Consider the following 60948-nt stretch of genomic DNA (forward strand, 5'->3'; position numbering starts at 1 on the left):
TTGCAGCGAGGGTCTTGACTGTACAGTGGACAGGTATGGGATATTGTTGCTTTTTTATTTTGGCTTTTTTACAGGAGAATGATGGCTTTGATTGGATTGGGAGTTAAATAAAGATGGAAAAAATGTATGTTTATTTATTTCATTAAAAGTATTTATTCTTAATGTGTATTTTTTTAACCCTTTCAGACTAGTGGATTAATAATAGATAGGTGTCTTATTGACACCTCTCCATTATTAACCAGGCTTAATGTCACCTTACAATAGCAAGGTGACATTAACCCCTTATTACCTGATATGCCACCCTCTACAGGGCAATGGGAAGAGAGAGGGTAAGTGCCAGAGTTGGCACATCTTAAGGGCCTGTCACACTAAGCGATATCGCTAGCAATATCGCTATAACTTGTGACGTTATAGCGATATTGCTAGCGATATCGCTGTGTGTGATACTTACCTACGACCCGCTCCCCCGCTGGTTATCGCTGATCGCGCGAGAACGTCCAAGACTGTTTCTCGTCGTCAGCTTCCTGCGGCGCTTCCTGTGGAGAGACGAGCGACGAGCGTCGAGCCGGGCGGGAGGACGTCAGGATCGCCTAGTGTGACAGGTAAGTAGCGACCCCCGACCCCTGCGATGTCGCTGGTGAGATCTGCCTGTGTGGCAGCTCACTAGCGACCACTTAGCGATGCACCAGCGATCCTGACCTCGTCATATCGCTGGTCGGGATCACTGGTGCATCGCTAAGTGTGACAGTACCTTTACAGATGTGCCTTTTCTGGGGTGGCTTGGGGCAGATTTTTTAGCCAGGTGGGCCTAAAAACAATGGTCCCTCTCTAGGCTATTAATTTCTGCCTTCAGTCACTGGATTGCCTTCTCTGGTGGAGAAAATTGCGCGGGAGCCCACACAAGTTTTTTCCGTGAATTAATCCTTTAATTTAACACCTACAGCTCCAAAATTTTACACACACACACTACTAACATTATTATTGAGGGACATATATAAATCTAATGGATATGGAATGCTTTACTGTATGTAAACCATGTCTCATATCCTTTCAGGTTCTGTAATGATTTTACAGAAGCCGCCAATTGAATTATCGGCTATTCTGCAAACTACCTCTGTATGAAATATATATATTATATATATATATATATATATATATATATATACATATATATATATACACATGCTGTATATGTGTTTTCACGAATATTTGAGGCCATGGATCCATTATATGTCCATTTTGCAAGCCAGCGAGAAAATCTCGCCGTACGGATGCCATACGGATATCACACGGATGCTTTGATGCGAGAAAATCGCATCCTCGCATTGCACAAAGATGACATACGGATCACTGCTCAGGGAACATTTCTGCGATTGTCGTCTGTGTAAAACGGACCAAATTTTTATATGTTGTATGTGACTCCAGCCCTATGCAACTTTATCCACAAGCCACAAAGAATATCTGCAGCAACGATTGAACAGAGCAGCGGATAAGCCATCCATAGCCTGTCTAATGGTTGCTGAGGCTTTTCGCCATGGATTTCATTGCAATGGGTTAATTTGCAGCATTTCTGGAGTCAAATCCACACTATTTGAATCTTGCCTCTTCAGATTTTTTGCAGATGTTCCCTATTTTCTACGGAAAGGATCATCATTGGGCAGCACGGTGGCTCAGTGGTTAACCTTGCAGCGCTGGGGTCCTGGGTTCAAATCCCACCAAGGACAACATCTGCAAGAAGTTTGTATGTTCTCCCCCTGCTTACATGGGTTTCCTCCGTGTACTCCAGTTTCCTCCCACATTCCAAAGACATACTGATAGGGAATCTAGATTGTGAGCCCTTTCGGGGACAGTGATGATAATGTGTACAAACTGTAAAGTGCTGTGGAATATGTTAGCGCTATGTAAAAATAAAGATTATTATTATTATTACTGAGATGACTGCATCACATACTATGTACCTTATTTCTTCAGACTGCAGAGCATCAGCAATCAGCGCATGAGAAGGAGAAGCAGGACGACACCTCGGGCCTCTGGGCTGTTTTTATATGTTATATATATATTAGTCAATAAATTATTTAACAACGCTTTAGATAATAAATTGCTGCATTTACTGCAGATGTCAGAGAGCTACGGTATTCCACTACTACCATCCCACTGGGGGAAAAAAACATCTTGTGACTGAGATTGAGCAGATGTGAGATATAATAATAACCTGTATTCTGCAGCACTTTACAATTAGATGGAGACTTATATGCTCATTAGATGGGGAAATAATCAAATTATCTTGAATTAACCCTCTGTCGCATGACAATATATTCTTAGAAGAAGGGCAGAGATGCCTTTGTAGTAAGGGGCGCTATGTAAAGCTTTATTCCATTTTTAGCTGATGCTATAGCCTCACAGGCTGGGTCACGTTCCTACAATTGTCAGAGGATCCCTTACTGGTTACTGCTGCAGGGAAAGCCATTGATAAAACAGTGACTGTGTATCCTACAATCAGCTCAGAGCTCCAGACAACCCCCTCTCCAGTCACTGCTTTTCCTTCTCCACCCCCTCTCCTTCTCCTGTCTCTTCCATCAGATCCATAGTTGTCATTATTCTCTCCCAGCTCTGTGATATAATACTACATTCAGGTCTTCTGTAACATTCTGCTTCCCCAATCATGGCTACAGTGTTGCATTGTTGCATCATTTCCTGCTGTAGTATCTGTATTATGTATCTTCTGCCTGCCATCTTGGGTCTCTCTCATCCTGCTGAAATCATACAATAGTGTTGTGCCAACATGATCTCATACAATCAAGAAACCACTATCTCTCAGCACCTTTACGCTTTACGTCTACTGTTGCCTCATTCTTACGGTGGGCACAGATTTCCTGACATCATTTGTCACACAGCAGACATGTCCTAAATCATCTTTCCGTGGAAATGTAGTCACAGCAAAAATGTCTTATTTTATTTCTTATGCTTATATAGGACCATTAATTCCTCAGCGCCTTACAGATGTCATCATCACTGTCCCCTTTGGGGCTCACAATCTACATATCCCCTATCAGTATGTCTTTGTAGTGTGGGAGGAAAGCAGGAAACCCGAAGGAAACCAATGCAAACACGGGGAAAACATACAAACTCTTTGCAGATGTTGTCCTTCGTAGGATTTGAATCCAGAACCCCAGTGCAGAAAAGCAACAGTGTTAACCAATGCTGCCCAAAAAAATGACAATTTGATATTTTGAGTATCAGGGATACGGTAGTGAAACTTGAAGCTTGTAGTGCCCCAAAGTGACATCTTCACCAGCACTGCTGGACACAGACAGAAGAGGGCCACTGTGCAAGAACAATATAGGAGACCTCTGCAGTCCAATATCTCATAATTTACAATTTCACGTTTTAGAGGTGGAAATGGGCCCCGTTACTACTTGGACACCTGTGTGGCTGCACAGGTTGCACCAGTGATATGTCTGCCCCTGTTTAGCAGGGCTCTTTAACAGCATTTGCCTTTTCAAACAGGTCAAAGAGACTTTTTTGGCACCCAACTTCAACCCCTGCACAAAGTAGCTACGCCCCTGATGAGATATTCTTAGTCGTTTTAATCATTCCAAAACAATTCAGTGTACATACAGTATGATCCTCTCTTTGCAATTAATGGTGGCAGAATCTGTTGACTTTTGCGGGATTGGCTGACAATCTAACATGTATGGTGGTCTCCCAACTCAGCATGCTGTCACGAGTGTGTCACGTCCTCCTGAGAGATCTGGGGTTAGATTGCAACGTATTGTGAATCGCACAACTTCCGTTTAACCTGTGTGTTTGTGTCCCAAATTAAATGGATTTGGTTTCCTTTGGTGCTGAAGAGGTTAACAACTCTTTCTATGCTGGTCACAAACTTGCAGCTCTATTTTCAGCAGCTTCTGATCAGCTCATTACCTCTCTATATTAAACCTTACCAGACCTTTGCTGTCTTGGCAGTGAAAGCTTTGCTTCCTAGCTCCTTGGAGATGCTGTGCTGAGTAGGAGATCGCTGTTGATACAGGAGATTGTTGCGTACTATTTTTATGTGTATGCTTTCCTCATTGTCCTGTTCCCATTTGGCAGGTACATTTCTATCCTTCCCTATATACCGCTTTTCCTTTGGTGTTTGTATGTTTGTTCCTTTTCTGTTATCCCTATTTTGTTTATACAGTACGTCTTGTTTACCTTATAGTTCTGTCCCAGGCCTCATGGGTTGGGGAAGGGAACAGATCAGGATTTAACAGGAGCATAGTAAGGTCGGAGACTCGAGCCTCTCTACTTTCAAGAGTAACGGTGGGTCAGGGGTAGTTAGGGTCCCAGTTCCAGGGACAGTTTGAGGCTCCCCCTTCCATACCAAAGACCATCACAGCGTAACACATGCCCGATCCTTTAGTCTACCAACCTCACCTACCAGGGTATGGAAACAGGTTGACCAAACAATGCGACCAACTGTTTAGATATCTAAGGCGAAGGTTTCTTTGCACCTGCCATAGTAAATAATTCCAATGGTCCATCCTCCATCTATACAGAATTTTTTTCACATCCATTTGTAATTGCATCATGGCCTTTGTCAAGACGCAACATCAATGAGATCTAATAGGATTTTTGTGACTCATCCCATCATAAATAGATCCAAGAGGTATGAGATTGGAAGCAAATAAAGTTGTCTTCTGCTGTGCCCACTATTGTGTCAGAGCCTAGACCTGCTTCAGGATCTCCTGGTTTCCTGATGGGACAGTCCAACGGAGCTAACAAAAAAAACAAATCAAAAGAAATGCAAGTGTTAAGGTACTGTCACACTTAGCGATGTACCAGCGATCCCGACCAGCGATATGACTCGGTCAGGATCGCTGGTACATCGCTAAGTGGTCGCTAGTGAGCTGCCACACAGGCAGATCTCACTAGCGACATCGCTGGGGACGGGGATCGCTACTTACCTGTCACACCAGGCGATCCTGCGTCCTCCCGTCCGGCTCCACGCGTCGCTCGTCCTCACAGCAGGAAGCGCCACAGGAAGCTGACGACGAGAAACAGTCCTGAACGTTCTCGCGCGATCAGCGATAAGCAGCGGGGGAGCGGGTCGCTGGTAAGTATCAGACACAGAGATATCGCTAGCAATATCGCTATAACGTCACTAGTTATAGCGATATTGCTAGCGATATCTCTTAGTGTGACATGCCCTTTAGACTTGTGTGCATCTAGGTCTGGATATCTTCAACTTTCACACTGAATGTTTGTTAACTGGTTGAATGTACAAAAATGTCCCCAAATGGTCGGCCTATCAACAGAATACTTGGTCAATTGTATCTGTATGTAAGAACGTATACCTATGGTACAATCATGGGCTACTCTGAAGGGCAATTAAAAGGTTATTCCTATACATAGTATTGATAATAACCTGAGGGTCAATGGTGGTCGACTATAGGGACCCTCAATAATCACGAAGGCTCTAAAATGCCCCACTGGAATGAATTTCTCCATTCATTCTCTGAATAAATATAGCAGAGAGGCACATGCGTCCCCACCACTCATTTCTAATGGGGCATTTGTAGCCCTGTTTTTGGAATCATGCTGTAAGCACTGTCTGTGTTGCCTCTAGTTGGTACTAATAGACACCTATCATGTTTCCCCTTTTTCCTTATAGATTGTAAGCTTGCGACCAGGGCCCTCATTCCTCTTGGTATCTGTTATGATCTATGTGTTTATTGTTATGCTGTTATGTCTATCGTCTGTACAAGTCCCCTCTATAATGTAAAGTGCTGCAGAATATGTTGGCGCCATAGAAATAAAATAATTATTATTATTATTACTAGTAGTAAAGCTCTAGAGAAAATCTAAATGAAGGAACGGCACCTATATGTATTAGATAAAACTTGTCTTGCTTAGGCGAGACCGGCCAAACATATGATGCATACGGTGGCCTCCTGACTTTCCCTGAGGCTTTGACCTCTTTGTCCGTCAAAAACACATGAATGCTCAGCTGGTAACCCCCTCCCCCCCCCTCAAACATTTCAGATGATTCTCCTCTGACACAAGATATTGAAGGAAAAAAGGATCCTACAGTTTGAATTCCAGAGCCTGATCCTGTTTTGGGGAGTTACGCGCCGGGAAAGGTCAGAGAGGTCGGGCGCCTGCGCACTGCAGGACTCTGCTCTGCCCTCAACAGGGCAGAGCAGGTCGCCTGCGCAGGAGCCACAATGGGAAGCAAAGAAGAGGACATCACCGATAGAAGATGGGAGGCGCCGGACCGGACTGCGACACCCTTTGGACCAAAATCGGACCCGGACCGCCCCTGGGTGAGTATAATATAACTAATTTTTCTTCTCTTTCAGGTTACATCGAGGGGCTTATCTACAGCATAACAGAATGCTGTAGATAAGTCCCTGATGGTGGTGCCGGCAGCGGATAGTCGAAAAATGGGGTGACAGATTCCCTTTAATATACATTTGCACAATAGAGGTTTGCATAGGGCGCTGTTCACATGTAGGTATTGCATAGTGTCTGATTCTCAGCCTATTAGTCACGCCCATACTATTCGATTATGGGGGCTGGCCAGCACTCTTTTAATGCATGTGGACACCCCTGTATACAAGACCTAACCTGCTGAGCTTGGCTGCACTTTGAAAAATAAAGTGCACAAAATACATATAAATATGTGAGGTACTGGTTGAAATTTTGGCCAAGATATACAAGCTCGCAACCCAACGTCAAAGGTCCTCACGCTTGCGAATCCTAACACTAAACTTAGTTTCAAAGCCACAGAAGAGGACTAAATATCCTCCAAAAATTCAAAAATACAGCTGAAAAAGGACAGCACTGCTTACCTGCCCAGGTCTCTGAACAAATGCACCAGAGTTGGAAGAGATAGCTGTCGGCAAAATCAGTTATCACCCATTGACGGTGTATGGGAATATAAGGGCATGTTTTTTCTTGTTTTTGTACGACAGAGCACTTGAGGACATCTCAAAAAGGGAAGTCTCTGTCTATTACAACCTATCTCTGTAGTTGTTTTATAACCTGTGGATGATAAGAGAACATTTTCGTTATTGATCATCACTTTGTGAGAGGGGCATGGTGTGACAGTGGGGAGTGATTGCTAAGTAAACGTATCGCCCCTGAGTCTGATATGGTGAGCATAGCATCGAAACGTGATTCACTCATTAAAGGTTTCCAACGCTTTTCTTGGTGGACATCAGTGCACGGTCCTTGTGAGCCCATATAATAACCAGGCACCATCTTACAGTTTTCTGCGAATGACTGCTGGTGACCACAGCTATTACATGCATTAAATGTATAGACAGCGAGGACATAGCCGCGGTACAGAAAGTCACTGACAGCCGGGGATAGTCAGGTGTTTTTTTTGTTATCAGGCTACACAACACTAGTTCTGCAAGATTTTAAAGTCTTGTGTAAATAAACATGCGTTACATGACTTTCTGATATACTTTGTGATTCAATTCCTCACAGTTTTCAAGATCTCTGCTAGCTGTCAATGAATAGTTTACAACCAGAGGCTCATTGAAGACAGTTCATGCAGCTTCAGGATGATAAACAGCAAGGGTGGATATATCATTGGTGCAACCTGTGCAGCCGCACAGAGGCCCAAACTGCAAAGGAACCTATTTCCACCTTGAAAACAGGAGAAATGATACATTACAATCAGCTATTATACTGTAAAGGGCCCATATACTGCCCTATTCCGTCTGTTTCCGCCAGTGGTAAAAAGGGTCATGATCCTCATAGGAGATTCATCTCAGTTGGATTCTTTGCAGTTATTACATGTTCATTTTAAACTTTCTTTTCCACAGGAAAATATTAAAAGTCTTCAAGCTCCAGTTAAATCTCAACATGATTTACATGAATGGGACAGTTGAAAAGTAGGCAACAAATGGGCCCATTTTAGAGCTGCATCCACAAATCTGCAGGCTTCACAGCTGAAATCCCCCAGCATTCAATGCTGAATGAATGTCATTTTCTGTAGGATGTGCCTTAATTTCAGAGGACTGGAACAGTAACATAAATTTCTACAGTTCTGCTGTAAATGAACCAATCTGAAGGGTATGTTCCGACTTGTATATGCAGTAATATCTGTAAGCTGTAGATTTAATTGCAGAATTTCTGTGGATTTGCTGCACATTTATCTATCTATTATGCTTACTTATATAGCAGCATCATATTCCGCAGCGCTTTACAGATATTGTCATTGCTATCCCCATTGGGGATCACAATCTAAATTCCCTTCTAGTGTATTTGGAGTGTGGGAGGAAACCGGAGGCCCCGGAAGAAACCGAAACAAACAGGGTTTTACCCTCTACTCTTTTTGCACTTTTCTGCTTGATCGATGGCAGTAGACAATGGTTCATTCCATTCCCATTTTATACATCCAAGGTCCTATCTGCATACCAATGTACTCTTGGAAATCTTTCCACAGACTCCTTTGTAATTCTGTGAGAGCAGGGGTAGGGTTCAAGCTTTAAGGTGCTGTCACACTTAGCTTTGTACCAGCGATCCCGACCAGCGATATGACGCGGTCAGGATCGCTGGTACATCGCTAAGTAGTCGCTAGTGAGCTGCCACACAGGCAGATCTCACCAGCGACATCGCAGGGGTCGGGGGTCGCTACTTACCTGTCAGACGAGGCGATCCTGACGTCCTCCCGCCCGCCTCCACGCGTCGCTCGTCGTCACAGCAGGAAACCCCAGCAGGAAGCTGACGACGAGAAACAGTCCAGGACGTTCTCGCACGATCAGCGATAACCAGCAGGGGAGCGGTCGGAGGTAATTATCAGACATAGTGATATTGCTATAATGTCACAAAAACCAGTGATGTTATAGCGATATTGCTAGCGATATCGCTTAGTGTGACAGGACCTTTAGTTGGGAAACTTTAACCAAGTATATATAATTGAGGAAAGCCATAGTTTTGGGGACATTTTCCTAGTTTACAACCATTGTGCAAGCTGAAACTATCTGGGCCTGACACACAAGCTTATTTCTTGTACCTTTGTTGATGGATTTAAGGTTAGCATGGTTGGACTGGCCCAGTCTCTGACAAGGAAGGATTCGATTTTCTAGCTTGCATAAAGTTTTAATTAGCAGCAATTGAAACATGACTCAAAGAAAACATTGGATCCAAATTGTGCAAGCCATCAATCCAAAAACCCCAACTACCCTTCTGTGGACCCAACACACCACAGACCTCTCTTTGAAGTCTTTGTTACTGCCATATATTATGCCAAATGAGCCCCCATATCTATCTGAAATGTCCACTAGTCACAGTCCCTTAAATCCAGCCTTGCCCCCCAGAATGTTGCATACACTCCATATATCTCTATTACGTTCTTCTTAGAGACCAATCCTCTCAAGATCCCCATTGTACTACTCTGTATGGGAAAATGAGGAAAGCTTTTGAGGGATCTCAGTGTGCCAAATGTTTTATTTACCCAAAAATTTCTAATTGCCAATAAAACACAAGAAATCGTCTATTAAATATTTTCATGGTGGTATAGGATGACCGACACCCTACATAACTTGGTACCTAGGAGAGCCGGAGACTTGCTGTAGGTGTAGCTGCCCATCAGTTCTGGACATGAGTGGTTCTTATTTCATCACACAAATAACTAGTATTTACATGCCCCACACCGCGAAGCTCCTCGTCTTTTCATGATCCCCACATGTTCTGTTAGGAACGGCGGAACGCACTAAATAAATAATAAAGTGCGTTCGTCGCTCAGGGTCCACCGTGCAGTAGGTGTTAAAACCGCTGCTAAACAATGGCAGACGCACTATATGGCAGTATAATGCGCTCGGGTTCAATGTCACCCGATGAGCGCGGAGCGGACTTTGTTAAACTCACAGAGGGGCTATAACAAAAACATACAAGTATACACTGAGCCAGTTAGACTTCACCGGACTCAGTGAAATTGCACGCACGGTATTTGGTCACAGGACACGGTTCCAAGACAGGGGACTGTGTCCGTCTAGACCTACCGTGCGTGCGGCGTCGCTGCTGCGGACGCCAGTAAGTGCTGCCACATGCAGCGCGGCGGCAGACACAGCCGCTAAGCGATGGTGCGTTGAGAGACGAGACACCACCGGACGCTAGTGTAGAGGTGCAGTGTGCACAGTGGCCTATTTCTTGCCACTGACTCGAGCGGACTCTAATTATAGTTCCCTATCCACATGCGTAATATCAGAGGGAGGGGAATCTTAATGAGTCAGTCACCAGAATCATCCATCCATCACCATTCACACATCTAGCAAGAATAGCCTATACTAGCGCATGGCCGAGCGGCCATGCGGGCCTTTTATAGCCATGCGCTTCCGGGACCTTCCAGACCTCTGAGATGGGCCAATCAGATCAGGACAAGGACCTGAGCACGTGACCCCCGATCTCCACTGGGAGATCGTCTCGTGGGCATGCCCAGTAGCGCGGCGAGAGGACTTAGCCTCTGGAGTGGTTTCCTGCAAAGCAGGTTGCGCTACCATTGCTGGTCCAGAGGTGGCAGCAACATCCAGACCCAAAGAGCTGGTCTGAGCAGGGCGCCTGGATCGCCGAGATTGCTGTGCAGGTCCCTGAGCGGTCGGAAAGGAATGGGAGACCGCTGGATGTATGGCTCTGGATTCCTGGTGTGCAGCTGCAGGAATCCGACGCCCAACATTGCCCCCCCTCTGAGCCTCGCTACGCTCAAAGGCCGTGATCAGGAGCGGAGCGTGGATGTTCTCCACTGGCTCCCAGGTCTGGGCCTCTGGACCATGACCCTTCCAGTCTACCAAATACATTTTTTTTCCACGCACAATCCTGCGTCCCACAATGGCGTTAACCTCAAACTCATCCGAAGACAAGTCTGACGACCCAGCAGATGACTCAGAGAACCGGGCCATGTGAACTGGTTTGAGAAGGGACACGTGGAAAATGTCAGAAATGGCTAAATGTGGAGGAAGAGCCAGGCGGTAGACCACCGAGCTGATTCGCTCAAGAACCTTAAAAGGTCCGATGTATCGCTGCGCGAACTTGGTGGACTCGGCCCGCAGCTTGATGTTTCGAGCAGAGAGCCATACCAAGTAGCCGGGGGAAAAGGTTGGAGCGGGTCGCCGATGTGTGTTGGCGGATGCCCTCATTCTTTCTTTAGAGGCTCGCATAGCATCCTGAGTGTGATCCCAAATGTCACGAGCCTCCACTGCCCAGTCTGCCACCCTGGAGTCCGTGTGCCACCCACTGCCCTAGAGGAATCCGCCACTGCATTATTCAGGGCAAATTCAGCCCATGGTAGCAAGGATGCCCGGTCATCTTGCCTGGCAGAGACGAAATGCCGCAGGCACGTGACCAAGGTTTTGGTTGGCTCTCTCAACCAAGCCATTCATCTCGGGATGGTAAGCGGAGGACAGGTTTAGCTCAATGATGAGTAGGCTGCAGAGCTCCCTCCAAAACCGGGACGCGAACTGGGGTCCTCGGTCACTAACAATTTTGTCCGGCATGCCATGCAGACGGAATACATGTTTTATGAGCAGTGTGGCAAGACCACGAGCGGAAGGCAACCGCGCGAGTGGCATCAGATGCACCATTTTAGAAAAATGGTTGGTGACCACCCAGATGACCGTACTGCCACCAGACTTGGGCAGGCCAACCACAAAATCCATGCCAACCATCTTCCAAGGTTTATCCGCCACCGGCAGAGGATACAATAACCCAGCCGGCCTCTGTCTAGTTCGGCGCACACGAGACGCATACTTGTATGTATTCCTTAGTGTCTCGAGCCATGTGCAGCCACCAATACGACCTTGCCAGGAGTTCTGTGGTCCGCTTATTGCCAAAGTGACCACCCACCCTGGACGCGTGTGCCCACGCGAGAACCTCCGGCCGTAGCTGAGGAGGTACAAAGGTCTTGCTTGGTGGCACTGACTCGAGCGCACCTGGAGCCACGGTCGTAAAGCTCTCTGTAGGGAGAATTAGTCGTGGCTCAGCCTCCCCTTCCTCCTCTGAGACCACCGAGTGCGAGAGAGCATCCGCACGGACGTTCTTCTCTCCAGAGAGATAGTGCAAGGTGAAGCGGAAGCGGGAGAAGAGCGACCACCTAGCTTGACGAGAGTTCAAGCGCTGGACCGTTTGTAAATATACCAAATTTTTATGGTCCGTATACACCTGGAAGGGAAACCGGGCTCCCTCCAGGAGATGTCTCCACTCAGAAAAGGCCAACTTCATTGCCAGCAGCTCCCTGTCCCCGATGGAGTAATTCTTCTCCGCCGGTGAGAAGGTCTTTGAGAAGAAGAAGCAGGGATGCTTCCAACCTTGAGCATCCTTCTGAAAAAGGACAGCTCCTGCACCGACGGAAGACGCATCTACCTCCAGGATAAAGGGCTTATCCACATCGGGCCGGTGTAGGATGGGAGCGCCAGCAAAATGGGATTTTAAAGACGAGAAGGCCTTGGAGACTTGTTCAGACCAAGCCTTAGGATTAGCTCCTTTCTTTGTAAGCGCAACCAAAGGAGCTACCAGTGTGGAGAAGTGAGGCATAAACTGGCAGTAATAGTTGACGAACCCCAAAAAGCGCTGCACCGCTTTGAGTGAGTGTGGTTCCTGCCAGTCCATTACCGCTTGCAGTTTGGCCGGATCAATAGCCAACCCCTGGGCCGAGATGATGTAGCCCAGGAATGGCAAGGACTCCTGCTCAAACTGGCACTTCTTCAGCTTGGCAAAAAGAGAGTTCGCCCGCAGACGGTTGAAGACCCTGCAGGCGTCTCTTCGGTGGGAGGTCAAATCTGGCGAAAAGATGAGAATGTCATCCAGATAGACCACCACCGAGGTAGAGAGCATATCGCGGAAGACGTCGTTGATGAAATCCTGGAAGACAGCAGGCGCATTACAGAGGCTGAAGGGCATGACCAGATATTCGTAGTGGCCATCCCTGGTATTAAAGGCTGTCTTCCACTCGTCTCCTTCGCGAATGCGGATCAGGTTGTACGCCCCCCGTAGATCTAATTTCGTAAAGAACCAGGCCCCTCGCAACCTGTCAAATAGCTCAGAGATCAACGGGAGAGAGTATTTGTTTTTAACTGTTATGGCGTTGAGACCTCTGTAGTCAACGCAGGGACGTAACTCTCCGTTTTTCTTCTGCACGAAGAAGAACCCTGCACCAGCCGGCGACACCAACTTCCTGATAAAACCTCTTGCCAGGTTCTCTCGGATATATTGAGACATAGCCTGTGTCTCGGGGAGTGATAGCGGATACACGCAGCCTCTAGGAGGTTCCGTGCCTGGCAGAAGGTCTATCGGGCAATCGTAAGGACGGTGCGGCAGGAGCGTCTCCCCAGATTTTTTAGAGAAGATGTCCGCGTACTGGTGGTATGGTTTGGGAAGCGCGGAGAGATCCGTGGGCACTTCAGTGAAAGCTACCTGAACACTGCCCCTCTGGCACCTTCCCTCACAGTCCTTGCTCCAACCCAGTATATTCCCCAAAGCCCAATCAATATGAGGGGAATGACAATGGAGTCAGGGAACTCCGAGAAGCACCTGGTCGATGCCATCTGGCAAAATGAACAAGGACAGAATCTCACAGTGAGAGGGTGAGATTGAGAGCCCGAGTGGGGCTGTCTGGTGGGTCACCTGAGATGGTAAAGGTGCACCATTAACCACCCTGATGGTCAGAGGTTGGGGCAGTAACACCAGTGGAATAGCGTGTTTTTGCACGAAGGTCGAGGACATAAAGTTCCCCTCAGCCCCGGAATCCACCGTAACCTCTACCTACCAGGTGGAAGCCCCGCTATCTAAGATCCCTTGGAATACCGGTTTGGGAGAAAAGGGTTTCATATTTGTCAGACCACCACCTGCGACCACTGGACGTGATCGTTTTTTCGTCATCGTCTTGCCACTGACTGGCGCGGACTCTAACTATAGTTCCCTATCCACCTGCGTAATATCAGAGGGAGGGGAATCTTAATGAGTCCATCACCAGAATCATACATCCATCACCATTCACATATCTAGCAAGAATAGCCTATACTAGCGCATGGCCGAGCGGCCATGCGGGCCTTTTATAGTCATGCGCTTCCGGGACCTTCCAGACCTCTGAGATGGGCCAATCAGATCAGGACAAGGAACTGAGCACGTGACCCCCGATCTCCACTGGGAGATAGTCTCGTGGGCATGCCCAGTAGCGCGGCGAGAGGACTTAAGGCCCTTTTACATTTAGCGATGCACCAGCGATCCAACCAGCGATCCGACCCGGTCAGGATCGCTGGTGCATCGCTAAATGATCGCTAGTGAGCTTTCATACAGAAAGACCTCACAGCGATGCAGCAGCGACGCAGCGCACGATACTTACCATTCACACACAGCGATCCTGCGTCCTCCCGCCCGCCTCCAGCGTCGCTCGTCGTCACAGCAGGAAGTCTCAGCAGGAAGCGCCCGACGAGAAATGGAGCCGGGCATTCTCGCGCGATCAGCGATGGACAGCGGGGGAGCCGGTCGTTGGTAAGTATCACACATAGCGATATCGCTAGCAATATCGCTATAACGTCACAAAACCAGTGACGTTTTAGCGATATTGCTAGCGATATCGCTTAGTGTAAAACCCCCTTTAGCCTCTGGAGTGGTTTCCTGCAAAGCAGGTTGTGCTACCATTGCTGGTCCAGAGGTGGCAGCAACATCCAGACCCAGAGAGCTGGTCTGATCAGGGTGCCTGGATTGCTGAGATTGCTGTGCAGGTCCCTGAGCGGTCGGAAAGGAATGGGAGACCGCTGGATGTATGGCTCTGGATTCCTGCTGTGCAGCTGCAGGAATCTGACATGCTCTTTGTATATAAAAGGTAATTAGTGAGCGATTGTCTCCAGGATGCGAAATATATTCTTCTCCATTATCAGTTGAGTTGGGATCCTTCCTCGTTAGAAGAATAGATCACTAAGATATCTCGCCTTAAAAATGGAGCTCATTGTATAACTCCGTTGGCCCTGGATAAACGTACCAATTCAGAGGAAGATTGGAAACCCTGACTCCTATCATCAAAGTCCAGGAAGTTATTCCTATTTTAGCAAGTTATTACCTTTCTGTTATGAATAGGTCACCGAGGAGGATGGCAGGAATAGGCTAGGCCACCAGGAAACCAGAAAGGTTGGTAACTTAGAGGATTGCAGATCCCTAATCCTAACCACACATCTAACAGTAGCCGTTGGGCGTGCCTACGATGCCCTAGATGCCTCGGCACAGCCGGAGAACTAACTAAGCTTAAAGCAAGAAAGATGAAATCTAAACTGCCCTGGAGTAGAGCTCCCAAACATATATTGTTGGTGAGACAAGATGAGGCACAAACACAGGCAGAAAATAGACTGAGCAAAGGATGGGGCCCAAACTGTCTAGATAGGATATGAAAGGAAAGACACTGTCTGCAATCACGCAAAAACCCTAAAAAATCCAACACGTCTGATGTAAAAAAAACACTGAGGTCTCATGACCTCACCCGCACTATATCAGCATTCTGGTGTGAACTGGCAGCAAAGCAAAAGAGACTAATATAACAGGGGACTGAACAAACTGATACAAGCTGTAACATATGGAGCGGGGTCCAGCACTGCCCCAGCAGGAGCACGCTGAACCCTCAAAGCAAAGCAGAAAGAGGCAAAACCAGATCAGATAAAAAGGATTAGCAAATGAACAACTTAACTGAAAAATGCACGATCAAGCAGGAGACAGCAGACCTCAAAATGCACAGGAAGAAGCAATCACCAGCCTCAACTGAGGGAAGCCTGCTCACTTATATCCTCCCAGTCAGTAACCCCTGATTTCCAATCATCGTGGTCAGGTGGCAGACTTCTGTCAACCCGACCAGTTCCACTACCCGCAGTAACCACCAGAGGGAGCCCCAACTCAGAAGTCAGATCAAGAGAATTCACAACACTTTCTTACCGATTGCTGGGGGGTCCGACCGATGGAACCCCACCGATCCCAAGAATGTGACTATGAAATACCACATTAGAATGGAGCAGTAGTCGAGCATGAGTACCACTACTCCAATAATTAGTTAAGGTACTGCTGGAGATAGCGGAGTACAGCATTACCAAACACAATGAAAGGAATGCTGGTGTACAGATATCTGCCGCAGTTCTACAGACAATGATTGGAGCAGTGGTGCACATGTGCTGTACTGGTACTTCCTTCAATCCTATAGACAATGAATGGAGTGGTGGTGCACATGCGCAGTACACACCTTCCTTTCTCCAGCAGTCCAATAAACAATGAATGAAGAGGTGGTGCAAAGATATCTCCCGCAGTCCTACAGGCAATGAATGGAGTGCTGGAGTACAGATATCTCCCTCAGTCATACAAACAATGAATGGAGTGCTGGAGCACAGATATCTCCCTCAGTTCTAGAGACATCAGATAATAAAATGATCAGTGGCCACACATACTGTAAGCTGTAATTGGCAATCCCCAGCAGTAACAATCTCCAGTGTTGAACCCAGTTGGCTTCTGCTGTACTAAACACAATGAGTAGAGAAGTGGTGTGCATTCACTGTACTCTAATTTCTCCAGCAGTCTTAAAGACAATGATTGAAGATATTGTGCACATGTGCTGTACTGGTATCTCTCTAGCAGTCCTATAGACAATGATTGGAAATATTGTGCCCGTGTGCTGTACTGGTATCTCTCCAGTAGTCACATAGACAATGACTGGAGATATTGTGCACATGTGCTGTTCTGGTACGTCTCCAGCAGTCCTATAGACAATGATTGGAGATATTGAGCCCATGTTCTGTACCGGTATCTCTCCAGTAGTCCTATAGACAATGATTGGAGATATTATGCACATGTACGGTACTGGTAAGTCTCCAGCAGTCTTATAGACAATGAATGCAGCTGTGGTGCGTATGTTGCTGTACTCATCTATTATATATGAGACTGTCGTGTTTGGATCAGCATACTGGCAGGCCCCGGACACCATGGTCCATAATCAGCCTAAGGCTGGGATCACACTACTGTGTGTGTGATGCGAGAAAGTTGCGCAAGTCTCTCGCATCAACTGCCGGCACTCAGGACCGGCGCTGCGGCTGCATGTATTTCTATGCAGCCGCAGCTCCGGGGTTCTGATTGCCGGCGGTAGTGCCGGGTGTTGATGCGAGAGACTCGTGCGACTTTCTCGCATCACACACGGTAGTGTGATCCCAGCCTAATACACTGTTATGAGCGGTGGAACGCACTAAATAAAATTAAAGTGCGTTCACCGCTCGGGGTCCACCGTGCGGTAGATGACAAAACCGCTGCTGAGAGAGACAGATCACTTAAGGCGGTAATGTGCACAGGTTTTAGCTGCACCTAGTGCACAAAAAGCAAACTCTGTTGCACTCACAGAGCTGCAAGAATGACCACATGCAGAAGCAGACTGTTTCACCCACAGAGCTGCAAGCATAAATGCATAAACAAAACCCTGAGTCTGTTTTAACCTCACAAAACTCAGAGACACAGATGCGGTATACAGTCACAGGAGTCGCACAGACAGGCTCCGTATAGACCTACCGTTTAGACGTCTGGTACAGTGACGCTGCAACAGCAAACGCACACTGTGCTGCAAATGCCGCGCGGCAACAATAGAGCCGGTGGCAAAGCGCTGCAGAAACGCTGGCGCAATGCAGGATGTTTAGCTGCTGAAGTGGCTGAAGCTTGAGCGCGCTGGCGCTGCTCCTGGCTGACCCAAACACTCACACATGCGTAATAACAAAGGAAGGGGATATTTAATGAGTCAGTCACCAGTCCAAGCATCCGTCACCATGCACACAGCAGCAGTATGAAATACTAGCGCATGGCGGAACGGCCATGCGCACTTTTTATAGCGTACGGGACCTTCCGGAAATCTCCAGAGCCCTGAGCATAACCAATGGAATCAGGAGCAGGACCTGAGCACCTGACTCCTGAAGTCCAATGGGAGCTCATCCCATGAGCATGCTCAGAAGAAGGGACGAAGGACATAGCCTCTGGAGACAAATGTGAGGATCTGTGTTCCTGCATAGGTATTCTAGAAACTAACATACACTTCATCTAAGATCCTATAATGTAGCCGGACTCATAGGGCGGATTCACGAGGCAGATTTTGTTACAGAAACTTCTGCGACCTTCATCTGAAAGAAAATTGCTGCCCAAACCTCCCCATTCAAGTTTTCAGTAGCTGAAATTTCTGCCATGTCTTACACCCTCGCTGCCATGTGGGAGCGCAGCTAAACCCTCGGGGGTAAGTCCGTCAACAAGTTGGTGGACTGTTACCAACGGCAACATGCAGAATTCTGAATGCGGCTCCGGAGTACATTACCCACTACTAAAGGGGGATTCAGGAGGTGTATTTCAGCTTTTATCTGATCGCAGCTACCTATGGTGGTAAAACCTCCGCGCACCGTGTACCTGCGACACAGTGCGGTCTCCCTACAGCAAGCACATATCACAGAGGTGTAATACGACCATTTGTAATAACGCCTAATGATACTGTCCTGACTTTTACCACTCTGTAGTGTCTGCCATCTTGTCTCTGACACAAACCTCGCTCTTCTTGCTTTATCTAACTTATTCCTGTCACTTTTATAGTTTAACCAATATTGTATGTTATAAGACAGAAAACACCCGCCCTTTCACATCACTCGGCCGCAGCCAGCCCTGACAGAACCGGCTCCGGCTCTACCTCACACCGTGACGCTAGTCTAATGAGCGCTGACTGACGCACCTGGTGCTACACCCTGTTCGGACCGTACCAACTGCTACCACTATCGATCATAAAAACTCGCTAATACGGACTCGTTTATAGCATAAAATAAACTAAATAACATAGCGAGATAAAGTTTTATCTTTATAATGGACGAATTGACGGTACTTCTTTGTAGGTTAAACTCCCCCCCCCTTCTCTGTCGAGAAATGGTTTGATCCGGCAAAGGGCGGGATCGAGGGAGCCTTGGGAAGCGCCGCGTCACGTGACGCGCAGCCGGCCGCCATTTTGTGCTGCGGTGAGGTATTTAGAGCAGTGAGCGGCGCTTTAGCTCTTCCAGTGTGAGAGCCGCAGCGTCTGTGGTGACAGCCCCGCTCCCCTCCTTCCTTCCTCCCGTAGCTTCCGTGTCTCCAGCACGTCCCTTTTCCCCCCTCGTTTTCTCTGTTTTCTCCCCTTTGTTTTTGGCTTGTCACGGTCTGAGGAGACGTCTCGTGCCCGCCGCAGCCATGTCTTCAAGCGACTCCGGCTCAGCTCCTGAATACTCCGCCTTCTTCGCGGTGATGGGCGCCTCGTCTGCCATGGTGTTCAGCGGTGAGATGTTTGTGTAACGTTGTCAGTAATGGCGGCCGGCTACTCTGGGACGGTTGGGCCGGATCCCCCGCTATAACGCTGTATTACCGGGGGGTTCGCTCCTTATCCCACTATCATGTGACCGGCTCCATCCTGCCATCTTTTCCATCCTCCTTCCTCGGTCACACTTCGGTTATTTCCGGCCTTTCAGCTGAACCGACTCGGGTGGGTCGCATCCCCCCACCTCTTTCTCATTCATCTGATCGGATTTAGGGGGCGATCATTGATCTCTAGTATTGGGGAGGGGGTGAGGGGTGGCAGTGACGTCACTCGGGTGATTCCAGCAGCTGCTGAGGTCACATGACTGCAGAGGGAAGAATGGCTGGATGGGGAGGGGTCGGTCAATGCTGGTCACCAGAACTGGGGGAGATCGCAATGGATTCGGTTTTCTTCCTTAAGCAAATCTTAAATATGTATTTTTTTCTGATGTCCTCTTCATAGGGCAATAATGCGAATATACTAATTAATTATGCAGAGGTCTGCCTCCTGTCTGGGGATACAAGGTGTCTATTTACTGGTCAGATTGACTCCTGGGCAAGAATATGGCTGCTTCCCTATGTATAGCTATGTATAATACACCTATTGCAGCTGGGTCTCGCTAAAAAAAAAAAGCCAGATGGAATATGGAGACTTGATGAGTATATTCTTCAATGTAACTTTGGGGCTAAAAATCACCCTTATTGGGTTTTGTTACAAATGTTGCACGGTTCACCTTCTGTAGCCTTTGGGCTGCTCAGCTGCAGAATGGGTTAACTGATTCTGGTAGTGAAGTGAGCTTTTATTTTATTATTGTGGCCCTTTTTTGTCTTCCTGAGCTGATTTGACCACATCAAAGTCTAATAGGCTGAGACACAAAAGCCTGTCAGTGCTAATGTTTTTAGCCTTATTTATATTTTAGTGAGACATAGTCCCCACAGATGAGCGCTTTAAGTTTTGCCTAGATTAGTGTTTGGTGTTTGCAGATTGTACGGCCCATGGACCAGTGCAGGCCGAATGAGTTTACACAAACCAGTGGCCCACATGTAAAAAACACCTGATGGTTTTCAGATTAGACTCCTGCTAAACTTAATGGTCTTCACAAAATATTTACTTATTATGGCTCTGCAGTTAATAACAAACTGTATTTGGCTATTTGATTTCAAAACTGTTGTAGGAACAGATGAGAATGTTCAACTTTTCAGGAAGGAAGACTGACCTCGGCCTGAGTGAGAGGTTTTGTGGAGAAAAGTATGCAGCCCGGATCTCCTCCAGAAGGCAGGTTCTCATTAGCCAAACACATACCCATCTGTAGATGCTGTCTTGGGCTTCTTGCACTTCAGTGATACAGTATAGTATCGCTGGGTGAGACCTTCATAATGACCAACCAGACTGCTGACTGTTTTGGATAGTTGGTGTTCCATTTGGAGAGGAGCTATATTTCCATACTGCCTATCGGTACCCTGCTCTGCATTTTGGTTACACTTCTGTGAAGCGCGGATTAGAATACCTGGCCTGACTGATGTGACTCCTGTCCTGAACAAACGGTCTCATAGGCAAATATAAGGCAACAAACGGTGGCTGGGAGACTCTGTTGCCACATATGGGCTTTCTGATTGAAGCCGCATCTGTGCTTCAGAGATGTAACCGGCCTTAGGCAGATGCCAATCTCTAGACTTCATTCTTGGGGATTATTTTGCCCTTTATATAGACCTGGGCCCTCTCTGATTTTTGAGGGTCAAAGTCTCTAAGGCTGTGTGCACACGCTGCGGATTATGTGCGGATTCATCCGCGCGGATTTTGTAAAATCCGCAGGTGAAACCGCAGGTCAAAAGACCTGCGGTTTTACCTGCGGATTGCTCTGCGGTTTTGCCCTGCGGTTTTTCATCTCAATGAAGGAGATGGCAAACCGCAGGAGAATCCGCAGAAAGAATTGACATGTCAATTCTTTCTGCAGATTGAAAACCGCAGATAATCCGCGCGGAAAATTCCGCACCGTCTGCACTGCGGTTTTTGATTCCCATAGGGAATCATGGTACTGTACACCGGAGCAAAAACTGCTGCGGGTCCGCAGCGGCCAAAACCGCTGCGGAACCGCAGCAAAATCCGCAGCGTGTGCACACAGCCTAAAATGTTTGGCTTGTTAACTGGAGAGCTCTTTTGCATGGTAATTTTCCCTTGTTAACAACCTGTACTGAGCTCTATCACAAAGCAGTATTTTCAGAAGAGTGCATATAAACCAAACCAACGACCCATCTGAAGGTAGCAGTCTTGGGGGTTCTACGTCTCTTGGACATCTTGGCTGTTAACAGTACCCTACTCTGTACCAATGAAGGGGGTAAAAACAATTTTTGTTCAAAAGCTTTTTCATGTGTATCCTCCTGGAGAGCAGCTAATCTGCATGCTCTGCATACGTAAAGGGACTTATCCCTTAACTACATGAGTTGCCGTTTCTAGTAAAAGTTTTTGGGCAAACTACGCGACAAAAGGTGTCACATGACTTCTAACCCAGCTTTCCCAGACTGTCAGGAGTCATGCTTTGATGCATATCTATTTACATGTTGAGGGCGCGAATATACCTATGGGAGCTGCTGTAGTGGCCATCTTGGATGAAGTCTAGCGTTCTCAGATGTATTTGATGAATGACAGGAAAGGGCGACTGAAGGTCCAGTGTTTTCTGGTGGTCATGTTTGACTTGTATTGATATACATAAGGCTATAGTAGCAGAATGACTCTTGCTGCCTGGGTGGTGCAATGTTTCTATGGCTGCTGATGTGGAGAAAAGGGCTGGGCTGTGGTCACCATGACCTGAGCTGCTGATGTATTGTGAGGCCTGGTGTGACATGTTATCACCAAGGTATGTATGAGGATCTGTGCTGTTCCTAGAACTGCTGACCTTTGCACTGTCATATAGCTGTTACTGGCACATCAAGGGCAAGGGTTTCATCTTGTTTACTGGTCCTCTCAAATGTAAAATGGTGACTCTTCCTTTAGACCTAAAAGCATGTGGGATGTTGGCCCTTGTGTACATTCCTGCGGCTGTATCAGCATGTGACCTTCATGAGGGTTGTTGCATTATCAGCAGTGTCTTCTCAGGTTCTTCCTCCTGTTTTTGTGGAAGATTGTCTATCCATTTCTGGCCTGGTCCTTGCTGTGCCTTATAATCTGCCGTAGAATCTGCTGCTGCTAGTTATCGGGAAGGTATGAAAACCTAGGTTCTCCGTGCTGACAGATGGTGTGATCACATCCCTTCTTCCCCCGGATACTGCTCACATTAACACTTTGCAAATTGATGTGGATGATGAGGTTCCTCACAAAGCATGTGCCTGCAACATCCATCACCTGAGCGTTTCTTAACCAATCTGTAGACACTGAATTTCAACACATTTGATGCAACTATGTACTTTTGTTGGCTAAAATGGGAAATGAAACCTGTGTAAGCTACTCTGTGGGATTTAGTATGGCACTGCATAAATGACAAGTGTCTGATGTCAGTGCAACATAAGGGCAGAATGATGTGTAGTTGCAAGGTAGATTCCTACTAAATACCATCGAGCTGCAGATCTTGTATGCATTCTAATAAGTGGGCTCCTTTAGGGTAAGCAGGGTGCTGGTAATGCATGTTTGCCCCAAACAGAAGTGAGAAGGGGCATCCTGTCTGAAAGAGTAATGTTTGTTCATACAAGCTGCTTTTTATCTCTTTATTCATGGTTGCCCCTAGAGATCTTGTGCTATACAGAGGCCATCCTCCATGCAGTGCTGTCAGATGGCACCTGATGTGCCTTTGCTTCTCGGTACACAGGGTTTACTGGCCCAGATATCAGGTCATTGATGGAAAAACTGCCCGACAACCAATCAAATTGTGGCTTTTCCAGTGTAAAACAGCATGGCCTCTGCTGAGGGGAGAGGAAAGGGCCCTTTGACATGTCATCGATCTGTACTTATTTCAGGCAACATGTTGAACAGGGCTTGGTTAAGAACACTTGTTCTGTATTTTAGGTTTTTTATTAGGGTTTTTAATGTACAGTAGTTTTGCAAAAAGGCTTGAGAGCATGTCTTGTAGAATTTAGTGGTTGTGGCCTGAATGCCAATGATTGTGTTCTTTTGTTTTTTTGTTTTTTTTTGCAAACCATACCTGACAGTTTATTTGAACATGGCCTTTTTGGTGACCAGTAAATTTTATTTTTATTTGTGTCATACCCATTTAAAGGGAATCTGTCACCCTTTTTTGAGATCATATAATATCATTCAATTGTCACATAAGGATTCTCTTAGTACTTTTGCTTCCCCCTGACCCTGCACCTTTCCTGCATAAATACCGTTTTTATATCAGTTCAGATTTATGTAAACTGCCACGGTCTGTCTGATGGGCGGGGCTTATTCAACTGCTCCCCCCCCCCCCCCTGTCTTGCTCTACACAAGAAGAAATGCATAGAGGAAGACAGGGAGGGGGAACAGGTGATTAAGCCCCGCCCATCTGATCGTACAGCAGCAGTTTACATACATCTGAACCGATATAAACAAGGTATTTATGCAGGAAAGGTGTGGGGTCAGGGGGAAGCAAAAGTACTAAGAGAACCCTTATGTGACACACAATTGAATGATATCATTATATGATATCTCAAAAAAGGGTGACAGATTCCCTTTAATAGACTCTCACAGGCCTTAATGTAAAGGTGTTAAAACTTGTTCAATTGTTCCAGTATACCAACAATGGAAAACCCAATGGTAATAGAGATGTCTGGTCTAAGTGTAAACTGAGATTTCTTCAATTTGGGTGGGAAAAAAGTTGCTGGGGAAATGATTAACACAACCTTTCCCGTTCTATAGACCAAGATGGCAAGGTAATCTGAAAACTGCTGCATGTGCTAAAGGGACTGTCCCCTTTTCATGTGTGGCTTGTTTAAAAAAAAAAAAAAAAAAAAAGCAAATAAACCAAAACTCTTTACTTGCCCTCCCCAGGTCCGCTGCCAAGTCTCTACTGCAGCTTCTGGTTTCTTCTATTGGCTGCAGAGCACTGCTGATTATAACTGAGCTCAATGTCTTTTCCAATGTAGATGGAACACCTTGCTCAAAGATGCCACTTTCACTGCTCTGATGTAATGCCAATAGTGGACACAGGGGGCAGCAGTTGAGACTTGGTGCTGGACTTGGGAATGGTGAGAAATAATGGTTTTAGGCTAAGTGCACACGTACCGGAACTCTCGCGGAAATTACCGCGAGAATTCCGGAATTCCAGTCCGTGGGAAAATCGCATTTTAAATTCCCACAATTTTCCCGCGGAAAAACTAGCATTTTGCAAGCGTATTTTAGCGTTTTGCAAGCGATCTGGAGCATCGCTTGGAAAACTGACAGGTTGGTCACACTCGTCAAACATAGTGTTTGACGAGTGTGACCAACTTTTTACTACTGAGGCCGCCTATGCAGCATCAGTAGTAATAGTGTAATAAATAAATTAAAAAATAGTGTTCTTACCTTTCGAAGTCCTGCGCATCCGTTCCCAGTAATCCTTTGCGAAAATGCCCGCGATGACGTCATGTCTCGCGGTGACGTCGCGCGAATGACCGCGAGACTTCGCGATCCCGCGAGAAGGGACGTCATCGCGAGCATTTTCGCAAAGGACTACTGGGAACAAGAGCGTGGAGAGAGGAGGGAATGCTGCGCAGGACGCCGGAGGGTGAGAATAACAATATTTTTTATTTTTAAATTCTATTTTTTACAGGGATATGGTACCCAAAGCCTGGAGGACAGTCTCCTCTCCTCCGGACCATGGGTACCATCCGCAATTGTTCTGCTTACTTTCCGCATGGTGTGCACAGCCACATGCGGGAAATAAGCGGAACAATGCATTCCTATGGGTGCGGGATCGCCGCGATTCTGCAAATTAATGAGCATGCTGCGGTTTTTACCGAGAAGCGATTCCGCCGCGGTAAAAACCGCAGCATTAGCACAGCATTTCAGAATCCCATAGGAATGCATGGGATGCTTATTTTTCGCGGCAAAATCGCGCTCTTAAAACCGCCGCGGAAACGCAAAAAAAACGCCACGTGTGAACTCGGCCTTAAACTGCTTGGGGACCAAGATCATCTTAAAGGAGAAACCAATTCAGTGATGTTCCCACAATTATTTTTTTCCCATTGTGCATTGGTGTGCAAAAAGCAGTGATTTACAGATGCTGCAAAGTGGATGTGATTTATATAAATCTTGTACCCACTGTGCTTCTTATGCTGCAGAACCTGGCCTGTGGTGTGAATTTTGAAATCTGAAATGTCATTTTTTTTTCTTGCTGTAAATGTTTTATTTGTGGATTTTAAAAAAAACACATCTCTGCTGCAGAAATTAGACTTGTGTATGGTAAACTGCAGTTTGATAAGGCCAAGTAACATAGTTTTGAAGGCTGAAGGAAGACCTTATGTCCATCCAGTTCAGCCTATTTTTAGTGCAGCTGTTCTGCATTGTTGATCCTGGGGAAGGCAAAAAAACCCAGAGTAGAAGACAATTTTCTCCATAGGGAAAAAATTCCTTCCCCTAAGCTGGGTCAACCATCTACCTATAATCTGTTATTTGTAACCTTCTATACTGTTACTCACAAGAAAAGCATCCATTCCTTAAGTTCATTCAGTGAGTTGGCCATCACCACATCCTCAGGAAGAGAATTCCAGAGCCTCACTGCTCTTACCGTGAAGAACCCTCTTCTATGCTGGTGCAGAAATTCTTTCCTCCAAACGAAGAGAATGGCCCCCTTGTTCTTGTCACAGTCCTTGGTACAAACAGTTCATTGGAGAGATTTGTATTGACCTCTGATATACTTGTACATATATATTAGGTCTCCCCTAAGTCTTCTCTTTTATAGAGTAAATAGACCTAATTTTGATAACCTTTCTGGGTATTGTAGTGAACCAACTCCATTTATCATTTTAGTAGCCCGCCTTTGAACCCTTTCAAGTTCAGTAATGTCTGTCTTGAGCACCGGCGTCCAAAATTGCATACAATACTCCAAGTGTGGTCTGACGAGTGATTTGTACAGAGGGAGAATTATGTTTTCATCTCGTGTCCCCAGACCTCTTCTAATGCATCCCATGACCCTATTTGCTTTGGTGGCAGCTGCCTGACACTGGGCACTCCAATTTAGCTTCTTATTGACTAAGATGCCTGTCTTTTTCCATGTCTGATTTTCCCAGCAGTTTCCCATTTAGAAAGTAATTGTAGCATCTGTTTCTCCTTCCCATGTGCATAACCTTACACTTATCTGTGTTAAACCTCATTTGCCATTTTTCAGCCCAATTCTCCAATTTACTCAAATCTGTCTGTAGTTGCAAACTGTCCTCCTTTGTGTTAACTACCTTACATTGTTTTGTATCATCTGCAAATACTGATATTTTACTGTGTAAGCCATCCACTAGATCATTAATAAATATATTAAATAGTAGGGGGCCCAATACAGAACCCTGTGGTACCCCACTAGTAACCCTGGCCCAATCTGAGTATGCCCCATTAATAACCACTCTTTGTTTTCTATTACTAAGCCAGCTACCTACCCATCTACACACATTTTCCCCTAGCACAAGCTTTCTCATCTTACTCACCAATCTTTTTATGTGGGACAGTGTCAAATGCTTTAGAGAAGTCGAGATAAGTGACATCCAATGATTCTCCTTGGTCCATTTGAGAGCTTACATCCTCATAGAAGCTGATCAGGTTAGTCTGACAGGAGCAATCCTTCATAAATCCATGTGGATATGGAGTTAAACATTAACATTGAGATATTCCATAATGGTATCCCTTAGAAACCCTTCAAAAATTTTACCCACAACAGATGTTAAGCTTACCGGCCTATAGTTTCCAGGTTCCCTTTTACACCCCTTTTTGAATATTGGTACCACATTTGCTTGCCGCCAATCAAAAGTAACAGACCGTTTCTATAGTCTTTATATATAAGGAATAGAGGCCTGTCTATCACATTACTTAACTCCCTTAATACCCGAGGGTGAATGCCATCAGGGCCTGGTGATTTGTCAATTTTAATCTTACTAAGGCGGTTCTGCACTTCCTGGGTTAGGCAGGTAATACTTAATGGGGAGTTTACATTATCACTCTGCATTTCCTCCCGGCAAATGGGAAGCTTCCAAGACAAAGCTGTTTTATTTGAAACCTGACATGCCAAAACACATGTAAATGTACTTAAGTTATTTGTGCTTTTTCATTGCATTTAATTTGGATAAATGATGCAAAATACTAGAGAAAATCTACAACACCAAATGTTAGCTGAACCCACCAACATCTACTGATTTGGATGTCTGTGTGGGAGCCCCTATAGTGGGAATTTAAGCAGGACAAGCATATTAGATAGCATTTGGACAAACAACGCTTTGGCATGCAGCTGTCGGCCATCTCTCCCATATGCAGTAGCCCTTGGCCTGGCATTGCTGTGCTTTTCATGAGAAAACCCTCATTGACAAATGTGACTGTCTATTTCCTGGAGAACGTGGCAGTTATCAGCCATGTTGAATTGATATACTCCCCTGACAGTCAGTTTGACTGCTCCAATGTCACTCACTATATGGGGTTTGTGTGACACTAGTCTAATGTGTATGGGGGACTTTAGCCTAAATGATGTGTTGTCATATGCCATCTTTAGGGAGAAACTTGAAGGGAAAATCCACTATTTCTAGCAGGGCTGTGGAGTCGGTAAGCCAAACCTGCGACTCCGACTCCTCAATTTCTCTTACACCGACTCCCACATATATTATATTTAAGTGAAAAATTTATTGTAGTACAATGTGAACATCAGACATTTAATAATTTCTATGATCCAATAATCAAGATATTTAGAACATAATATCTATTTATTGGAATACAACTTTAGAACACAAACTGTAATAAATTGTAAATATGTAATACACTGTATAATGATTACATACATACGGTACAGACCAAAGTTTGGACACTCCTTCTCATTCAAAGAGTTTTCTTTATTTTCATGACTATGAAAGTTGTAGATTCACTCTGAAGGCATCAAAATGATGAATTAACACTTGGAATTATATAATTAACAAAAAAGCGTGAAACAACTGAAAATGTCTTATATTCTAGGTTCTTCAAAGTAGCCACCTCTTTTGCTTTGATTACTGCTTTGCACACTCTTGGCATTCTCTTGATGAGCTTCAAGAGGTAGTCACTGGAAATGGTCTTCCAACAGTCTTGAAGGAGTTCCCAGAGATGCTTAGCACTTGTTGGCCCTTTTGCCTTCACTCTGCGGTCCAGCTCACCCCCAAACCGTCTCGATTGGGTTCAGGTCGTGTCTGTGGAGGCCAGATAATGTGGCGTAGCACCCAATCACTCTCCTTCTTGGTCAAATAGCCCTTACACAGCCTGAAGGTGTTTGAGGTTATTGTCCTGTTGAAAAATAAATGATGGTCCAACTAAACACAAACCGGATGGAATAGCATGCCGCTGCAAGATGCTGTGGTAGCCATGCTGGTTCAGTATGCCTTCAATTTTGAATAAATCCCCAACAGTCACCAGCAAAGCACCCCCACACCATCTCACCTCCTCCATGCTTCACGGTGGGAACCAGGCATGTAGAGTCCATCCGTTCACCTTGTCTGCGTTGCACAAAGACGTGGTTGGAACCAAAGATCTCAAATTTGGACTCCTCAGACCAAAGCAGATTTGTTTGGGCTAAAGAACACAAGGAATGGACATTAGGCTGTGTGCACACGCTGCGGAAAAGGTGCGGATTCATCCGCACGGATTTTGTAAAATCCGCAGGTGAAACCGCAGGTCAAAATACCTGCGGTTTCACCTGCGGATTGCTCTGCGGTTTTGCCCTGCGGTTTTTCATCTCCGCAATGGAGGAGATGGCAAACCGCAGGAGAATCCGCAGAAAGAATTGACATGTCAATTCTTTCTGCGGATTGAAAACCGCAGATAATCCGCGTGGAAAATTCCGCACCGTCTGCACTGCGGTTTTTGATTCCCATAGGGAATCATGGTACTGTACACCGCAGCAGAAACTGCTGCGGGTCCGCAGCGGCCAAAACCGCTGCAGAACCGCAGCAAAATCCGCAGCGTGTGCACACAGCCTTAGACCAGTGGAAGTCTCTTCTGCTTGTTGCCTGTCCTTAGCAGTGGTTTCCTAGCAGCTATTTTACCATGAAGGCCTGCTGCACAAAGTCTCCTCTTAACAGTTGTTGTAGAGATGTGTCTGCTGCTAGATTTCTGTGTGGCATTGACCTGGTCTCTAATCTGAGCTGCTGTTAACCTGCGATTTCTGAGGCTGGTGACTCGGATGAACTTATCCTCCGCAGCAGAGGTGACTCTAGGACTATCACATGTGTATCCACCAGACTTCTGCACAACACAACTGATGGACCCAACCTCATTTAAGGCAAGAAATCCCATTTATTAAACCTGACAGGGCACACCTGTGAAGTGAAAAACATTTCCGGTGACTACCTCTTGAAGCTCTTCAAGAGAATGCAAAGAGTGTGCAAAGCAGAAATCAAAGCAAAAGGTGGCTACTTTGAAGAACCTAGAATATAAGACATGCAGTATTTTCAGTTTCACACTTTTTTGTTAATTATATAATTCCACATGTGTTAATTCATAATTTTGATGCCTTCAGAGTAAATCTACTATTTTCATAGTCGTGAAAGTAAAGGAAACGCTTTGAGAAGGTGTGTCCAAACTTTTGGTCTGTACTGTGTATGTATATCCTCAGGCTACATTAACACTATGGGCGTAGCCAGGATCAAACCTGGGGGGGGGGGAGCAGAACCTCACTGTTGTGCAGAATTTCATACTTCACACCTTGGCTGCTGCAGAACCTCATACTGCACACCCTTACACTTGAAAATAAAGCCTGCACCTTAAGAAGATGTGGTGGTGAATGCAGTCTATTTATTCCAACTATCAATTGATGTTCATGTTACTGAAGACGAGCAATGCCTGTCATGAATGTCCTTTTGGGCAGCTATGAGGTGTACCTGACTGGTGCTAAAAAAAAAGTTAGTCTGTGTGCTCTCCGACTTTCATTCTTTTTGGTACAGATATGATTTGGATAGACAGATATGGATAAATGGATAGAGAGAGCAGATTTCTAATCTGCTTTTGCTATTGAAAACATTAGCTATGAGCTCAAAAACCTTTCAGGTGATGCCGTTTTTTTAAAAAGCTGATCTGCTTTTGCAACTGAAACGTATACTCAAAAAACGCAGGAAAACCGCTGTGTGAATGTATCCTTAGATCAGGAATAGAACAGTCATTTATAGGACATTTCATAACTTTCCCACATTCCTATGAAAAAATATTCAGCACATTCTGCATTGAACTACTGTACCCAATTTATTACAGTATATATTTTAGGAGTCAGTCCATTTTATACCGACTCTGACTCCACGATTCTGACTCCACAACCCTGATTTCTAGTCTGTGTTGCTAATTAGTGTTGTCCTATTGTGAGAGGTAGATAATGTTTGATAAAATAACACTTGAGGTGTTTGAGTAGCAGCAGTTCAGGCTAAAGGCCCCTTTATGTTTAGCGATGCACCAGCGATATGACCCGGTCATGATCGCTGGTGCATTGCTAAATGATCGCTAGTGAGCTTCCACACAGGAAGATCTCACAGCAATGCAGCAGCAATACAGCAGACGATACTTACCTTTCAGACGTGGCGATCAGCGATGGACAGTGGGGGAGCTGGTCAGAGGTAAGTATCACACATAGCGATATCGCTGCTGCGTCACCAAATCTGTGATGCTTTAGTGATATTGTTAGCGATATCGCTATGTGTAAAACCCCCTTTAATTCTGTTTAGGTTTTGTAGCTGTTTATCTTGATGACTATCTCTCAGTATTTGCAAAGATGGTCTGTAAATTGTACTATAACCTTGCAGTCATACACACAGCAGTGAAAACTGGAGCTTCCTGCAAAAGCTGACATTTTTTTTTTCCCTGAAACTGCTGAAACATTGACTGATGAATATACAAAATATGGATCTTGCTGCAAACAGGAACTCTGCCTTGGAGTTTGACCTTTGACCAAACTTCTGATGTGACCTCATAACAGATTTAAGTTTTCCTTTTCAGTAGATTTAATGTGCTCTGGTATATCTGGGTGTTTAAAGGAGTTTTATTGTTTTGATAAACCTAAACAGGTAGTTTTTCTAAAACAAAAAACTTGAATTTATGCACCTTCCACCGGTCCAGTGAGTTTCTGTTGCAGCCCCTGGTCTGTAAGTGTCAGCAGTACTGACATCATGTTGAGGGTGCTGCAGCCAATATGAACTTGCTCCAAAGGAAGCTTGGTGGTGGACCTAAGTAAGGGTAAAGTGGGGTTTTTAACTTATATTTTTTACCTTTTTGGGAGAGTTGCTCAGTGTTGTAAATTTAATAAAGCTGCAGTGATCTTCTCTCCTGTTTCAATGTCTAACCCAACTTTATATTATATCTAATGTACAGGGTGTTTTTTTTTGCTGAGTCAGTGAGGCAGCATGTACTGTTGCTATCCTGCCAGTGATAAGGCCCTGTTAGGCTACTTTCACACATCAGGTTTTCGGCGTCAGGCGCGATCCGGCAAATGTTTAGTAAAACCGGATGTGACGGATCCTGTTTTCTGCCGGATCCGTCCTTTTCTTGACAGACAAAACCGGATCCGTCTCATCCGGTTCATCCGTTTTTCTATCCGTTTTTCGACGGATTACGCCGGATCCGGTTTTTAAAATTGACCCTTGTGGCCTTCCGAACAGGATTGGCTACTGGAAAACTAGATATAGCATGTTCCTACAGCCCTTCTTTGACAGGTTGTAGAGAAGAAAGTGCAGGTTGGAGAGAAGAGCAAGTTACTGGCAAAGATGGATGTTGTCATTGGAAATATTACCACTAGAAGTTCTGTGACGGTTTCAGGGACAATTTTCCACTATACTTTGTCACCTCAAGGCAGAGTACACTGGGATGACAGAGTGTGAGAGATTTTTGCCCTAAACTTGTGTACCTTCTGGACCAACAGTATATACCTTTGCCAACCAAAGTTGGCTATCTTGTCATGGTCTTACTATTTTTACCTTTAGGCCACAGGTGTGTACCTGGTTGTGTTTTATGCAAAGTATTTCACCTTTTAACAAAAGTTGTGTACATTGGTAGGAAATCACCAACAATAAACACAACTTTTTAAGTGAAATACTTTGCTTCAAACACAACCAGGAACACAACTGTGGCAAAAAGCTAAAATTTACCCACAGTTATACCTGGTTTTGAATACCTTTTTACCTTTGAAATACCCTGTATTTAACCTTTTTTTAAAACATAGTTCGCCGCAGAAAGAAATGACAGACAACCATTGTGAAACGATAATTTAACTTTTATTTAAATTTTTTTTTTTTTGTAGAATGTTTTTAAAGTGCAAAAAAACTTTTTTAGAAAGGTTTTAAACCCAATGGGCATCTTTATTACAAAAAACACACATTACAATTCTGTGTACTGTGGGGTGGAAATACTTCTGGAGGGGCTGTGGGACACTTCGACACTGGGTGTGTGGAGAGAGGACTGGGATCTTGGTGGGGAAGGAACAGTTAGAGGTGAAGGTGTGGAAAAAAACTACAGAATGGGTGGACATGTGGGAAGCAGAAGAGGTGGTGGGTGGTGGAGTGGAGTGGAGGGTTGGGCAGGGATTGTAGGAGCAGATGATGTTGATGGAAAGTGGTACGGGGGAAGGAGTTTGGTACGGGGGAAGGAGTTTGGTACGGGGGAAGGAGTGCAGATGTAATAGGAGGGGGAGGGAGGATGGAAAGTGGCGGGAGGGGGTGCAGATGTAATAGGAGGGGGAGGGAGGATGGAAAGTGGCGGGAGGGGGTGCAGATGTAATAGGAGGGGGAGGGAGGATGGAAAGTGGCGGGAGGGGGTGCAGATGTAATAGGAGGGGGAGGGAGGATGGAAAGTGGCGGGAGGGGGTGCAGTGGTGGGAGGTGGAGGTTGGGAGGTAACCTGCTGTAGAGCACCGTGGCACGAATGCATTACATGCATCTGCTGGGCAGGAGAGAGCGTTTCCATGCGCTCCACAACAGACCTGAAAAAGGTGTGGTTTGGCGAAGATCTTGCTTCTGAATGCATGGTTTGCAGAAGTGTCTTCACCTCCAGAATGCTGGAGTTGATCTGCTGAAAGCCTGCGGAGATTTGCTCTGACAAGACTGAGACAGTTCTGGAAAGATGCATTCAGATGCAATAACTCTTGCGCATAACTCTTTTCCTGACCCCTCTGCCGCTGTCGCCCAGTACCCGCAGGTGTACTAGAGGCGGCAGGGGCAGAAGGGTGGGGTAAAGGGAAAGCGATCTCCTCACCAGCAGCTTCATGTAATGTAGGCGGCCACGATGCTCCTGTGCTGGTGGATGGGACAGATGGGTCGAATGTGTGGGAAGGCAGGGAAGGTGCAGATGTACCGGGGCGGTCGAAGTGTCCCTCGGTGCCGGTCTCCTCAGGGATCGCCTCAGAAGGGTCCAATCGTGCAGGCTCCCGAGTGCTGCTCACCGTGCTGTGGAATAAAGAGAAAAAAAAACAATTAAAATACTGACATGGTATGGCCCTGGCTGAAAAAAAAAAAGTTACATCTAACATTTTTTTCACATGTGGTGTGTAATATTTACCTTCTGGTGAGCATTGTTTCCCGGAGGAACGACAGGGCTTCTGCGTACTTGTACTTGCTCCTGCGTCCTCCAGATCCACTCGGGGCCCGCATCTCTTTATTGAACTCCTTCTTGAAACTATCCCTCACAGACCGCCACCGATTCACAATTCTGTTCCCTGAAACGAGAAAGGAGTGGTTAGTATACAACATCAGTGTTTCACAAACTCCAGTCCTCATGGTCCCCAGGGGTCATGTTTTCAGGATTTCAATAGTAAATAGAAATCCTGAACACATGATCCGTGGGGACCACGAGGACTGGAGTTCGGGAAACACTGGTTTACATCAAGCAACCGTTACTGTATATACTTACGCTCTTTAATCTGGTCCCGAGCTTCGAGGTCCTCCCAGCGGCCCACAAGGAGAGAACAGATTTCCTCCCAGAGTCGTCGGGTAATGATCAGGTCAGCGTGGCGGCGGTCAGCCATATTCCAGAGCGGCTCCCTTTCTCTGACGAGATCGATGAGGTGGTCCACATCAATCCCTCCATCCTCACCGTCAGAGTCGGGAGCACGCTGTGAAGGCTGTTAAAGAAAAAGACAAAAATAACATAATTAGCCTCCACAAAAGAAATGAAATAAAAAGTGCAAAAAAACAAAGCAAAAATATTTATACTTACACGCTGGTGACCGCCGCGTTGCTGTCGCCGACGACCCTGGGAGGCACTGCGAGGACCTCTTGGCCGAGCACCAGATTGGGAAGACTAGAGAAGAAAACAAAAAATGTTATGAGTTTGGATGTAGGCATTTGTTTGCTGTGTGTGGTCTGCAGAACATTGTTTTCTGTGTTGTGTGTAGTGTGATGTTGTGTTTCTGCGTTTGATGCAAAAAACTTACGAATTGTGAGCCCACTCCAAGCGTCTGTCCACCCCTTCCTTCTTCTTCTGGGAGCTCCTCTTCATCTTGTGATTCCTGTTTTGAAATAAAAGGCAATGAATAGACATATATTACAGAGATGATGGATTTTGGAAATAAAAACTTACCGTCAAACGCTGACGATGCGAGGGAGGGCTCCCAGAAGAAGATGTGCTGTCCTGTTGATGGCCAGACTCCATGGCTGTGGGTATTGCTGCTGCCAGTGATGCCATTTCTGCTGCTGCTGCTGCATCTCTTTGGCGGCTGTTGAATAAAGAGAAACAAAGGGCCAATGAATATCTTGATATTCCATGGCCCTAGTTTGGAGGAATGGGGGATTTGATAATTACCGTCTCTCATCTGCTTCTGGACTCCCCTCCCGTTCAGCATGCTGCTCCATTTGGGGTGGTGCTGATGGTGCTGCTGCTGCATCTCTTTGGCGGCTGTTGAATAAAGAGAAACAAAGGGCCAATGAATATCTTGATATTCCATGGCCCTAGTTTGGAGGAATGGGGGATTTGATAATTACCGTCTCATCTGCTGCTGGCCTCCCCTCCTCAGCATGTTCTATTTGCTGCTCCATTTGGGGTGGTGGTGGTGCTGATGGTGCTGCAGTGGTCTCCTGCCTTCTCCTGCTTCGCTTGGTTGCTTTCTTGGGTGGCATTTTGGGTGTGGCTGTGGGTCCCACTGTCTTGCTTTTATATATGTCTTGTGGGCAGAGCTACTGAGCATGCTCAGACCAAAAAACCGGATCCTGCCGCCGGATCCGGCGCATTGCGGCGCTCATAGGCTTTCATTGTGTGAAAAAGCCGGACGCGCCGGATCCGGCGTGTCCGGCTTTTTCGCCGGAGACAAAAAACGTTACAGTAGACGTTTTTCCAGACGCCGGATCGCGACACATTGCCGGATCCGGCGAAAACCGGATGAAACGCATGGCCATCCGGTGCAAATGCAAGTCAATGGGGCTGAAACCGGATCCGGCATTGCATTTCGCCGGATCCGGTTTCTGTCAAAAGCGCCGGATCGCGCCTGACGGCGAAAACCTGATGTGTGAAAGAGGCCTTACACATAAGATGTCCCAGCGATACCCTGGAAACCAGTGTGCACGCTGGTTTCCAGGGTAAACAGTGGGTATCCAAGAGCTGCACGGCTCTTAGAAACCTGCTGTTTACCTTGGATACCAGCGTGCAGCGTCACTGATCATTGGTCTCCAACTGCCACACGCAGCGATGTGTGCTGGCCAGCGGGAGACCAATGATCAAAAAATGGCCTTGGGGGGGGGGGTGGCGGTCACTGGGAGTCTTCAAACAGAGGCTGGACAGACATCTGACTGGGATGATTTAGGGAATCCTGCTTTGAGCAGGGGGTTGGACCAGATGGCCCAGGAGGTCCCTTCCAACTCTACAATTCTATGATTCTATGATGTCTCTGAGATCGCTGTGACATCACAAAATCAGCAATCTCGCTGTGTGACAGGGTCTTTAGTTAAAATAACACTTTCAGAGGATTAAGGGGAACCAGTCATTAAATTGATTGCAGCCAAGTTGACTTTACTTTAAAATCCTGCAGCACTTTAAAATCCTGCAGCATTTCGGAGTAAAGGTACTTTGAAAAGCCAGCCATGGACTACAGGGGGAGACCTGACTAGGCCAATACAGTTGGTGGGTTTCTCCCTATGACCACATGGATGAGCTGTCAACTGGAGAGGGGAGCAGCAGATGAAACCCCATATCACTTCAGAGTAAAAATTAGCTGCTACAATTGTGCAGCCAAATGCACCCAGGACTTTAGTTAGTCCATATTATGCTTTCTGTATATTGCACAATGATATTCTGCAGCTCTTTACTGACAGTCACCAGTGGGGCACACTAAGCGATCTCGCTAGTGAGATCGCTGATTTTGTGACACATCAGCAAGATCCCTGTGACAGGAATCGGTGACCGGCCCCCCTGCCGGTTATCGCTGATCATGCTCAAGCGGCCTGGGCTGTTTTTCGATCGCTGGTCTCCCGCTGCCCAGCGCGCATCGCTGCGTGTGGCAGCAAGACAAGCAATCAGCGACGCTGGTTTCCAAACAGCGGGTATCCAGGAGTCGCGCGGCTCCTGGATACCTGACGTTTACATTAGAAACCAGCGTCGCTGGTCCTGATCGTTGGGCTGATCGCTGGTGAGCTGTCACATAGACAGCCCCAGCGATGTCCCAGCGATCCCACCAACAATCTGACATGATGGGATCGCTGGGACATTGTTAGGCTGATCGCTGGTGAGCTAACAATGTCCCAGCAATCCCATCATGTCAGATCCTTGGTGGGATCACTGGGACATCGTTGGGCTGATCGCTGGTTAGCTAACTATGTCCCAGCGATCCCATCATGTTTGATCGTTGGTGGGATTGCTGGGACATCGTTTAGGCTGGGTTCACACGTAGCAGAACTCTCTCGGAAATTACCGTGAGTTCTGGAATTCCATTCCGCGGGAAAATCGCATTTTAAATTCCTGCAGAAAAACTAGCATTTTGCAAGCATAATTAGCTTACAGAATTGCTAGCGTTTTCCAAGCGATCTGTAGCATCGCTTGGAGAACTGACAGGTTGGTCACACTCGTCAGTGTTTGACTAGTGCGACCAACTTTTTACTATTGAGGCTGCCTATGCGGCATCAATAGTAAAAGATAGAATGTTAATAATAAAATAAAAAATGTTATTCTCACCTTCCGACGTCCCGTGCAGCCTTCCCGCCTCTCTCCACGGTCCCAGTAATCCTTTGCGACAATTACCGCGATGACTTCTGTTCTCGCGGGATCGCGACATCTCGTGGTCTTTCGTGATGACGTCGCGCGAATGACTGCGAGACTTCGCGATCCTGCGAGAACTGACATCATCGCTCGCAAAGGCTTACTGGGACCAGGAGCATGGAGAGAGGTGGGAAGGCTGTGCAGGACGTCGGAAGGTGAGAATAGCAATATTTTTTTATTTTAAATTCTATTTTTTTATAGGGATATGGTACCCAAAGCCTGGAGGACAGTCTCCTCTCCTCCGGACAGTGGATACCATCCGCAAATGTTCTGCTTACTTTTCGCATGGTGTGCACAGCCACATGTGGAAAGTAAGCAGAACAATGCATTCCTATGGGTGCGGGATCGCCGCGATTCCACGAAATTAATGAGCATGCTGCGTTTTTTACTGCGAAGCAATTCCGCCTCGGTAAAAACCGCAGCATTAGCACAGCGTTGCAGAATCCCATAGGAATGCATGGGATGCTTATATTTCGCGGCAAAATCGCATGGTAAAAACGCCACGTGTGAGCCCAGCCTAAAGATAGTCACACTAAGCGATATTGCTAGCAATATCGCTATAACTTGTGACGTTATAGCGATATTGCTAGTGATATCGCTATGTCTGATACTTGCCTACGACCCACTCCCCCGCTGGTTATCACTGATCACGTGAGAACGTTCAGGACAGTTTCTCGTCAGCTTTCTGTGGAGAGACGAGCGAGCGTGGAGCCGGGCGGGAGTACGCAGGATTGCCTAGTGTGACAGGTAAGTAGCGACCCCTGTCCCCAGCGATGTCGCTGGTGAGATCTGCCTGTGTGGCAGCTCACTAGCGACCACGATGTACCAGCGATCCTGACTGCGTCATATCGCTGGTTGGGATCGCTGGTACATCGCTCAGTGTGACAGTACCTTTAATGTGACAGGGCCTTTAATCTAAATTCCCTCTCAGTAGGTCTTTAGCATATGCGAGGAAAACTAAAGAACCTGGAGGGAATGCACATACATACAGGGGGCACATGCAAACTCCTTTTAGATGTTGACCTTGGTGGGATTTGAACCAGTGACCCTAGCACTGCAAAGCCACTTAGTCACCCTAGACTTCAAGGACAGGCCTAATTTCTGAATTGTGATTTATAAAATAGAACAAAACGAAATAAACATGCTTTGAGTCCTTCCCAAGGTTGGGGGCAGAGGATACAGCTACTTGTTGATACTTAAAACAGGTTCTGCTGCTAGTCAATAAGTTTTGGGCTGAACAGGTTTCTTCTAGTATTCTTCTGCATCAAAATGAAGTCCATGACCTTGAATGTACCTTGAGCTAGCCACCTTATTCTAAAAGTCATGATAATGTGATCAGGCTTTTTTTAAACTACAGAATAAATGCCTAATCATTGGGGGCTTGACTCTTGCTGTATTACAGAAGAATGTGGTTATGGTGAAGAATTTCATCTACTTGCTATGCCTCCATATCTGTACCCGTGTTCCTTACAGAAATCATCCCTCAAATGTTGATGGAAAGTTTGACTTTGGTACAAAAATAAAATGTTTCTGCTTTTAGCATGGAATTGATGATGCCTGGTGTCGGGCAGTTTATTGTTGCTACAGTGCTTTTCCATTGGTGTTGGCATGCCCTTGGCACTTGCAGGATACTGTTCTGCCTTGTGGGTTTTGATGGCAAGAATAGCTCTGCATACACTTCAAATTAAAATGAACCGAATATCTGCCAGTGGGGCATGTTGGTTGCCACTCATGCAGATGGGGCACTGCATCACTTGGTAATACAATAGAGTTGCTAAAGTTTAATGTTCTACTTGGTACAATGAAATGGATTGTCTGGCACATGATCTGGTCAGTACTTGAAAGATCAAATGCTATTCTGCAGATCTGCAGTTTTCACATGACTCCTGAATTGTTGGAGTGTGATGGACTAGAACGACTTTCATTGTAGAAGCTCTGCCTCAGCCATTCTCATCCTGTTTGTTCTTCTTTATAATTATGGTATTGGGGAGGTTGCTCACTGTTAGCAGGTACATGTTTTTAATCTATTTCCAGAAGCTTTCTTGAGTTGTAATGGTGGTCTATCAATATTCAGTGGGGGGGGGGTCAAATCACAATACCCCCTAATCTGCTGCCTTTTCTATGTTTATGTTGCACCTTCTACCTGTGCAGTGTGGTTAGTAGCAGCTATGCTATGGGGATTCACTGCTGTTAATTATAATTGTGCCGAAGTGGGACAATTGATGCCCAGCATGGCTTTCGGCAGCCCTGCAGATCAGCTACAATGAGTGGGACACTATCTGATAGTGAAGGCCTCGCTGAAGGTAAATGTTTTCAGATCAGAAAATCCCACTAATCCAAAGTTAAGATATATATATACAGTGACGCTGTTTATTTTGTGCGTGAAATGTCTGTTGCCAAACTATGTTGACATGGGATCTTCTGGACTCCATGAAGTTGTGAGGAAAGGATGGAGCATTTGTGTTCTTCCAGGTGGATTGTTTGATCATAGCAGCAACATTGTCCTGTACAGACATGTACTGCAGACATAGGACCATATGGACGTAGAATAGTTGAACAACTTCTGCCACATGACTTATCTGGCACTCACTAAAGAGCATAGACTGGCTGAAATCCACATGTCTATATCTATCATTGGTTTTGGAGTGACACAGCTTGTTTCTATGCTACCATGAAATATTATAAAGCTGCTGGCTAAGACTATGGACTTTATAATATTGAAAGCTTAGAGGTGAAGCAAACCTTTCCACTTGGAAATGCTTCATTGCAGCTCATCCTGTACAAGGCGCTGAGAAAATTCTATGGTTTTGATATCCCACCCACACAAGGGCTCATATGGCAATGTCAGTTACTTAGTCTATGGCCCTACTGGACCACTGTCTTCAGACTGAACAGAGGCTTTCTGTTTGAATCAAACAAAAAAATTGTCTGCTTCTAGAGGAAACTTGACAGCTTGTGGATGGCTATGGCTGTAGGAGGGTACTATAGGAATGCTCTGTACAGGACCTGCACACATCTCTGCTACAGATTTACCACAAAATCATGTAAATGTGAGCAGTTCCTGTTTCTTTGAAATAGCAGCATACAGTTCTTGTAATGATGACACATAGATTTCATTACTGGTTTATAACTAGAACCTTCCTCCTTCTGGCCTCCAGATACGATATAGGCTGTATCCATTGGTCAAAATTAAAGCTGGTTCATGGCACACTTTAGAATCTTTGTTGATGTAATATAGTTAAGGTGGTTGCCCAGTGAAAACAAGTTACCCCTGATAGCTGGTGGTGGGGTCTGGCCACTGGGACCCACACCAATTGTCAGAGGGACAGTTTAATCCCAGTTACAAAAATAGAAAGGCAGGTTGGATTACCTACCACTGCTCTATTTTCTATAATGCTGCCAGCAAAAGCTGTGCTCAAAAGCCCCATAGCAAGCTGCTAGTAGAATGGACCTGCAGTGCACATGCTTGACTGCTACTCCAACAGGGATACAAGTTCCCTGTTCTGGTGATCAATGGAAGTCCCAGAATCTGAACCCCACCACCGATCAATAAGCTATTGCTTAGCAAACGAATAGGTGATAACTTGTTTACAAATCTTTTAATGTTGCATTTACATAAGTTGTCTTTCTGTGCACTGCATTAACTAGCTGGTGGTGATATTGTGTACAATACACTTATGGCCAAATCTTAGAAATTTGGTGCAATGCTGAAGGGGGAGATTTTGGTCTTGCCGTACAGTCATGTGACATAATTGTGGCCACACTGCTGTCATGTGCATCATTCTTTCAAGTTACTCTCGTTATTTCTGCCTTGCAGTTTAAGGTCATTGATAAGTTTTCATTGAGGTTATTGGCGCTGCACACATTCATGCATTTGACTTGGAGCTTGCGATAATTAGTGGGTACAGGAGATTTTCTAAATGTGAGCTTCCAGTAATAGGTGGTAAAGTAGCTGCATTGGCTTCAGTCTAGATGGGAAATGACAGGGTTATGGGTACACAAGTTATTGATGTCCTCCACTAAATGCCAATCTATCTTGGAGATGATGGCTGCTCAGTGTGTGGTTTTTTTTTTTTTTTGCATCACCACTCTGTACAGTTCAGAGAATTTATACTATAACTTTCAGGTCCAGCACTTATTGCAACCAATGAGTGGTGCCCACTTGGGATACTGGATAATCTGACTTGCCATAAATTATTTGCTTTTTGTCTAACTATAAATGCTATCCTGGCATGTTAGTGTTTTCTCTAATTTATTTTATTTTGTTCACAGCATTGGGAGCTGCCTATGGCACAGCGAAGAGCGGCACTGGGATTGCAGCAATGTCTGTCATGAGGCCTGAGTTGATCATGAAATCAATCATTCCTGTGGTCATGGCGGGTATCATTGCCATTTACGGACTGGTAGTTGCAGTGCTTATTGCAAATTCTCTAACATCAGCAATTACGCTATACAAGTAAGTTATGAGCCCTGAGGTCAGCCCTGCTCTGATCATAAGGTAATGGGTGTGTCCTAGATGCATGCCACAGCTTTATAAAATGGAAAGACATGATGTGGTGATGACCTGTCATGCCTGCTTATATTTCTGCATTAAAGGGAATCTGTCACCTCATTTTTGGCCTATAAGCTGCAGCCACTGCCATCAGGGGCTTATCTACAGCATTCTGTAATGCTGTAGATAAGCCCCCAATGTAACCTGAAAGATAAGAAAAACGTGTTAGATTACTCACTTGGGGCAGTGGTGCGGTGGGTGTCACGGTCCGGTTCAGTGCCTCCCATCTCCTAGCGATGACTTCCTCCTCCTTGCTTCTGCCATGGCTCCTGCACAGGCATACTTTACTCTGCCCTCAACAGGGCAGATAAAATGCTGTAGTGTGCAGGCACCAGACCTCTTCTGACCTTTCCTGGTGCCTGCGCACTGCAGTACTCTGCTCTGCCCCCAACAGGGCAGAGTAAGTATGCCTGCACAGGAGCTGCAGCAGAAGGAAGGAGGAGGATGTCATTGCTAGAAGATCGGAGGTGCCGGACCATGACACCCATCGGACCAGACCGGATCCCTGGGTGAGTATAATCTAACACTTTCTTTTCTTTCAGGTTACATCGGGGGCTTAACTACAGTGTTACAGAATGCTGTAGATAAGCCCCTGAAGGTGGTGGCTGCATCTCATAGGGGAAAAATGAGGTGATTCCCTTTAATTGACTTGTTTTGCTGATTAAATTTAAAAATCACTAACTTTTTTTTTTTTTTTTTTTTTAGGAGCTTCTTACAACTAGGTGCTGGCTTGAGTGTAGGACTGAGTGGCCTTGCTGCTGGGTTTGCTATTGGCATTGTTGGAGATGCAGGCGTGCGGGGTACAGCACAACAACCTCGGCTATTTGTAGGCATGATCCTGATCCTCATTTTTGCTGAAGTCTTGGGTCTGTACGGTCTCATCGTGGCCCTGATTCTGTCCACAAAATAAAAGAATTATTTTCCACCCCTGTTCCTTGATGTTCCAGAAAATCGCCACTTACAAATGGTTTTATCTCATGTGTACAGTCATCCTTCACCTGCCCCTGATTCAGTAGTTTCTCCTCCCTTCTCTACCCCGTAACTGCGCAATTGTAAGTTAGTGACTGTTGTGTGTAACCTTCTAGCTATATTCATCAAGAGGACTTCAGGGCAATATGGGGTCCTGATGCCAGTGTTGTGGGCAGGAAGCAGGCATCACTTCCACAATCCTCACCCAACAACCGCCCCTTCTGCGTGCAGTGTTTTTTTTTTTTGTTTTTTCTTGCCTCCCATATTGACTTTGGATGTTTCCTTACAGAAGTATAATGTATAAATGATCTAGACTGTAATTTCCCAACTTCACTCAATGTTTTATTTATAAATACAAGAATCTTCATTGTTCATACTTTAAGATGAGAGCCAGCTGTTTCTTTCCTCTTGTAACTTTTCCCAACCCCCTGTCCCTTTGCTGCATATATATTTAATCTTTAGCTGTATATCTGTGTTGGGGTTTCCTTGTAAGTGCTGAGAATTCCCTGGATGTAACTTGGTTCAAGATTGCTGTAATGTTCTGACATTGGAGTGAGGTCTAATATATATATTTTGTTCTAGTTTTTTGTTTTAATACAAGAAGAAAAAATGATTCCCGTCCGTGTTAACTGGTGACCAGAATAATATTTTAAAGCAAAACCTTGACGTATGGTACAGATGCACCTGCTGCTGGGCATCAGTGACACATTTCCAAATAAAACATCTCGATACACAAAATCTGTCATTTTATTCACTGCTCCCAGATAGAGGTTAAATGCATGAAAATAACAAACATTGATTTATAAAGCTAGCTGACAAAAGACTGTTACAATGCCATCTTATCATTGGTGGGGTTTTGACCAGAGAATTCTACCTGATCCTAAGACTCTGTGCACGCAGTAGATCTGCAGCATTTTTGGCCCTGCAGATCTGCAGCAGTTCCACAGACCTTGTACAGTACAATGTTAGCCAATGGGATTTCAAATCAACAGTGCACATGCTGCAGATTTTTCCATGTGGATTTGCTGCGGTTTCAAATCTGCAGCATGCCACTACTTTTGCAGAATCCTCAGCGGTTTTACACCTGCTCCATTGTCCAGGTGTCAAACCGCTGGCTAATTCACAAACTGCAGGATTTTGTCAAATCCATGCAGAAAAATCCACAGCACCCTAAGGGTGTGTGCACGTGTTGCAGATTCTGCTGCGGATCCGCAGTAACATTTAAGGTAATGCAAAATGAAAACTGCAGTGCCCATGGTGCAGAATTTTCCATGCAGATTTGCTGCTGCAGTTTTAGATCTGCAGCATGTCACTACTTTTGTGGATTCTGCAGCAGTTTGGCACCTGCTCCATGACAGGTTGTGAAACTGCAGGGGGCAAACCGCAGGCTAATCCGCAGAATATCCAGACCTGTGGATTTAGATAAATCCGTGCTGAAAATTCCACAGCAGAATCCACAACGTGTGCTCTTGCCCTAAGAGTAAAAGGGTTGGTGTCCTGTTTACAATGCATGATGTCGGCACCTGTCCTACTGTGGACTACATCACACTCAGGATCAGGGGTCAAAAGTTGTCATAAAGTAACATAACCTAGCAAAATTCCATAAAGTTGGGCAGGTTTCCCCTGGCTGCAGGTTCATTTTAAGACACAACAAAACAATAGTATTTAAGTCTAGAGCTTTGCCTGAGTTGATTACTCAATCTGCTCAGAGCTACTGAGCTACCCATCTCACATCAGTAGCACTGCAGGCAGTCAGTGAGCTCAGCAATGTCCCGACAGTTTTATCAGAGCATGCTCAGGTGCTAACAAAGTGTCTGTGTGCTATAATACTATGAGCTGCTGTGGCTGCATGTCTGTTCATCAGCTGCAGTTGCTTGTTGGGCAATCTTTGCATGTGTTGTGGCTGTTGAACAGTTGCAAGACATGCAGCTGCAGGGACTTGACCATAGTGTTTGAGCACACCAAAGATACTGTTGCACCCAAGCATGCTCAGCTAAAGGGAATCTTTAAAAAACCTTTTTTTTTTTTTTTTTATTTTCAAATATGAGCTGCTGGCACTGACAGCAGGAGCTTATCTACAGCATTACAGAATGCTGTAGATAAGCCCCTGATGTAACCTGAAAGATAAGAAAAGAGATTATACTAAATGGGGGGGGGGGTCCAGTCCAATGGTTGTCACGGTCCAGTGCCTCCCATCTTCATACAGTGACGTCCTCTTTCCTGTTGTGGCTCCCAGGCAGGTGCACTGTGCTGCAGCCATGACAGGAAGGAAAGAGGATGTCACTGTATGAAGTTGGGCGTTGCTGTCTGGTCTGGCACCTCCCATCGGACCAGACTGCTGTAGATAAGCCCCTGATGGTGCCAGCAGCTCATATTTGAAAAAAGGGTGACAGATTCCCTTAACACCTTGCTCCGCTATCAGCCCTAGTAGCTGCAGTATGATTTGTGACAGCAGTGGAGACTTGTTGCTGATCCTGGGGAGGATGAAGAAACTCTTTATTTACATTTTTTCTGAACTGCAGCTGAAAATGCAAAGTCTATCTTGTATCATCACCTTAATACTACAGGCTTTGTTTAATATTGAATCAAATTGTGATTTTCTGCCATGTAAAGAAGGCAGCCATTAAATTGAGTTATTAAATGGCAAAAATACTGCATAATGGTCTTACTAGAGATCAAGTTTAATCCTACTCTGTAGTGCAGACTTTATGCTTATGACTATTAAAGGCAGGATGCCGGCTTACTACGCTGTGGTTGACGACAATGGAAGAGAAATTGCATGGTTTCTCAGTTTACTATATAAAATTCACTGAGTTCTTCTGTTAAACTATTTGGGTATTAAGCAAGTTGGATTACAGTATGCTCAATGCTGGCCATGTGCCTGCTGTAATGCATAGTCTCTGCCATTATGGTTCTCTAGAAATGGAGCAAGAAATGTGGAGATGTGTCAAACTCCAAAAAGCTTTAAGTGGCACACTGCAGGAGTTTTGAATAATGAGTCATGTCTAATGAATTCAGACAAACTTTGTTTCAGTGACAAGCTTTACCAGAATATTAGGGAAGTACTGATATGACCTGGATATAACATGTACTGGCACTCAGTGTGGACAGTGTGAACAGCCTTGTCTGACCTCAGCACCCTGCTATCTCCAGTATTCAGATGCTCTACTGGGACCACATCTTCCGACACATAGCCTTCTCTTAAAGAAAGTCTTCTAATAGTATTCATTTTCCCATTGTTTGCTGTAGAGACTTGGATGAGCTGTACAACCATATTACCACTGTGTATGGGACTTTATTTCATGTGAGTTGTGATGGTTCCAGCACATGCAGCCATTGAGATTTTCTAGAATTATAGTCCTGATGTGTGCATACAGTAAGAACTCAATAGTTAACTTCTCCATGCATGCTAGGGTACATACCAATCCCATACAAGCCTGAACCAGTGGGCTCTCAAAACACTTAAGTTTTGCATAATTAACAAGTATACTGTACTCTTATGAAGCATGGTGATGTAACTTCAGCACCTGTCCCTTGGTCCAGGAACATCCTCAGCGTTCATTCTGACAGTTTTTCCCCCTCTATCAGATGGGCTTACATGCACTTGGCTTATTTTAGTAGTTCAGTTGGCTCCCTTACCCAATCTAGTATCTTCCTGGACCACACAACCAGCACTGCAATTGGGCTATCAATGCAGGGAACAATTGTTTTTCTTACAGTCTGCAAAACATATAAAAATAACTAACTTATGTCTATGGCAAATCCTATTAATGAATGTAAAAAAAAAGTCAGAATCCAAGGGTTGATCAGTTAAGTGTGAAAGAAGCTTACAACCCTGCTCTGATCTAAGTGTCAACCACCAAATGCAGAGGGATTCTCAGCACAAAAATGATTGTGCAAACACCAAGCACATGAGGTCAGCCAACCTTTGGTGTGGCCGAGCAATGCCTTCACTTGTAGACAGTGTGCAGGTAGAGCAATCTGAATGTTGAAAAGGCTGCAGCGCTTAGACACCTTGTCCCTGTCAAACAGCTGATCAGTGGGGATAGTCAGATCCCCAGCGATCTGATTTTGATGACCTGGAAACTTTACCTGTAAAAAGAAGGTTGGCACAAACTTACTGTTCAAACTAAGCGCTGACACCTGATGTAGCCATGTAGTGGCCGATCAGGTCAGTGTACATGCCCTATCTCTCCTCCCTGCCTCCTGTAAAGCCAGAACTATCAATCAAAGGAGACAGGGTTAGATGGAAAACTACCAGAGTACTGTTTGGCTGCACCAGGTGCCTGGTTTGGACAGTCGTTTTGTGCTGACAGACTGCTGTTATCAAGTTTACAATTAATAAATTGCTGCCAATGTATTAGGTTCCTAATTAGGAATGACCTAACGATCCATGTGCCCTGGCACAGCTCTGATGGTACTCGGCCTGAATTAGCAAATACCAGGGAATAAAGATAATTTTGGGCTCAAGGAACGATTGTTAGGATCCTTATTAGGAAGGAAATAATGTCGGCAGGACCTTAATACCAGGAAGCTTGATAGCCTATTCCCTTTAGGGCCTTGACATAACATTGTGACAACTAGGGGAAAAGTTTGTTATTGATTGCCATTTTTTTTTTTTTTTTTTATACACACCTTGGAGCACCACCTCACATGTACAGTGAGCACCCCTTATATAACCTATAACTAGGGGAAAAGTGAGGTGGTTTAGATGTGTGTGGGACAGTAACTAGTTTGATAAAACAATAAATGTGAGCCAAATTTATAGCACATGATGGAAAGCTTTACCGATCCCTACAACAAGCAGTAATTGCATTTGGCTGTATTCACACAGCACCATTTTACAGTACCTAGAAAACCTGAGATCTCAGAAATGTCACTTTTTATGGCTGGGAGCACACATACGAGAAACACAGCCGAGTCTCGCATGTTACTCGCTGGCATCCTGGAGCAGAGAGTCAGCCGCATGTATTGCTATGCAACCACACACTCCGCTCCCGAGTGCCGGGTATTAACATGCGAGACTCGCCTGTTTCTCGCATGTGTGATCTCAGTCTGTTACACACTTAATTTTTGTTTTTCAGACCTGGCTCATCAGGTAAAGTGTCTGTCCTTCAGAGCTGCACTCTCTGTGCTGATGACTCATTGATAGTATACAGTCTCGTGATTAACAATACCTGGAAGTTGGACTGGAAACACAAGTTCCAAGACAAGCCGGAGGCTTGTAATCCTGCAAACCACGGGAACTATTGTTTTTTTGAGGGTGTGTGGAAATCACTGTATCAAACCTTGTACACATTTTATCTTGGGTGCATGCGATATATAGTAAGTGTATACCACACACTAAATCTTGCTGGGATATGCTGTATGGGAAAGCAGTTTGTAGCACCTTCCTGAAAAACCTGGAAGATTTGCAGCACATTTCCCCGGGGCCAAAAAGAAAAATCCATACAGGCCAAAGTTTTGAAGGACATCAGCTAAGATAAGGCTACATTCACGTGCAGTGACTTGCTGCAGCCAAAACATGCTCTGGGCAGTAAAAACTCAGGTTTGGTGCATTTTTTTATTTTTTCCTGCCTTTGTGTGCAAAGTACATGCGTGTTGTCTATAGCACACATTCAGTAAAGTTAGTTTTATTCACCAAAACTGCATTTTTGCATTCTACAAATGCAAAAGAACAGCTGCAAAAACGCTGAAAAAAAAGTTGATATGCTGCAGTTCTCAGTCAGGGGAAAAAAAGATTTTTAGACGTGTGAGAAGATAGTAAGGCACCTGAATCTGGGGGAGGTATAGGTGACCACTTAGGGTGTGTGCACACGCTGCAGATTCTGCTGCAGTTCCGGCTGCTGCGGAGTCGCAGCAGTTTTTGCAGTGGGGGACAGTACCATAATATCCTATGGATATTGAAATCCACAGTGCAGACAGTGTGGATTTTTCCGCAGTTTCTAAACCGCAGAAAGAATTGACATGTCAATTCTTTCTGCGGATTCCGCTGCAGTTTGCCATCTCCATTGTGGAGATGCAAAACCGCAGGTCTTTTGACCGGCAGATTTACCTGCGGATTTTACAAAATCCGTGCGGCCAAATCCGCACCCCATTCCGCAGCGTGTGCACGTACCCTAAAAGGGGTTGTCGGAGTAATTATTTTTGGTTTTATAATGTGAATTACATGTGCTTGACACGTCAGAAGGTTTGATTGGAACAAAGGTCTGTCTGTAGAGCCCCTCCACTAGCAGCGAGCTGATCAGCAGTGCACCCACGGTGTGTGTGTATATAAGTATGTGTATATAGCAGCGGTCACATTCCATGGTCAGTCGCCACCACTGCCTTCAGATGTTTTTAAAAAATTTTTTTTATTAGCGACGTCTCCTCCTGCATTTAAATCCACAGCCATAGACCAATTTACCAGTAAACAAAAGGAGCTCATCCCCAATTAAACCCAATCACAAGAAGTCTGGAAGATAATTCACTAATGCATTACAAGTCCACTTAACGTATGGACAAAATCTTTATCATTCATTTTTGGCATTGCCAAGGTGAGGTGTACAGTGTGACCATATCAGGTGGAGCTTAAATTTTTTCATTTTACTCCACGCAACAGTCCACAAGAGGTACATGGATCTCTGGCTATTTCTCATAGAGGGCTTATATGTGCAGTCTCTATAGTGGCTCGTCTTTGAATTTACTCCAATTTTGTTAGTATTGTCTTATGACTTTCTCAGATATACTTAAAGGGCACCTGTCAGACGATCAGTCGGCAGCATGAGTGATGCCAGGCATATTATTTTCTGATAGAGAAAATATACTTTAAAGATCCAGTTTGATATCATAAGGTGAGAAATGGCTAGTCCGTTTCCAATGCTGGCCAGATCATAGCGCTGCTGCTGGTGACTGATAGGTGTGTATATGCGAAGGCGAGACCTGTCAATCATCTGTAACGGTGCTGGGAAGAGCCGGCCTGGGCCCACAATCAAAGGCAAAACTAGTCCAGTCCCTTTAGCCAGCTCTTCCCAGCACCTCTGCAGATAATTGAGAGGTCTCATTCACGTGTACACACCTGTTAATCACCTGCACCTGAATTAGTCTCGTCTACGGTTGTGATCCTTGGTCACAACGTCAAAGTAATTTTATATGTGGCTGCGAGTCATACTGCCTGTGGTTTGGGAAGCAGGAAATTAAGGACTGTGCCCCCGACAGCAGATTTTTGGTCTGAAACCTGGGTGTGTGACAAGACCCCCTTGGGTGGTACACCCGTTAGGCTGGGATCACACGTGAGAAACTCCGATGAGTCTCGCACGTCAATACCCGGCACTCTGGACCGGAGTGTGCGGCTGCATGTATTTCTTTGCAGCTGCATGCTCCGCTCCCGAGTGCCGGGTTTTGACGTGCGAGACTGCCGAGTTTCTCACGTGTGATCCTGGCCTTATATGCACTATTCCCTCAGAAATGGTGAGTCGAGTGCGGAGAATCTCTGATCGTGAAGTCTAGCAGGTCGGAGATTTAGGCTTTAGAGGAATTGTACATCTTTAAGACACACATGACCGTATAAAGCGCACAGAGCTTGGAGTACAGTGCACCAACTGGCTGGCGGCTTTCCGGACCCAAATATGGGAACTTCATGTATTTCTATGCAGTTGTCGAGCTCTAGTAGGGAGAGCTGCCAGCCACTCCGAACAAGGCATTAAAACTTGCAATCTCCCCGTCAGATGGAGTTCACAGCCGGATTCTTCGATAACTCCCCAATTCATGTATATATGTTAAAAAAAATGTCTCAATGTCCCCTTTAAATGCTCTGTATATGCCATACTGGAGAACAACATGGCAGCAATCAGTCTCTGGAGCACAGCCTGCATTGTTCTGCTGGTCACGTCCTCGCTCTGCTGACCACGACAGCAGCTTCTCCCTGCCGCTCTCCACCGCTGTACTATGGTGTCCGGCTCCAGAGGTCGCCCTCACCCCAACATGGGGATACCCAGCACTGAGTCCACATGCCTGACCTGATTGTGATGGTACTGAACACTGGGAAAACCGGAGTCTCAAAAGAAACCAACATAAACGTGGGGAGAACATGCAAACTCCATACAGACCTTGCCCTTCACTGACCCCCAGACCTCCGCTATAGGGAATGAATGGGGGCCGATGGAGCGGCTCCATTCCAACGGGTGTAAAATTGGTGATCCCAGCGGTCGGACCTCCTCCAACTGCAACGTTATCACTGGACAACCCCTTTAAAGGAGTCTCCCGGGGAAAAAAAGGGGGACCTGGACTTTTGGAGGAGTTATCGGACCCCTCAGGTACATGGCGAAGCCAAACATTCTTGCTCATACCGTTTGGATGCTGCGTCCTTAGATGGAGCCCTGGAATCCCAACGTACACGTGGGGGTGGGGCAAAGAAAAGGCGTGGCCTGAAAGAGTGGGAGGAGCTATATAATTATTATAGTGCTATATTATATAAGAAGTCTGTAAGAGAAACTAGGGGAAGAAACGACCGCCATATCCAGCCGATGCTGTGTGTGAAGCCATGGCACTGGTTTACCGTAAAAAAGCAGTTTTTACATAAAGAACCCCCAATATCGATACACCAGGTCCATAATCCACAGAAGACCACCCAACCATCACAGTACCTATGCAGTAGCCCACTAAAAGGGCCGACAATGGGCAAGAGGCCTATAAAGCGGGCTTGGTTTCCCAATTTTATAACTAAATGTTTTAGAAAACATGAAGAAGGAGCAGATTATATCCCAGAATATTTCCTGCACAAGACGTAAATCTTGAAAAGGGCGACCTTCCCAAGATGGCGGATCCGACCTTCTAAAGATGGCCGACCTGACCTTCTCAAGATGGCCGCGGGTGTGTCCCAGGTCACGTGGCGGCCGCCCGGACGTCCTTTCATGTGATTCGAGCTCACGTCACGTGACTGACTCAGCTTGTATTTTCCTTCCTACGAGCCAAAGGCCGGGTGGCGGATGAGGGAAGGCGGCAAGGGCAGAGGCACTGACGGGTAAATTGATGCTCAGCGATGCCTTCCAATAAGTCCGTGTCTGACGCCACCATCGTCCAATTCAGGAACTGCCGGATCCTCAGAGACCATAAACTACAATGGTGAGTGACCTGCGGGCTGGACTAATGTAGGGGGCGGGTTAGCAAACCTTGTCCAAAACTTGTCCAATCAAAAGTAGAATGGTAACCCTTAGCAACCTATCACAACACTTACCAAACACTTAGCAACCTATCAGAACGTTGCTTTAATTTATTATTGCACCTTAACGATATGTAAGGCCTATTCTGATTGGTAGTTATGGGGAAACTTCCCTTTTCCTCTGCTTTAGTTTTAACCCTTGATCTGTCACCATGGACACTATATTATGGTCTGTGGCCAGATTTCTGGGTATTTTATTAAAAATGAATCTGTATTAAAAAAATGAGGATGCTGGTCGGCATCAGTCAACAGAAACGTGCTGCCTGCTGTAAAATTCATTTAATCTGGCAATTGATAATTTGGAAAGCAGGAAAAAGGCAGATTGTGTATTGTATGGCACAGAGGTTGTCCCCATTCACATCAGTCTCTGCTAGAGGTGAGCAGTTTGGTTGCGCCATTTTAGTCCAGTCCGGTCCTCCATGGCAGTCAGTCTTTGGCATTGTAGGTGCCATGACATTGTGTGAGGCCTAGGAAGTGCCCTGGATGCCCGGTTGCAGAAACGGAGATCGTCTGCCATGGAGGAGCGGACTGGACGCAGTATCAGGCCAGTGCATATCGAATTTCTCATCTGCAATCCCTACCTAAGGGGATGTCCAGACATGGCGGAATATCCCCCCGCAGATCTTGCTGCAACTCTGCGGTGAATCCACAGCAAAATCTGCAATTTGTTGCGTATCTGCCCTTCGCATGCAGCTACTCGTACGGCTACTGAGGCCGTAGATCACTGAATGCCGATACTACATCACACCCGCAAGGCCTCAGCAAGCAAGTTTCAAAAAGTGGGAATTTTTGTGACTTGCTTGCTTCGGTATTGTCACCTGTAGCAGCAGCGGGCAGCATACAGGTATCTGCTAAGTCACCACATAACCCCAACCTTACTGAGGCGTGAGGTGCGCTGGGCCTCGTTACTACAGGGATCAGGTGATAGCCTCTTCTCTTTGGGTACTACGAGGACTAGGTCGGGTCACCTGAGCTGATATCTGTCCCTTCTCTCACAGGGAGGATCTCTGGGTGCGACAAGGGAAGATTCTTAACCCTGAAAAGCTTTTCTTTGATGAGAAAGGTGCAGCCGATGTCCAGGTGGACTGTCGGGGGAGAATCATTGCCCCCGGATTCATTGACCTCCAGATCAATGGTAAGAGACTGCTGCCTAGATGAGGCTCTCATTAGCTTATGTACATGGCGGAGGCGGCTCATAGTAAGATTATATGATCTGGGCTTTGTGAGAGACGGCCAAGTAATACTTAAAGGGGTATTCCTATCCGCTAAGGCTAGGATAGGCCAATTATTATTGTAGGGGCCACAGTGTCAGTGTAGTGCTCCATCGCTGTACAGCTGGTTGATCTACAGATCGGCATCCCTTTTGAGCCACATTCAGACATACATTTTTTTCCCCTATGCAACTACTATGCTGAATCCATTTTTATCCACGTGTTCATTTTTACCTATAACGTGGCACCTGTTTTTTTTTCTCATATGCAGAAAAAAAAAATATGTGTTTCTCATTCCCAGTAAAAAGCCAATCTCTTCTAGGTCTGTGAAAAATGGACACCAATTTCAAAAGCAGATATGCTATTTTTTTTTTTTTCCCCAGACTCGGCAAAACCCATGTGATCCACTCCATAGACTAGAATAGGATGCGCTCATAGCGTAAATGCTGCAAACTTGAAGCCAGATTTGTGCAGGGAAATTCCATTCAAATTCCATGCAGTGCCAGCTATATGGCGAGATGATGAGAAAATCCTTATTCTTCTCAAAGCTGGGCGATTTTTCTTTTCTTTTTTCTTTTTTTTTTTTTTTCTTTTCTTTTTTTTTTTTTCCCTCCCTTTCTTCCAAGTTGCATAATTTCAACTTTTTTTTTTAATTATTTATATGTCTGCTTAGCCGTATGGGGTTTGGTTTCTGTGTGAGAGCTTGTTTTTTTGTGTTCTGTTTTGAAGTTCAAACAGTGTTTTGATCACTTTTTCTTGCATTTTTTTTTTTTTTTTTTAGGGGGAGAGTAGAGTGCGGCGATTAATAAATGGCAATTTGGGTGCTACCATTTAATAGCTTAAATAATTTTAATATTTTGATAGGTCAGACTTTTATGAACACGGCTCACCCGGCTGCAGCTTTGTTGATTCCTCTGGATCTTAATTATTTGTACAAAGACAGGGTGAGTGAGTGAAGCCAGCGCTGATTGGCCCCATGGATCGCGTGACGTAAAAATGTCACGCAATCTCCGAGAGAACCAATCCCAATAGGTGTTATTATTTTACAAGGGGCAAACATAGGGATTGAGAAGGGGTTGTCTGAGGAGTGGACAATCCCTTTAATCCATCAGCTCTTCGCACATGCTATATTATAAATGCCACAGTCAGTGATTGACAGCAGCATCTAAATGGTTAAACAGCTGTGACTGGAGATGGCTCTGGTTGCTGCTGTCATAGGCAGATGCCGGCTGTTTAGCACAGCCGGGATCTACTTAGTACGGACCGGGCACAGCTCCTTGGCCCGCTCCGTACACCACGCACCCTGTGGCGAAAACGTATGTTAGAGTTATCCAGAAGCCTTCACTTTCACACTGGAGGTGAGTGGCTCTGATGACGTAACATCTACAGATGCCTACTGGGAAGCATGCACGATCGGCGGGTATCGGGCACCTCGCAATGCAGAAATGAGTGGTGCCACAAAACCCCTTTAAATCGTTGTGTAATGCAAAATTCTGCAAATTTGTAAAATTGCGATTCCCTTCTCATGTTCGGGATCTCGGCTTGCTGTCAGTGAATGCGGGCTTTCTTGGATACATCAATCCTAGTTAATTCTGCACAGGTTACAGGTGGAACAACCCTAAATACTGGGATGGGGTAGGCTCTCGCTCTTCTGATAGCGGCTTTATCTCTTGCAGTCAGAAGGTTGTGACTTTTCAGACACTGTTTTCCTTCCTTTCTGTGTTTTTCTTCCTTTTAGGGGGGTTCGGTGTGGATTTTTCCCAGGAAACAGAAGATGCGGTATCAGGGATCTCTCTGGTGGCTCGCAATATCCTGCCGCACGGTGTGACCTCCTTCTGTCCGACCATTGTCACCTCGCCCTCATCCGTCTACTACAAGGTACGAGGCTTTCTAAGGGTTTGAGAATACAAACCGTGCCAAGATTTAATTCCCTCGCCCATGTACTATATGTAATTATTTTTAATCTATCCCTATATAGTATATTTCCACGTGGCACAGCCACGGACAGATATGACCACCAATGGGGCAATGCATTGGTTTCCTTTATAGTTCTAGCCCCAGGTATGTGTAAGCACAGTAATAATCGCACGTGCTGCACGGAAGACTAACCCTTGTCCTTCTCACAGGAATTATCATGTGCCTGTATGATTTGATCCTAGGGTATCTGCCAATAAAAATAAAACAAACACTTGGTGCTGGACTTGACCTTCTGTTATGTTCTCATGTATTTTACGGACACAAAAATCGTAATATATATATATGTCGCTATGAGAGACTTGTTTTTTTATTTGCAATACAAAAAACTAATTATTCCATTTTTTTCCCCCTCCATAGGTGCTTCCCCAGATTTCTGTAAGAAATGGTGGACCAGAGGGTGCTGGAGTGTTGGGTAATGATATAGCTAACTCCTAATTTACCTAAATCACAGTTTCCAAACCAGGGTTAAAGTCTGGTAATTCTTGAAACCTGTACTGGATTAGAAAAGGTGGCGCAATACATCGAAAGGTTGTCTCTGATTTTGCAGCTCAGCCCCATTGACTTCTATGGAGATGAGCAGCAGTACCAGAGGCAGCCCAAAGGTGGCGCAACTTTATTTCTCCCATCTTTCCCATTCCTTATGGTGATCTATATATTGTTTAGTATTATGTTTGTCGCTTAACGTCACCTGTAATTCTACCGGTCGGCAGGTATCCACCTAGAGGGTCCTTACATCAGCGCTGAGAAGAAGGGAGCCCACCCTGAGCACTGCCTGCGTGCCTTCAGTAAGGGGGGATTCCCTGAGCTCCTGAACACCTACGGATCTCTGGATAAAGTCAGCATTGTCACTATTGCCCCTGAGATGGAAAAGAGCGAGGAGGTGATCAAGGAGCTGGTGAAGCGCGGGATCTGCGTCTCCTTAGGTGCGTGCGGTCTTCTTCCATCACATTACAGAACTATCTATAAGAAATACTACCGCCATATGACGCCTGCTCTCCACTGTCTCCAGGTCACTCTGTGGCCAATTTATCTCAGGCTGAACATGCCGTCCGTTCTGGCGCCTCGTTCATCACACATCTCTTTAACGCCATGCTGCCGGTAGGTGGATTGTTGCCACTTCATTATATGTCTGCCCGAGCCGTGTGCCAGATTAGTCGTTGAAAGGGGTTGTCCATCAGCCCACATTTCTTTGTGCCAAATGGGCAAACCTGGCTGTCGCTGCAGGGGTAATTTATGAATGGTCATAGCCTCCCCCCCCCCTTGTGGTAACAGCTGAGGTGGATAAGATGAGCGCCATATTGTTTTAAATTATGTTGCCAGCTATATTCGCCATTAAAGGGGTTTTCTGGCTCCGCTCTCTTCCGCATCAATAGGTAACGCCATATTCACTGACACCTGCCGGGTTTTGTGATTGATCGCCACATATTTACCAGCCCTGGGAAACCCCTTTGAATGACATCTGTTATTTCTGGTTGCACATAGTTGAGTGTATTCTGTTGTTCCCTGTTATCAGCCATGATCTCCCTATTATACCTTGCTTCAATCAATACACATCTACTAAAGTAGCAAATATTCAATATTCATCATGTTTTCACAGTTTCACCACCGGGACCCTGGGATTGTGGGTTTACTGACGAGTGATCAGATCCCGGCTGGGAGGACGGTTTATTATGGGATGATTGCAGACGGAATACACACTAATCCCGCTGCTTTAAGGATTGCCCATCGTGCCCACCCTCATGGTATGTGTGGCTTATGCTGGCTAAACAGTGTATTGTGCTGCGCCCTTTAGTTGGGGTTTGTAAAAGACTTGGGATTATTGAGCGTTTTTTTTAATTACAGATTTTTTTGCATTCTAGGTCTGGTGCTAGTGACAGATGCCATCACAGCCATGGGGCTCGGACCAGGCCGACACACCCTGGGTCAGCAGGAAATACTGATAGACGGCCATGATGCTTATGTAGCTGGTGAGTAGGGATGAGTGGACCCGTAGAATTTTGGGTTTGACCGAACTTTGGCCCAAAGTTTGGTTTGGGTACCAGAACTCTCCACAAACTTGAACCTGAATCCCATAGAAATCAACGGTGACCCAAACTTTGAGTTGAAATCTTTCTCTCCCTCTCACCCTTTACCTCTCTTCCCTCCTCTTGCTCCATCTCTCCCCTTCCCTTCGTCCTCCTTCTGCCTCTCCCCCGCCCCTTGTCCTCCTTCTCCATCTCTTCTCCCGCCCCTCGTCCTCCTTCTCCACCTCTTCCCCCTCGTCCTCCGTCTCCGTCACTTGCACCCCCCCCCTGTCCTCCTCCTACTCTCCCCCCTTGGTGCAAATCATTTTGCAGGACCCGATCCAGCGGTCCTGTCGCCAATCTGTTTCCATCGGCCTCTTGTTACCATATGGGATACCCAGCTCCTCTCTTGATTAGCCGGCTAGGCACAATGTCATGATTGGCTGTGTGGCACATATATAATGTCGCTCCATGCCGGCTAATCAAAAGAAGAGCCATGGATGCCGGGAGGTAGGAAGTGGTTCTCACGGCTCCCATCCAGTGACCACGGATTACCAACCTAGTTGCTGGAGCGGGTCCTGCGAATCGACTTGCACCATCTTTAGTGACCATGGTCTTGTTGGACCCTCCCCAGGTGCGGGTGCTTATTTTTGACGTTGTTTTCCACTCTGTGACTTATTGATGGTTTCCAGATATTTTTTTTCCTACACAGGCAAGTTAGATGTTATATTGCAAAGAGAAGTGTAATTGTCTAGTGCATTGTTATTTTTTTCACTTCAAGGTACTCGCATCCTGGCGGGCAGCATTGCTACGATGGATATGTGCGTCCGGCACTTTCATGAAGCCACAGGTATGTGACATTTATCATTTATGCACAAACCGCGGTGCGGCAAAAGCCTGCACATTACCACGGGTGGGCTGTGGGCCTGGATCCATGCCGGCAGCAGCGTATGGCCACTAGATCTACGGCATTGGGGGAAGTACGCTGGGATGTGATGAGAATAAATCTTCTCCACTGACCCAGCAGTGACTCCCTGCTGGGAGTATTGATTATGCTGCCTGGGTTAAATGAAATCACATATTGACAGCGGCTGGTTGTAATGCCGGGGGCAGACGCCTTGATAACGCGGCTCCCCCTTTTTACCTCCGTGTCATCTAACAGATATCTGATCAAATGACTCGAAAATGATAACTTTCTGATGCAGCGACCCTGACTGACCGCCCTCGATTACTGTATATCCCCGCAGGCTGCACAGTGGAGGACGCATTAGAAGCCGCATCTCTTCACCCAGCGCAAGTTTTGGGCCTGCACCATCGTAAAGGGACGCTGGATTTTGGAGCAGATGCAGGTCTGACTTATAATGACCCTGATCACCTTTGTATATGTAACACTTCCTTTAAGGGTTTAGAAGAACACAACTCCTTACTTCCAAAACAGCGCCACATCTTGCCACAGGATGTATGGGGTACTGCAGTTCAACTTCATTGACTTTAATGGAGTTGCAATACCAGAAATTTCTCCTTGATAGGTGTGGTGCTATTTTGGGAAAAATCAGCCATGTTTTCCAGGCCTGAGTCAACCCTTTCATGTAGAGGGAGTGGGCACCACGTGTTCCCATGGATGTTTATTTTCTCAATATTTCTTCTCTCGTATTTCTCAGACTTTTTACATTTGGACGACAATCTGAACGTAAAAGCGACCTACATAGCGGGAGACGTTGTCTGGAGTTCTCCAGCAATCTGAGGCTCGTCGGGACAGCCATCTTAGGATATATTCTGCTGCTGTGCCTTACTTACCAGCTGCTCTTCTGCATCACCTCACGACGGCCACAAGATGTCGCCAGAGTCCTGATTCTGCTGCATGCTTGGTGGCCATCATCTGTTATTGTTTCTGAATAAGACCAAAGGGGCCGGTGACCGGACTGGGATCCGCAGACGTAAATGGGGGCAATACGATGCGGTCATGTAGTGTCGATCAGATGCAACTAAAGACAATTCAGTGTGAGCAATCAGGGGTACTGACCTAACTCTGGGCAGTGGAGGCAGCCATTTTGTGTCATCCTAAGATGGCCAACGATCATTTAAAGCATTGGAAATTAGAACACATTTCTGCTTTTACCAAAAATAGCGCCACTCATGACCACAGGTTGTGTAGGATATTGCATCCCTGACCCAGTCACTCGCGTGATACTGGACTGCACTACCAGAAGCGACCTGTGGACAGTGGTGGAGCTGGTCCCGAAAGAAAATAGTCAGATTTTTCTGAATCGGTAGCACCCCCCCCCCCCCCCCCCCCCCCGGACGTTTATAGGGGCACTCCTATCTCAGTCAGTTGTAGCACATTCGCTGGATAAATGTACATTTATGTGCACCTCTCTCCAGAAAGTGGGTACTGTACTCGCAGAATGATTGGAGTGAGGACCGCTCCCAGCTATATGTACGGACGTGTCGTAAAGAGCTGAGCAAGCGCGCTAGCGGTCACCTCACCAAGGGGGACGGGTGTCAGGGAGACCCCCATTCTACCCATTCTAGAGATAAGTGCTGCCACAGAAATGAGGCCGGCATCTGTGTCTGATGTGCCGTAGATATGGGAGCTGTTATTACCCCCACTCTGGTAGATGGAAACGCCTATAAATTCACGGTATTAATTCCCTTTTCTTTAGATATTTTCTGTGGAATTGCTGGAAACCATCCCAGCTGTGGCCACATGAAGAAGCGCTCCATCCAAACTCACAGCCATGGAAGCAGCCTCCATCGTATCCCAAATAAAGTGACTATTATTGATGAGCCAGCGGGCTGGGATAAGGAGTTATCCGATCATGCTCGTCTGATACTAAAGTATCTTCGGCGTGCTGGAATACTATGTTTGAGGCCCGGCGGCTGCATGGCTCGTGGCTGTTTGACAGCCGCAACACCTGCAGGGATTGTCTCCCTCATCACTAGTGACACTACCTCTGGCAATGTCAGGAACTTTCCCTGCTGACATCAGCTCGTCTTCATCCCTCAGCACCCGGAAGACCCCTACACATGGTTAGGCTTAACTCCTGATGCCCCCATGCCAGTCATGGTGGATTGCAGAGGACCCGAACGCTGGGAAAAGGATGGATGTCAGTAAGGAAAGAGACGAGATGCAAAATGTATCATTGGTTCTCTAGGTGTAGGATGGAGGACCACTAGACTGAAGATTTATCCAAATTTTTCCCAGTGGTGCGCGCTGTGAGATTTTGCATCTCTCTGGACATGTTAGACCCTTTATTTTTTTTCACAATAATGCATTTTTCTTTTTTAGAGGCTTATCTACTTTTTGTTTTGCTTCTACGCCCAGGCGCTAAATGTTCTTCTTAGCTCCGTTTAGAAAGCAGGAGGCCAGATTATGTATAAAACATAGGCGCTGCTAGCTGTAAGCGTTCAGTTTGCAAAAA

General features: G+C 45.8%; 2 protein-coding genes across 2 annotated transcripts; both read left to right on the forward strand.

Annotated features, from left to right (window-relative positions):
• Positions 1-18952: 18952 nt before the first annotated feature.
• ATP6V0C (ATPase H+ transporting V0 subunit c) lies at positions 18953-43874 on the forward strand. Its single transcript, XM_073553597.1, has 3 exons — positions 18953-19276; positions 41888-42071; positions 42873-43874. Exons 1-3 carry the CDS (start codon positions 19192-19194, stop codon positions 43075-43077), a joined length of 474 nt encoding a protein of 157 aa, XP_073409698.1. The 5' UTR covers positions 18953-19191; the 3' UTR covers positions 43078-43874.
• Positions 43875-50563: 6689 nt separating this feature from the next.
• On the forward strand, positions 50564-60204 carry AMDHD2 (amidohydrolase domain containing 2). The gene is made up of 11 exons (XM_073553596.1): positions 50564-52238; positions 53334-53470; positions 55285-55424; positions 55881-55935; positions 56234-56446; positions 56533-56621; positions 57121-57265; positions 57383-57490; positions 58308-58376; positions 58774-58875; positions 59188-60204. The coding sequence occupies exons 1-11, from the start codon at positions 52156-52158 to the stop codon at positions 59268-59270; spliced, it is 1224 nt and encodes a 407-aa protein (XP_073409697.1). The 5' UTR covers positions 50564-52155; the 3' UTR covers positions 59271-60204.
• The last annotated feature ends 744 nt before the right edge of the window (positions 60205-60948 follow it).

This window comes from Dendrobates tinctorius, unplaced genomic scaffold (genome assembly GCF_039654945.1).
Source record: "Dendrobates tinctorius isolate UK_male_01 unplaced genomic scaffold, ASM3965494v1 ptg000202l, whole genome shotgun sequence".
NCBI classification, from domain to species: domain Eukaryota; kingdom Metazoa; phylum Chordata; class Amphibia; order Anura; family Dendrobatidae; genus Dendrobates; species Dendrobates tinctorius.

Excerpts from the sequence above, each read along its gene's own strand:
- ATP6V0C (XM_073553597.1), top strand. The coding sequence starts at position 19,192 with ATGTCTTCAAGCGACTCCGGCTCAGCTCCTGAATACTCCGCCTTCTTC. Across the intron at positions 19,277-41,887 it reads GTCTGCCATGGTGTTCAGCG|CATTGGGAGCTGCCTATGGC; the intron begins GTGAGATGTTTG and ends TTTTGTTCACAG. Across the intron at positions 42,072-42,872 it reads TCAGCAATTACGCTATACAA|GAGCTTCTTACAACTAGGTG; the intron begins GTAAGTTATGAG and ends TTTTTTTTTTAG.
- AMDHD2 (XM_073553596.1), top strand. The coding sequence starts at position 52,156 with ATGCCTTCCAATAAGTCCGTGTCTGACGCCACCATCGTCCAATTCAGG. Across the intron at positions 56,622-57,120 it reads TCTTTAACGCCATGCTGCCG|TTTCACCACCGGGACCCTGG; the intron begins GTAGGTGGATTG and ends ATGTTTTCACAG. Across the intron at positions 58,377-58,773 it reads GCACTTTCATGAAGCCACAG|GCTGCACAGTGGAGGACGCA; the intron begins GTATGTGACATT and ends ATATCCCCGCAG.